Raw genomic sequence first — 72,089 nt, 5'->3', positions numbered from 1 at the left:
GAGAGCACCATAGGACAGCACCAATAATAAAACATGCAACTCAAACCAATCACGATCATCAATTAACCCGTAGGACAAAACGGATCTACTCAAACATCATAGGATAGCCATACATCATTGGGAAATAATATATAGCATTGAGCACCATGTTTAAGTAGAGATTACAGCGGGTAAAAGAGGGGTTACACCGCTGCATAGAGGGGGGAAGAGTTGGTGATGAGGGCGGTGAAGTTGTTGGTGTAGATTGCGGTGATGATGATGGCCCCGGCGGCGTTGTGGCGCCACCGAAAGAGAGGGGGAGAGGGCCCCCCTTCTTCTTCTTCTTCCTCCTTGACCTTCTCCCTAGATGGGAGAAGGGTTTCCCCTCTGGTCCTTGGTCTCCATGGCATAGGAGGGGCGAGAGCCCCTCCGAGATTGGATCTGTCTCTCTCTGTTTCTGCGCTCCCAGATCTGGCCTTTCACCGTTTCTTATATTCCCGGAGATCCGTAACTCCGATTGGATTGAAATTTGAACACGATTTTTATCCGGATATTAGCTTTCTTGCGGTGAAAGAAGGGCAACAACCACCTTATGGGGTGTCCACGAGGGTCAGGGGGCGCCTGCCCCCTGGGGCGCGCCCCCTGCCTCATGGCCCCCTCGGGCATCATCTCGCATTGATTCCACTTCCCAAAATTCACATATATTCCAAAAAATCTCCGTCAGTTTTTATCCCATTTGGACTCCGCTTGATATGGATTTTCTGTGAAACAAAAAAATGCAACAAACAGGAACTGGCACTGGGCACTGTATTAATATGTTAGTCAAAAAATAGTATTAAAAGTTGCCAAAAGTATATGAAAGTTGTAGAATTTGGCATGGAACAATAAAAAATTATAGATACGACAGAGACGTATCAGCATCCCCAAGCTTAATTCCTGCTCGTCCTCGAGTAGGTAAATGATAAAAAAGATAATTTTTTATGTGAAATGCTACCTGGCATAATCTTGATCATGTAATCTAATCATGGCATGAATATTAAGACACGAGTGATTCAAAGCAATAGTCTATCATTTGACATTAAGACAATAATACTTCAAGCATACTAATAAAGCAATCATGTCTTTTCAAAATAACAAGGCCAAAGAAAGTTATCCCTACAAAATCATATAGTCTGGCTATGCTCCATCTTCACCATACAAAATATTCAAATCATGCACAACCCCGATGACAAGCCAAGCAATTGTTTCATACTTTTGATGTTCTCAAACCTTTTCAACTTTCACGCAATACATGAGCGTGAGCCATGGATATAGCACTATAGGTGGAATAGAATATGATGATGGAGGTTGTGTGGAGAAGACAAAAAGGAAGAAAGTCTCACATCGACGGGCCTAATCAACGGGCTATGGAGATGCCCATCAATTGATGTCAATGTGCGGAGTAGGGATTGCCATGCAACGGATGCACTAAGAGCTATAAGTGTATGAAAGCTCAAACTGGAAACTAAGTGGGTGTGCATCCAACTTGCTTGCTCATGAAGACCTCGGGCATTTAAGGAATCCCATCATCGGAATATAAAAGCCAAGTTCTATAATGAAAATTCCCACTAGTATATAAAAGTGATAACTCAAGAGACTCTCTATATGAAGAACATGGTGCTACTTTGAAGCACAAGTGTGGTAAAAGGATAGTAACATTGCCCCCTTTTTTGGCGGGCTTCTTTGGCCCCCTTTTTTATTTAGGCTTCATTGGCCTCTCTTTTTTTCTTTTTTTCATGGGGCAATGCTCTAATAGTGATGATCATCACACTTTTATTTACTTACAACTCAATATTACAACTTGATACTAGAACAAAGATATGACTCTATATGAATGCCTCCGGCGGTGTACTGGGATGTACAATGATCTAGCGTAGCAATGACATCAAAAAAACGGACAAGCCATGAAAACATCATGCTAGCTATCTTACGATCATGCAAAGCAATATGACAATAAATGCTCAAGTCATGTATATGATGATGATGGAAGTTGCATGGCAATATATCTCGGAATGGCTATGGAAATGCCATGATAGGTAGGTACGGTGCTGTTTTGAGGAAGATATAAGGAGGCTTATCTGTGACAGAGCGTATCATATCACGGGGTTTGGATGCACCGGCGAAGTTTACACCAACTCTCAAGGTGAGAAAGGTCAATGCACGGTACCGAAGAGGCTAGCAATGATGGAAGGGTGAGAGTGTGTATAATCCATGGACTCAACATTAGTCATAAAGAACTCACATACTTATTGCAAAAATCTATTAGTCATTGAAACAAAGTACTACACGCATGCTCCTAGGGGGATAGATTGGTAGGAAAAGACCATCGCTCATCCCCGACCGCCACTCATAAGGAAGACAATCAATAAATACCTCATGCTCCAACTTCGTTACATAACGGTTCACCATACGTGCATGCTACGGGAATCACAAACTTCAACACAAGTATTTCTACAATCCACAACTACCCACTAGCATGACTCTAATATCACCATCTTTATATCGCAAAACTATTGCAAGGAATCAAACATATCATATTCAGTGATCTACAAGTTTTATGTAGGATTTTATGACTAACCATGTGAATGACCAATTCCTGTCAACTCTCTAAATAGATATAAGTGAAGCAAGAGAGTTTAATTCTTTCTACAAAATATATGCCCACTCTCTAACAAATATAAGTGAAGGAAAAGAGCATTCTACAAATGGCGGTTTTCTATGTGAAGAGAAACAGGCAATCCAAACTTCAAATGATATAAGTGAAGCACATGAAGCATTCTATAAAGCCATACTCAAAAGATATAAGTGAAGTGCAATGAGCATTCTATAAATCAACCAAGGACTATCTCATACCAGCATGGTGCATAAAAGAAAAGTGAAAACTAAATGCAAAAGACGCTCCAAGATTTGCACATATCGCATGAACGAAACGAATCCGAAAACATACCGATACTTGTTGAAGAAAGATGGGATGCCTTCCGGGCATCCCCAAGCTTAGACGGTTGAGTCTCCTTGTATATTTACTTGGGGTGCCTTGGGCATCCCCAAGCTTGAGCTCTTGTCTCTCCTCCTTCTCCTCATATCGAGACCTCCTCGATCTTCGAACACTTCATCCACACAAAACTCAACAGAAAGCTCGGTAAGATCCTTTAGTATAATAAAGCAAATCACTACTCTAAGTACTGTTGAAAACCAATTAATATTTTGTTTTTGCATTGTAGCTACTGTAATATAACTTTTCCATGGCTTAATCCACTGATAGAAATTGATAGGTTCATCAAACAAGCAAACTATGCATCAAAATCAAAATCTCTCTTAAACAGGACAGTCTGTAATAATCTGAACATTCACCATACCTATGGTACTCCAAAAATTCTTAAATAATTAGGAAACATAAACAATTTGTATAGAAAGACAGTGCAAAAAGTTTCAGAACCGTTTGTCGTTCCAGTAAAAAATGTAAAATCGCGCACTACAGCCAAAGTTTCTGTTCTGCACCGCACAAATCAACAAGTAATCTAAAACATCCTAAAGGCAAACCTTGGCACATTATTTTTATAATACAATGGAATTATACAAGGGGATAATTATTTTTGTTGAAAATTTTCTGTAATCAAGATTCACAAAGTTTCCGTGAGCATGAACAAAGTTCAAGGAGCTCCCCCACTTCAACAATGCTTGTCTCTCTCACTTTCACTTTCCTTTTTGAAAAGTTCTGGGTTCCCCTCTTTATTTTTTTGTTTTTAAAATATATAAAAGCACTCAACAGAAATAAATGACTCTCTAAAACTTCTGGGTTGTCTCCCTGGCAGCGCTTTCTTTAAAGCCATTAAGCTAGGCATATAGTGCTCAAGTAATGGATCCACCCGGATCCCAAGGTATATCAAAGCCAATTTTAATTAACAATGATTTGGCATTTAGTAGTGAGCACAAAGCAACATATATCAAGCAATGACAAAGTCTAACTCTCTTCCTATGCATCGACATGTCATAAAAGAACAATTCATGCACACAAAGTAAAGGCCAATGCATAGTATAAACAGTTTCTTGCAATTTTATCATGTTGGAAACATAGAGAGGCGGAGATGTAGTTCCTCTCTCATAATAATTGCAAGTAGGAGCAGCAAGCACATGCATATGATATCTATCAACATCATCATGTGTAGTAGTAAAATGCAACCCATCAATATAATCCTTAATAAGGGCAAACTTCTCCGAGTCGGGAGAATTCAAAAAGATAATAGGACTATCATGCGTGGGTGCAATAGCAACAATTTCATGTTTAACATAAGGAACTATAGCAAGTTCATCTTCATAAGCATAATTCATATTGGCATCTTGGCCACAAGCATAGCAAGCATCATCAAAAAGGGATGTTTCAAAAGAATCAACGGGATCATAACAATCATCATAGCATTCATCCTTCGGTAAGCACGAAGGGAAATTAAACAATGTATGAGTTGAAGAGTTACTCTCATTAGAAGGTGGGCACGGGTGATCAATCCGCTCTTCCTCATTTTGTTCTTCGCTCTCCTCCTCATCTTTTTCATCCAATGAGCTCACAATGTCATTAATTTCTTCTTCCATAGACTCCTGCAAAATATTAGTCTCTTCTTGGACAGCGGAGACTCTCTCAATAAAATCATCAATATCAGAATTGAATTCATAATTCTCATAGCAATATTTAAGTATAGCAAAATTTTCAGGTCTATAAACTGAATCATCAAAATATTCAAACTCTTTTAAACAAAGATTCAACTTCATAAGCACCCATAAAAGCAACGAACTCTTCTATTTGTTCCACATCATAGTAATCATATATACCATTAGCATAAGAAGCTAAGGTTTCATTATCATTAAATCCACATGAAAAGGGAAGGTGTGGAGCCTTCATCCTAGAGCAACAAGTATAATCATATCTCAAGCATAGTTGCCGAGCATACCAATGCAACATATAAATTTGATCCCATAATAGTTTCCCTTTTTGAGTCAAGCAATAATCCCTAAAGTATTCACGTTGATCCAACGTGTCTCCCATTACAAAGTTGAATGGGGTTTTCTCAGGATTATCAAAGTAGTACATAATATCTTTCACATAATGAGCATCAAGGGTTTTAGGAGGTTCCCCATCTCCATGAGTAGCAAGTACACCTAATTTTTTCGGTATTTCGTGTTCCATATCCATAACTAAAGATAGAGAACAACTTGGAACAGCAAATAAAAACTACTTAGTGATAAAGCAAACAAGCACACACGAGAATATTCACCCCACGCTATAACTCCCCGGCAACGGCGCCAGAAAAAGGTCTTGATAACCCACAAGTATAGGGGATCAATTGTAGCCTCTTTCGATAAGTAAGAGTGTCGACCCCAACGAGGAGCTAAAGGTAGAACAAATATTCCCTCAAGTTCTATCGACCACTGATACAACTCTACGCACGCTTAACGTTCGCTTTACCTAGAACAAGTATGAAACTAGAAGTACTTTGTAGGTGTTGTTGGATAAGTTTGCAAGATAATAAAGAGCGCGTAAATAAAAAGTAGGGGATGTTTAGATGAAGACATGACTAAGTTAGTTTTAGTAGAGAGCTTTTTGTCATGAGAAAGTTATTTGTCCCTAGGCAATCGATAACTAGACCGGTAATCATTATTGCAATTTTATTTGAGGGAGAGGCATAAGCTAACATACTTTCTCTTCTTGGATAATATTCACTTATGATTGGAACTCTAGCAAGCATCCGCAACTACTAAAGATCATTAAGGTAAAACCCAACCATAGCATTAAAGCATCAAGTCCTCTTTATTCCCATACACCATGGCCCACTTATCCGTGTTTGTGTTTCAGTCACTCACGCAACGCAGACAATAAGCAAACCATGAACATATTGCAAACCCTACAGCGGGGATCCCTCATGCTTGCGCGACACAGAGAGCATCATAGGAAAGCACCAATAATAAAACATGCAACTCAAACCAATCACGATCATCAATTAACCTGTAGGACAAAACGGATCTACTCAAACATCATAGGATAGCCATACATCATTGGGAAATAACATATAGCATTGAGCACCATGTTTAAGTAGAGATTACAGCGGGTAAAAGAGGGGTTACACCACTGCATAGAGGGGGGAAGAGTTGGTGATGAGGGCGGTGAAGTTGTTGGTGTAGATTGCGGTGATGATGATGGCCCCGGCGGCGTTCCGGCGCCACCGGAAGAGAGGGGGAGAGGGCCCCCTTCTTATTCTTCTTCTTCTTCCTTGACCTTCTCCCTAGATGGGAGAAGGGTTTCCCCTCTGGTCCTTGGTTTCCATGGCATGGGAGGGGCGAGAGCCCCTCCGAGATTGGATCTGTCTCTCTGTCTCTCTCTCTTTCTGCGCTTCCAGATCTGGCCTTTAACCGTTTCTTATATTCCCGGAGATCTGTAACTCCGATTGGATTGAAATTTGAACACGATTTTATCCGGATATTAGCTTTGTTGCGGCAAAAGAAGGGCAACAACGCCTTACGGGGTGTCCACGAGGGTCAGGGGCGCGCCCCCCTGCCTCGTGCCCCCCTCGGGCATCGTCTCGCATTGATTCCACTTCCCAAAATTCACATATATTCCAAAAAATTCTCCGTCAGTTTTTATCCCGTTTGGACTCCGTTTGATATGGATTTTCTGCGAAACAAAAAAACATGCAACAAACAGGAACTGGCACTGGGCACTGGATTAATATGTTAGTCCCAAAAATAGTATAAAAAGTTGCCAAAAGTATATGAAAGTTGTAGAATATTGGCATGGAACAATAAAAAATTATAGATACGACGGAGACGTATCATGGATGCACAAGCAGTATTCCCGCTTAGTACAAGTGAAGGCTAGAAAAAGACTGGGAAGCGACCAACTAGGAGCGACAACAGTCATAAACATGCATTGAGATTAACCAACATAAAATGCAAGCATGAGTAGGATATAAATCACCATGAACATAAATATCATGGAGTCTATGTTGATTTTGTTTCAACTACATGGGTGAACATGTGCCAAGTCAACTCAAGCCACTCGAATCATTCAACCATTTTTGAAAGCATGTTGGCACGCAAGGTAAACCATTATAAACTCCAAGCTAATTAAGCATGGCATGAATAACTATAATCTCTAATTATCATTGCAAACATGTTTCATTCATAATGGGCTGAATCAAGGACGATGAACTAGTCATACTTACAAAAACAAGATAGGCCGAGTTCATACCAGCTTTTCCTCATCTCAATCATTTCATCATATATCGTCATTATTACATTTCACTTGAACGACCGAACAATGTGGATAATAATAATAGTGTGCATTGGACTAAGCTGGAATATGCAAACATTTATACAAAGGAGAATACAAGGTAATATGGGCTCTTTGTTATATCAAAACTAATGCATACGAGAGCCACTCAACATTTTCATCGTGGTCTTCTCCTCTCGACCCCCAAAGAAAAGAAAAGAATTTCAAAGAAACACACTGAAATGTTTTTGGAGTTTTTGTTTTTTTGAAGAAAGTAAAACAAGAACGAGAAAAACTATTTACACGGGGAAGCTCCCAACAAGCAAAAGAAGAACGAGAAATATTTTTGGGTTTTCTTTTAATACTACTACTACTAAGTGAACATGGAAAGTAAACTAGATAGAAGCTACAACTAATATTTTTTTGTTTTTCTTAAGGTTTATTAAACACACAAGAAGAAAGCGGGAAAAAGAAATAAACTAACATGGATAATACAATGACAAAGTATGAACACCGACAACTGAAATGAGTGTGTGAACATGAATGTAATGTCGGTGAGAAATACGTACTCCCCCAAGCTTAGGCTTTTGGCCTAAGTTGGTCTAGGGCCACCACTGGCCCGGATGATATTCGAAATCATAGTTGGGGTCGTATTGTGCTGCGGTAGCTACCGCTTGGCGAGCTGCCTGATGCGGCTTGACGCTATGTCGGTATTTCCCCAAAGAGGAAGGGATGATGCAGCACAGCAGCGGTAGGTATTTCCCTCAGTGATGAAACCAAGGTTATCGAACCAGTAGGAGAACCAGGCAACACAACGTAAACAACACCTGCACACAAATAACAACCACTCGCAACCCGGCGTGTTGAAGGGGTTGTCAATCCCTTTCGGGTAACGGCGCCAGAAATTGGCACGTGGACGGGAGAAATTGTAATAGATTGATAGATCGAACGCCAAATAAAATAAATAAGAATAAAACGCAGCAAGGTATTTTTGGTTTAATAGATCTGAAAATAAAAGCAAAGGAAAAGTAGATCGCAAAGGCAAATAATATGAGAAAGAGACCCGGGGGCCGTAGGTTTCACTAGTGGCTTCTCTCGAGAAAAATAGCAAACGGTGGGTAAACAAATTACTGTTGGGCAATTGATAGAACTTCAAATGATCATGACAATATCCAGGCAATGATCATTATATAGGCATCACGTCCAAGATTAGTATACCGACTCCTGCCTGCATCTACTACTATAACTCCACACATCGACCGCTATCCAGCATGCATCTAGTGTATTAAGTTCATGGAGAAACGGAATAATGCAATAATAACGATAACATGATGTAGACAAGATCTATCTATGTAGAGATAGACCCCATCGTTTTATCCTTAGTAGCAACGATACATACGTGGCGGTTCCCCTTCTGTCACTGGGATCAAGCACCGTAAGATCAAACCCACTACAAAGCACCTCTTCCCATTGCAAGATAAATAGATCAAGTTGGCCAAACAAAACCCAAATATCGAAGAAGAAATACGAGGCCATAAGAAATCATGCATATAAGAGATCAAAGAAACTCAAATAACTTTCATGGATATAAAAAGATAGATCTGATCATAAACTCAAAGTTCATCCGATCCCAACAAACACAACGCAAAAAGAGTTACATCATATGGATATCCAAGAGACCATTGTATTGAGAATCCAGCGAAAGAGAGGAAGCCATCTAGCTACTAACTACGGACCCCAAGGTCTACAATGAACTACTCACGCATCATCGGAGAGGCACCAATGGAAGTGGTGAACCCCTCTGTGATGGTGTCTAGATTGGATCTGGTGGTTCTGGACTCTGCGACGACTGGAATTGATTTTCGTCGACTCCCCTAGGGTTTCTGGAATATTGGGGTATTTTTAGAGAAAAGAGGCGGTCCGGGGGGGCATCCGAGGTGGGCACAACCCACCAGGGCGCACTTGGGCCTCCTGGCGCGCCCTGGTGGGTTGTGCTCCCCTCGGAGCACCCCACCAGGCGTTGCCTTGGCCCATTGGGTGTCTTCTGGTCCATAAAAAATCTCCGTAAAGTTTCGTTGCATTTGGACTCCGTTTGGTATTGATTTCCTGCGATGTAAAAAACATGTAGAAAACAACAACTGGCACTTGGCACTATGTCAATAAGTTAGTATCAAAAGATGATATAAAATGACTATAAAATGATTATAAAACATCAAAGATTGATAATATAATAGCATGGAACAATCAAAAATTATAGATACGTTGGAGACGTATCAGCATCCCCAAGCTTAACTCCTGCTCGTCCTCGAGTAGGTAAGTGATAAAAACAAATTTTTTGATGTGGAATGTTGCCTAACATGTCATCTCATATTTCTTTTCTTTGTAGCATGGACATTTTCAATTTTATGTGATTCAAAGCAATAGTCTAGTTTCGACATGACAAATCAAATACTCAAGCATATCAACAAGCAACCATGTCTTTCAAAATATCAATGCTAAAATAAGTTATCCCTAGCCCATCATGCTTAACCATTGATCCCTTCATGAAACACACTCGCATATTAGCTACACCCAATACTCAAGTACGATCATAGTGCCACCTAGTTAGTGCTTTTATAAGAGAAGATGGAGACTCAAACTCAAAAAAAATTGCATAAAATAAAAGAAGGGCCCTTCGTGGAGGGAAGTAGGGATTTGTAGAGGTGCCAGAGCTCAAAGCGAAAAACTTAGAGATAAAAACATTTTGGGAGGTGTGTCCTTCCCACCAACAAAAACGACTTTGAGTTCCCAACACTTTCCATGCTAGATATATCATAGGCGGTTCCCAAACAGAAAATAAAGTTTATTCCTTTTTCCACCATACTTTCACTTTCCATGGCTAGCCGAATCCATGGTTGCCTTCCATACCAACACTTTCCAAGGAATTTATTATTTGACAACATAAAGTAAATTCATTTTTCATTTCGGGACTGGGCATCCCTAATACCTTTGCCTTACTCTCGTGCAATGACAAGTGAATAAACACTCATCGTGAGAATAACACAACTAGCATGGAAAATATTAGCCACCCCGCACCGCTTCGCGAGCGGTACGAACACACAAAAGAGAAGTTTATTTTGAAAATTATAAATGGCACATAAAAATTTGCTTAGAACGGCAAAAGAATACCGCATATAGGTAGATATAGTGGACTCATGTGGCAAAACTGGTTTAAAGGTTTTTGGATGCACAAGTAGAGATCATACTTAGTGCAAAATGAAGGCTAGCAAAAGATTGAGAAGCGACCAACCAAGAAATGAATAATGTCATAAGCGAGCATTAAGCATAATTAACACAAATAATGCACCACAAGTAGGATATAATTTCATTACATAATTATTGACTTTCGTGCTTGCATAGGGAATCACAAACCTTAACACCAATATTCTTACTAAAGCATAATTACTCATCAAGATGACTCACATATCACATCATCATATCTCAAAACTATTACTAAGAATCATGTTTATTTTGTCCAATGATCTTCATGAAAGTCTTTATTATATCCTTCTTGTATATCTATCACTTTGGAACTAATTTTCATGTGTTGCTTTTGATAAGCTCAAACAAATATAAGTGAAGATCATGAGCATAATATTTCTTTCTTTCAAATTAATTTAAGTGAAGCAAGAGAGAATTTCTTGAAAATTTTACTAAATCTCAAATAAATCTAAGTGAAGCAAGAGAGCATTTCTCAAAAATACTAAAGCACACCATGCTCAAAAAGATATAAGTGAAGCACTTGAGCAAGTCCATAGCTCATAAAAATTTAAGTGAAGCATAGAGAGCAATTCTAACAAGTCATGACATAATTTTGGATTTCTCAAATAGGTGTGTCCAGCAAGGAATCAAGACTTAAAACACAAAATAAAACAAGCAAAGACTCATATCATACAAGACGCTCCAAGCAAAACACATAGTATGTGACGAATAAAAATATAGCTTCGAGTAAAATACCGATGGTCGTTAGAAGAAAGAGGGGATGCCACTCGGGGCATCCCCAAGCTTAGTTGCTTGCTCTCTTTTGGATAATAGATTGGGATGCCGGGGCATCCCCAAGATTAGGCTCTTCTTACTCCTTATTCCTTCATCAATCGTAAGATAACCCAAAACTTGAAAACTTCAATCACACAAAGTTCAACAAAACCTTCGTGAGATCCGTTAGTACAAGAAAGCAAATCACTACTGTAAGTATTGTAGCAAACCAATTCATATTTTATTCTTGCATTATATCTACCGTATTCCAACTTTTCTATGGCAAAAACTCATCAAAGAAAACCATGGAATCATCAAACCAAGCACACAACGCACAGAAAACAAAATCTCTCAAAAACAGAACAGTCTGTAGCAATCTGACTATTTCGAATACTTCTGTAACTCCAAAAATTCTAAAAAATTAGGACGACCTGAGCTATTTGTATATTAATCTTCTGAAAAAAGAATTGGCATTTTATCACGCTCTGGTAAAAAGAATTGTTTTTGTGAGCGCAAAAGTTTCTGTTTTTCAGCAAGATCAAACAACTATCACCCAAGAAGATCCTAATGGCTTTACTTGGCACAAACACTAATTAAAACACCAAAAACACAATCATAACAATAGCATAATTGTGCAAACACTCAAGAACAGAAAGCAAAAAGCAAAAATAAATTTTATTCATTGGGTTGCCTCCCAGCAAGCGCTATAGTTTTACGCCCTTAGCTAGGCATAAAGCAAGGATCTAAGTTCTGTCATCTTTGTTTCGAGATCCATAAGATGCCCTCATGATTTATTCATATGGTGGCCTAATTCTTGTTCTATGGAAGTGTTCCATACCCTTCCTCAAAGGAAATTGGAACTTAATATTGCCTTCTTTCATATCAATCACGACACCGATAGTGCGTAAAAACGGTCTACCAAGAATAATTGGACAAGACGGATTGCAATCAATATCAAGAACAATAAAATCTATGGGCGCATAAATCATATTTGCAAGAATAAGAACATCATTAATTCTTCCCATAGGCTTTTTAATAGTAGAATCCGCCAAGTGCAAATTTAAAGAACATTCTTCAAGATCGGTAAGACCAAGGACATCATATAAAGATTTCGGAATTGTAGAAACACTAGCACCCAAGTCACACAAATAAAAACACTCATAATTTTTAATCTTCACTTTGATAGTAGGTTCCCATTCATCATGCAATTTTCTAGGAATCGAAACTTCTAATTCCAATTTTTCTTCTAAAGCTTTCATCATAGCATCAACAATATGTTTAGTAAAAGCTTTATTTTGTTCATAAGCATGGGGTGAATTTATCATGCATTGCAAACAAAGAAATACAATCAATCAAAGAGCAACTATCATAATTAAAGTCTTTGTAATCCAAAAGAGTGAGCACATCACTAGTTAAAGTTTTGACCTCTTCAAACCCACTTTTATCAATTTTCTCAACAAGATTTTCACCCTCCGAATTATCGGGACGCCTTTTAACTAAAGTTGACTCTTCTCCAGTCCCTTTTTCATCAATCTTAATTTTACTAAACAAGGAATCAATAGAATAAACACCAATCATTTTAAGATCTTCATCACTTTTACGAAAGCAATCACTAGAAAACGCTTTTTCTAAAAATTCTCTTTTAGCTCTAAGCATAGCGGTTCTGTTCTTACTTTCATCCATAGAAACATAAAGATCTTTAATTGATTCCTCAACCTTAGGCAAAAAAAATCATCTTGAGATTTTCCACATCAAGAGAAATTCTATCAACGCTTCTAGACAAATCATCAATCTTATTCAACTTTTCTTCTATGATGGTGTTGAAAACTTTTTGCGTGTTGATAAATTCCTTAATATTATTATCAAGATCAGAGGTATTCCTATTATTATTATAAGAAGGATTTCCATAGGAATTACCATAATTATTAGAGGAATTACTAGGAAAAAGCCTAGGATTAAAATTACCTCTATAAGCATTGTTGTTGAAATTATTTCGAGAGATAAAATTCACATCTACGGCATCACAAGTTTGCTCAATCAAAGTAGACAAAGGCATATCATTAAAATCAATAGGAGCACTTTTACTAGCAACCAATTTCATAAGAGCATCAACTTTTTCACTCAAAGAAGAAATTTCTTCAATTGAATTAACCTTTTTACTACTACGAGCCCTTTCGGTATGGCATTGTGAATAATTTGCCATAATATCATCAAGCAATTTGGTGGCTTCACCTAAAGTAATTTAGATAAAAGTACCACCCACGGCGGAATCTAAAAGATTACGAGAAACAAAATTCAACCCCGCATAAAAATTTTGTATGATCATCCAAAGATTTAACCCATGAGTTGGGCAATTCCTTAGCATCATTTTCATCCTTTACCAAGATTGTGCAACATGCTCATGTTCAAGTTGCTTGAAATTCATGATCTGGGTTCTAAGGGAAATGATTTTTGCGGGCAAAAAATACTTAGTGATAAAAGCATCTTTGCACTTATTCCAAGAATCAATACTATTGCGAGGCAAAGAAGAGAACCAAATTTTTGCAGAATCACGCAAAGAAAACAGAAATAATTTCATCTTCACCACATCATTGTCCACATCTTTTTTCTTTTGCATATCACATAATTCAATGAAGGTATTAAGATGGGACGCGACATCCTCATTAGGAGTACCGGAAAATTGATCTTTCATAACAAGATTCAGCAAAGCAGTATTAATATCACAAGACTCCGCACTAGTGACGGGAGGAGCAATCGGAGTGCCAATAAAATCATTGTTGTTGGTATTTGAGAAATCACACAACTTGGTGTTCTCTTGAGTCATGATGACTATGCAACAAGATTGCGGTCAAAAACAGATCCGACAAGAAAACGGCAAACGAAAAAGAGGGCGAATAAAAACGACAGATTTTTGTGAAGTGGGGAAGAGGAAAACGAGAGGCAAATGGCAAATAATGTAAATTGCGAGGAGATGAGATTTGTGATTAGGAACCTGGTATATGTTGAAGATCCTCCCCGGCAACGACACCAGAAATTCCTTTTGATGCGGCTTGAAGCTACGTCGGTATTTCCCCAAAGAGGAAGGGATGATGCAACACAGCAGAGGTAGGTATTTCCCTCAGTGATGAAACCAAGGTTATCGAACCAGTAGGAGAACCAAGCAACACAACGTATACAACACCTGCACACAAATAACAACCACTCGCAACCCGTTGTGTTAAAGGGGTTGTCAATCCCTTTCGGGTAACAGCGCCAGAAATTGGCACGTGGATGGGAGAAAGTTGTAACAGATTGATAGATCGAACGCCAAATAAAATAAATAAGAATAAAACGCAGGAAGGTACTTTTGTATTTTTGGTTTAATATATTGAAAATAAAATCAAAGGAAAAGTAGATCGCAAAGGCAAATAATATGAGAAAGAGACCCGGGGCCGTAGGTTTCACTAGTGGCTTCTTTCGAGAAAAATAGCAAACGGTGGGTAAACAAATTACTGTTGGGAAATTGATAGAACTTCAAATAATCATGACGATATCCAGGCAATGATTATTATATAGGCATCACGTCCAAGATTAGTAGACCGACTCCTGCCTGCATCTACTACTATTACTCCACACATCGACCGCTATCCAGCATGCATCTAGTGTATTAAGTTCATGGATAAACGGAGTAATGCAATAAGAACGATGACATGATGTAGACAAGATCTATCTATGTAGAGATATACCCCATCGTTTTATCCTTAGTAGCAGCGATACATACGTGTTGGTTCCCCTTCTGTCATTGGGATCAAGCACGGTAAGATCGAACCCACTACAAAGCACCTCTTCCCATTGCAAGATAAATAGATCAAGTTGGCCAAACAAAACCCAAAAATCGAAGAAGAAATACGAGGCTATAAGAAATCATGCATATAAGAGATCAAAGAAACTCAAATAATTTTCATGGATATAAAAAGATAGATCTGATCATAAACTCAAAGTTCATCCGATCCCAACAAACACACCGCAAAAAAAGTTACATCATATGGATCTCCAAGAGACCATTGTATTGAGAATCCAACGAGAGAGAGGAAGCCATCTAGCTACTAACTACGGACCCCAAGGTCTACAATGAACTACTCACGCATCATCGGAGAGGCACCAATGGAAGTGGTGAACCCCTCCGTGATGGTGTCTAGATTGGATCTGGTGGTTCTGGACTCTGCGACGGCTGGAATTGATATTCGTCGACTCCCCTAGGGTTTCTGGAATATTGGGGTATTTATAGAGCAAAGAGGCGGTCCGGGGGCACCCGAGGTGGGCACAACCCACCAGAGCGCGCCTGGGCCTCCTGGCACGCCCTGGTGGGGTGTGCTCCCCTTGGAGCACCCCCAGGCGTTGCCTTGGACCATTGGGTGTCTTCTGGTCCATAAAAAATCTCCGTAAAGTTTCGTTGCATTTGGACTCCGTTTGGTATTGATTTCATGCGATGTAAAAAACATGCAAAAAACAGCAAGTGGCACTTGGCACTATGTCAATAAGTTAGTACCAAAAATGATATAAAATGATTATAAAACATCCAAGATTGATAATATAACAGCATGGAACAATAAAAAATTATAGATACATTGGAGACGTATCACTGCCTCCTGGAGGCGAGCAGCCTCCGCTATTCTCTCATACTCGTTTGCCTCCTCTCTAGTTATAAAATATCTCCCATTTACCTGAAAGTTAAAGAAGGTAGAAGCAGGAAGGATAATATGGACGACATGTCGTCTGTCAAAGATTAACCGGTACTGGAGGGACTGTTCGTTCCTCTCAAGAAACTGGTAGCGTACCATAGCATTATAATCTAGAAAAGCAGGTGGCAACTCAATATCATTCTCTCTTATGGATACACCAAGATAATTAGCTAAACGAGTTGTGTAAATCCCACCGAATAAATCTCCCTCTTTAGCATTAAGATGTAACCTCCTCGCAATAATAGCCCCCAAGTTATATCACTTATCACCTAAAACCGCACAATTGAGGATACTAAGACCTGGAACACAAAGGTGGCAGCGATCATGTTTACCGTTAATGCATCTACCTATAAAGAGAGCAAAATAATGTATGGTGGGAAAGTGAATGCTCCCTATGGTGGCTTGTGTAATATTTCTAGTTTCTCCCACGGTGATGCTAGCGAGGAAATCATTGTATTCAGATTTGTGAGGCTCACTAAGAATACCCCATTGTGGAACTTTGCATGCATCACTAAAATCTTCTAAGTCCATGGTATAAGATTTATCATAGAGATCAAACAAGACAGTATGAGCATTGCGCTTAGATGAAAATTCAAACCTCCGCACAAAGGAATCGGTGAGGTAATAGTATTGTCGGCACTTATCTGATAGGAAAGTCCTCAAGATCAGCATTCCGTACATACGCATCAAATTCATCCTTGAAGCCTGCATGAACCATAAATTCATCTGACGACCATTCACAAGGCCGCACTTGAGCTTCCCTTGGTGGTTCGAGGTCCAGCTCACGTATCACGAGTCTCGGTGCTTGCTTCCTCGAAGAACCACCTTGGTACATTTTCCTAGACATTTTTCTTCCTCTGAAAAATTTCTGAAATTTTTAGTGACTCGAAATAGAAGTGAACCAAACTCAACAAAATTGATAGCAACTACTCCTACAAGTGTCTAGAGGTTATATCATGCATCAAAACTACTTTGGACCATATAAATTTGACATGCAAGCTTAAGAACAAGGTCCAGCAAAATTTTGCAATAAATAAAGCACTAGAACAAAAACTAATTGGACCATTGGAGGAGTCACATACCGAACAACAATCCCCCAAAGCAGTATTGTGAATGGAACTTTGAGCAAGGAGATAAAAAATGGCAGCAAAATGAGCAAGAACACGGGTTTGAGCTATGGGATGATTTCTTCTGGAAGAATACAAAGTGGTGTTGGAAATATGCCCTAGAGGCAATAATAAATAGGTTATTATTATATTTCCTTGTTCATGATAATCGTTTATTATCCATGCTAGAATTGTATTGATAGGAAACTCAGATACATGTGTGGATACATAGACAACACCATGTCCCTAGTAAGCCTCTAGTTGACTAGCTCGTTGATCAATAGCTGGTTACGGTTTCCTGACCGTGGACATTGGATGTCGTTGATAACGGGATCACATCATTAGGAGAATGATGTGATGGACAAGACCCAATCCTAAGCCTAGCACAAGATCGTGTAGTTCGTTTGCTCAGAGCTTTTCTAATGTCAAGTATCATTTCCTTAGACCATGAGATTGTGCAACTCCTGGATACCGTAGGAATGCTTTGGGTGTACCAAACGTCACAACGTAACTGGGTGGCTATAAAGGTGCACTACAGGTATCTCCGAAAGTGTCTGTTGGGTTGGCACGAATCGAGACTGGGATTTGTCACTCCGTGTAAACGGAGAGGTATCTCTGGGCCCACTCGGTAGGACATCATCATAATGTGCACAAAGTGATCAAGGAGTTGATCACGGGATGATGTGAGTTAGGGAATGAGTAAAGAGACTTGCCGGTAACGAGATTGAACAAGGTATCGGGATACCGACGATCGAATCTCGGGCAAGTAACATACCGGTAGACAAAGGGAATTGAATACGGGATTGATAGAATCCCCGACATCGTGGTTCATCCGATGAGATCATCGTGGAACATGTGGGAGCCAACATGGGTATCCAGATCCCGCTGTTGGTTATTGGCCGGAGAACGTCTCGGTCATGTCTGCATGGTTCCCGAACCCGTAGGGTCTACACACTTAAGGTTCGATGACGCTAGGGTTATAGGGAAAGTATGTACGTGGTTACCGAATGTTGTTCGGAGTCCCGGATGAGATCCCGGACGTCACGAGGAGTTCCGGAATGGTCCGGAGGTAAAGATTTATAGATGGGAAGTCCTGTTTTGGTCACCGGAAAAGTTTCGGGTGCTATCGGTAATGTACCGGGACCACCGAGAGGGTCCCGGGGGTCCACCAGGTGGGGCCACCAGCCCTAGAGGGCTGCGTGGGCCAAGTGTGGGAGGGGACCAGCCCCAGGTGGGCTGGTGCGCCCCCCCACAAGAGGCCCAGGGCGCAGGAAGAGGGGGAAGGGGGAAACCCAAGGCTCAGATGGGCCTAAGGCCCATCTAGTGGGGCGCCCCCCTCTCTCCCCCCCTTGGCCGCCCCCCAAGCCCCATCTAGGGCTGGCCGCACCCCTTGGGGGGGAAACCCTAGATGGGGGCGCAGCCCTCCCCCTCCCCTATATATATTGGGGTTTTGGGGCTGCCATACAAACATGAGACAATCTCCCTCATAGCGCAGCCCTACCCCTCTCCCTCCTCCTCTCCCGCGGTGCTTGGCGAAGCCCTGCAGGATTGCCACGCTCCTCCATCACCACCACGCCGTCGTGCTGCTGCTGGACGGAGTCTTCCCCAACCTCTCCCTCTCTCCTTGCTGGATCAAGGCGTGGGAGACGTCACCGGGCTGCACGTGTGTTGAACGCGGAGGCGCCGTGGTTCGGTGCTTAGATCGGAATCAACTGCGATCTGAATCGCTACGAGTATGACTCCTTCATCCGCGTTCTTGCAACGCTTCCGCATCGCGATCTACAATGGTATGTAGATGCACTCCCCTTCCCCTCGTTGCTAGATTACTCCATAGATTGATCTTGGTGATGCGTAGAAAATTTTGAATTTCTGCTACGTTCCCCAACAAGTGGATGGTTGCTGGAATAAGTGGAGGGGACCCATGTGGGACCCAGAAGACATTGGGGGCGCGCCCAGGGTGGTAGGGCCCCATGGTGTGTTCTTAGTGCCAAAAATTCTCAAATATTCTATAAAAATCATACTAAATTTTCAGGGCATTTGGAGAACTTTTATTTTCGGGACATTTTTTATTGCACGGATAATTTAGAAAACAGACATAAAGTACTTTTTTCTTTATTTATTCTAAATAACAGAAAGTAAAAGATAGGTACAGAAAGTTGTGCTTTCTAAATTCATCCATCTCATGCCCATCAAAAGGAATCCATTAACAAGGTTGATCAAGTCTTATTAACAAACTTCTTTCGAATGACATGAAACCGGAGAATTTTTGAGTAACACTAGGTTACCTGAACGGGGATATGCATATCCTCAACAATAAGAATACCATATTTCTTTTTGACAGTAGGAAGGGGGAATTCAAAACCTCCAATAGTAATAGTTGAAATTTTTCCAATAGAATTGATACAATGAACTTGAGGTTGTTTCTTCGGAAAGTGTACCGTATGCTCAGTACCATTAACATGAAAAGTGCCTTGCCTTTGTTGCAATCAATAGCAGCCCCTGTAGTATTCAAAAAGGGTCTACCAAGGATAATCGACATACTGTCGTCCCGAGGAATATCAAGAATAACAAAGTCCGTTAAGATAGTAATGTTTGCAACCACAACAGGCACATCCTCACAAATACCGATGGGTATAGCAGTTGATTTATCAGCCATTTCCAAAGAAATTTCAGTAGGTGTCAACTTATTCAATTCAAGTCTACGATATGAAGAGAAAGGCATAACACTAACACCGGCTCCAAGATCACATAAAGGAGTTTTAACATAGTTTCTTTTAATGGAGCATGGTATAGTTGGTACTCCTGGATCTCCAAGTTTCTTTGGTACTCCACCCTTAAAAGTATAATTAGCAAGCATGGTGGAAATTTCAGCTTCTGGTATCTTCCTTTTATTTGCAACTATATCTTTCATATACTTACCATAAGGAGGCGTTTTAAGCATTTCAGTCAAACGCATACGCAGTAAGATAGGTCTAATCATTTCAGCAAAGCGTTTGAAATCCTCCTCATCCTTTTTCTTGGATGGCTTAGGAGGAAAGGGCATGGGTTTCTGAACCCATGGTTCTCTTTCTTTACCATGTTTCCTAGCAATGAAGTCTTTCTTATCATAACGTTGATTCTTTGATTGTGGGTTATCAAGATCAACAACAGGTTCAATCTCTACATCATTATCATTACTAGGTTGAGCATCAACATGAACATCATTATCAACATTATTACTAGGTTCATGTTCATCACCAGATTGTGTCTCAGGATCAGAAATAGAAATATCATTGGGATTCTCAGGTGTGTCTATAGCAGGTTCCCTAGCATGGAAAGTCCTATCAGTTTTATTTTTCTTTTTATTACTAGGACTAGGTGCATCAGTATTAATTCTCTAAGAATCTTGCTCAACTCTCTTAGGATGGCCTTCAGGATACAAAGGTTCCTGGGTCATTTTACCACCTCTAGTCATAACCCTAACAACATTATCATTATTCTTACTATTCAACTCATTAAGCAAATCATCTTGTGCCTTAAGTACTTGTTATACTTGAGTTGTAACCATGGAAGCATGTTTACTAATAATCTTAAGATCATTAACGGTTCTACTCATATAATCACCCAAGTGGTCAAGCATGTAAGCATTACGTTTCAATTGTCTACTAACATAAGCATTGAAGTTTTCTTGTTTAACAATAAAATTATCAAACTCATCCAAGCATTAACTAGCAGACTTATTATGAGGAATATCACCATCATCAAATCTATAGACAGAGTTTACCTCTACTACCTGTGTCGGGTCATCAAGACCATGTATTTCTTCAATAGGCGGTAAATTCTTAACATCTTCAACTTTAATACCTTTTTCTTTCATAGATTTCTTTGCCCCTCGCAAATCTTCAGGACTGAGAAATAGAATACCCCTTTTCTTCGGAGTTGGCTTAGGAGTTTGTTTAGGAAGTGTCCAATCATTATCATTACTCAATATATTATTCAATAGCAATTTAGCTTGCTCAATAGTTCTTTCCTGAAAACACAACCAGCACAACTATCCAGGTGGTCTCTGGAAGCATCGCTTAGTCCATTATAAAAGATATCAAGTATTTCATTTTTCTTGAGAGGATGATTAGGCAAAGCATTAAGTAATTGGAGAAGCCTTCCCCAAGCTTGTGGGAGACTCTCTTCTTCAATTTGCACAAAGTTAAATATTTCCTGTAAGGCAACTTATTTCTTATGAGCAAGATTTTTTTAGAGAAGTAATATATCATGTCATGGGGACTACGCATACAACCAGGAGCAAGAGAATTAAACCATAACTTAGCATCACCCTTTAATGAGAAAGGAAACAACTTAAGAATATAGTAATAGCGAATATTTTCCTCGTGAGGAAATAGGGTGGATATATCATTCAATTTAGTAAGATGTGCCACAACAGTTTCAGATTCATAACCATAGAAAGGATCAGAGTCAACCAAAGTAATTAACTCAGGATCAATGGAGAATTAATAATCCTTATCAGTAACAAAGATAGGTGAAGTAGCAAACATAGGGTCATAATGCATTCTAGCATTCAAAGACTTTTCTTTCAGCTTAGCTAACAGTTTCTTAAGATCGTCTCTATCATTACAAGCAAGAAAGTCTCTAGCAGTTTTCTCGTCCATAATATAACCCTCAGGTACAACAGGAAATTCATATCTAGGGGGAGAATTATAATCTTCAGTTTCAATAATATCATCAGTTTTCGGTAATTTCATTCTCTCTAACCCTAGCAAGTTGTTCATCAAGAAATTCACCAAGTGGCACAGTATTATCAAGCATAGAAGTAGTATCATCATAAGCATCATGCATAGTAGAAGTGGCAACATCAATAACATGCGACATATCAGAATCAATGGTAGGTGTAGCTTTCGCAAGTTTACTCAAAACAGAAGGTGAATCAAGTGCAGAGCTAGATGGCAGTTCCTTACCTCCCATCGTAGTTGAGGGGAAAATCTTGGTTCTTTGATATTTCAAATTCCTCATAGTGATCAACAGATATAAATTCCAAGTTACTCGAAGAATAGAGCTATGCTCCCCAGCAACGGCGTCAGAAAAAGGTCTTGATAACCCACAAGTATAGGGGATCGCAACAGTTTTTGAGGGTAGACTATTCAACCCAAATTTATTGATTCGACACAAGGGGAGCCAAAGAATATTCTCAAGTATTAGCAGTTGAGTTGTCAATTCAACCACACCTGAAAGACTTAATATCCGCATCAAAGTATTTAGTAGCAAAGTAGTATGGAAGTAGCGGTAACGGTGGCAAAAGTAACAATAACAGTTTTGTAGCAATCGTAACAGTGGCAACAGAAAAGTAACGAAGCAAAGATCAATATGAAACGAGCTCGTAGGCAATGGATCAATGATGGATAATTACGTCGGATGGCATTCATCATGCAACAGTTATAACATAGGGTGACACAGGTAGCTCCAATTCATCAATATAATGTAGGCATGTATTCTGAATATAGTCATACGTGCTTATGGAAAATAACATGCATGACATCTTTTGTCCTACCCTCCCATGGCAGCGGGGTCCTATTGGAAACTAAGGGATATTAAGGCCTCCTTTTAATAGAGTACCGGACCAAAGCATTAGCACTTATTGAATACATGAACTCCTCAAACTACAGTCATCACCGGGAAGTGTCCCGACTATTGTCACTCCAGGGTTGCCGGATCATAACACGTAGTAGGTGACTATAACTTGCAAGATAGGATCAAGAACAAAAATATATTCCAGGGCGAAGTTTACCATGAATAAATCCAAGCTAAACTGGGGGTTAATGTTGGGGATATTCCCCACGACCAAGACCCGACTTGGAGCATGACCCGACAAAGGCCCAAAGACGCTATGAGTCATATTGTTTCTCAAGTCATAGTGGCGTGTCAAGGAGAGGGTTGATGGCCCATTATATGACCCGACTACGGGTTGGCTCATAAAGGAGCAAGCGGGCCGGCTTATGAAGAAGGCCCATGTATAGGAATTTCCCTAACTTGGAAGGCAAGATGAGTAGGAGTTAGAGTAGGATACGGGTTGTCACTTCGACCCTGAATCTGTTGTAAACCTATGGACTCAACTTGTTATATAAAGGGGAGCCCCTAGGACAAAAAGACTAAGTTGCAATATATTAAGAGCTAGGTTAGGGAATCTGCATCCTTATAATCGAGACCTCCAGCAATATCAATCAAACAGGCAGTAGGTCTTTACCTCCACCGTGAGGGGCCAAACCTGAGTAAACTTGTGTCCTTCGTTCCCGATCAACCCCGTTCAAGCGACCACCTAGTTACGATGGCCTCCAGACTTAGTCCTTTCACGAGGACATCTGCCGTGACAAAACCACGATAGAAATGGTGTCGCAATTTCAGATATTATCAAATAAGAAAAGTTTGACTTGGTCTCAACTTTCTAGAAAACTAGATGATACCCCGCACGTTGTTGCGAAACCAATTGAAATATATTTCAATGCAGCTATGGGGTTCCATTCGCGATACCACAAATTGCAATTGAGCGCCCAACTCATTTGGAGCTTTCCATACATTAGTTGCACGGCTTCCTGGACGTCCTCGTAGAATTACTTGGTTTGTCTTTGCGGCAATGGCTTGGACCTTATGGCATGCCAGGAACAAAGCTGTAATTGAAGGAAGATTTATTAAGCATCCTGTTGATATCATCTATAAAATGATCATTTTTATGCAGCTATGGAAACCACTAAGCAAGATGGAGGACGCTTCAACCATTGTGGTACTACTGGAGAAGCTCCGAGCGCTCGCCTCCCAGCTACGGTGGCATAGGACCCATGATGATCAGCAGGGAGGCTGAGGGCCTCTGCCGTCAGGTTTCACGTCGCCTCGCTTCGTCGGTTGCGCCGGCATTCATCGTCCCCGCTAGACGGTGTCGACGTGTTATTTGGCCTGGTGCCTCGGCCCTTTGGGTCTGTATCAAACCTTTTTCTTTTCTTGTTCCTTTCTTTGAACTCCGTTGAACTTGGGTTTGTACTTGTAAGGGCTTCAGCTTGCTAAAGCTGGGCAACATGCCTCCTCCTCTCTCTCTCTCTCTCTATCTATCTATCAATTTGATTGTATGAACATCAGTGTTTGTATTAATAATATATTGTATATCTTTGATAAATTTTTATAAAAGATATAAACTATCAAAAAAAGAAAATTGGCAAGGAAAATATGGAGGCAACTGGTAAAACAATATATGGATAGCAGAAAATATAACAGGTTGAATATGTGAAATATATAGGAATATTTTACATGATAATATAAGGACAAAAATTTGAAAGGTAGGCATTGTTGAAATAATTATCTCGCATATACAAATAAACTAAAGGGAAAGTTGAGTATTGGTGAGTGTTAAGCACTTTTAGGTCAACCTGTGAAGTAAATCCTTTGTGCACTTTATTCTGTCTAAGAAAATTCATAGAAAAATTGAGAAGATTTTAGTACTACCTCCTATTTTTTTACTAATGGTTCTTTGATGTCCGTCAGCACATTGAATTTGAATTCAGATCTGCCAAAAATGATATATTCCCGTGGTAATAACAACTATATGGAGACATGCACAAAGAGGGATCAATTTGATCCATATGTGTAGATTCTATCGGACGTGCAGGCACATAATTTTCCTATTGGATTTATGAGACCATATAGAAGATTGTTTATGCCAAACCATTAGCTGCAATAGTTGAAACTTTGCGCCAAATAAAACTATGTGAAAACCTTAACTTTCTCAGTGCATAGGCCCTCATGGGATAACTTGGATAAAATCACCATGTGTCTTGTGTTTCTACATCCATCGAATAGCCAAACATAGCTAACGGTAGCTAAAGATTAAATTATCATAACTTCTAAGAAAATTCATCATAGATCTTAAGTACTGAGCTACATCAGTTTCAACGGTTTGGTCATTGCAAATATGAAGAACTAACATTAGGAAATTAATATATTGTGCAATACAACTAACACTCATAAGAATTTTCGCTTTTTCTTAAGTAATGTCAATCTGAAGATGAAAATATAGAACTAACCACACGCATAGACACGCCCGCGCGCAAACACTAAGCTAGTTCAAAGCCTGTACTGTTGCTAAGTCATATGCCACAATCAAGTATCATTTTGTGAGCTATGTTTGGCTATTTGTTTTGCACCTAAAAATATCTCAGATCTTCACTGGAGGCCAACTGCAATAATATCACCAATTTCACGGAAGTTCAAAGTTATTTAGGAAATTTTTTATCATAGCAGGGAAAATGCGTACATGAAAACAAAACCGACCATTCCCCATCTGGCCAGATAGGTGTGTGTCGATGGTGCTTAAACTGGTATAAACCGGCAAAAAATCGTTCATGAGAAACTCAACCTGTATCATGGATGATTGTTCTCCATAATCTGAGTGATGACAGTACCATACCCATGCATATGTGCATGCTATATAAAAAAACGAAAATACTAACGCCCACACGTGTGGCAATATTGCAACTCGCCTACACGCTTGGATCACCGTCCAGTTAAGTTTGCACGAATCTTAACACATCGAGGCAGTTTTCGTGTGCCACGTAGGACAAGGCCGGTGTGTGGGCGTTGGAGAGATCGCCCACACGCCCTACAGCACGCGGTTGCCAGCTACGTTGTGTGGGCGAACTAGTTTTTGCCCACACAGCCATCACCTAGTCCACGCGCGTGTGGGCGAACTGCTTTTCGCCCACACAACAGTCGTACGTTGTTGGATGGCAAGTGCAGTTGCGCGTACATGGAAACTATGATTCGTTTGCTAGACGACAACTGCAGTTGCGCGTACGTGGCAATCAGATAAACATACATGACAACTGTGGTTAACCACACGTGGCAACTAGGTAAACACACATGGCAACTATTGTTTAATCATATGTGGCAAGTAATTAATCACACACGACAACTATGGTTTGATTACACGCGGCAACTATCATAAATTAGACATGGCAACTATAGTTAACTAAAACAGAGAGAGTTGCCATGCTTTTACAACCATATTTGCCATCCCAGATAACTACATCTGCCATCCCGGATGGCAACTAAATCGTCATCCCGCGGGTACCTAATGTAGCTGCGTCAGGACGTGTGGGCATATTTGCTTCGTACCACACGCGCGGGATGGGGATGAATAGTATTTGTTAGGCGTGTGGCACGAAGTAGCTGCCCCGTGTGGGCATATTTGCTTCGTACCACATGTGTGGGCAATTCTACTGTTCGCCCACACATAACCATTGTGGGCTGCCCCGTGCTCATGCCACACACGGTGTGTGGGCGAATGCCTATTGTACCATACGTGTGGTGGATATCGGTGTTATAAAAAAATTAGCAATTCCGATAAGATACCATCCTCTCCAATGGTTCGTATCTAGGTGTTTACCTTACTAAAATTTCTTATCGGCTTGTCATCGGCAGCTTAATGTGCTACAAAATCCACACAAATAAAATTCAAATAATGCGGGTTCGGTTATATGTGAATCAGTTGATGCCCGCATGTGGTGCAGAGCCTTGGGAGTGGATGCACGAATCGATAGATGGGTACCTTGCAATCAGCGGTGGAATCTGACTGGACATCAACCCTAGAGAGATGGTTTCCTGGAAAAAAGATGACTGTTAGTGCCATGGACTGCAAAATGCATCTCTAACAGGGATCCCATCAGGAGAGGCGAACTATGAATGAGAGATTGGAGGTTGAGGACAATATGGACGACCACATGTGGAGAGAAACAATTGAGAAAAAAGAACTCCACCTGATCCCCTCCATCTACTCTTGCCGGAATGAAGCCAGTAGGGGACGACGAAAGGCAAATTGGCCGAGGTGCATCAGCGGTTTTTTGGACCGGTAAATTCGTTGGAGATGGGATTCCGGCGGCCAGAGCCAGAGGAGTGAACAGCCGGAGAAAATCTCGGAGAGCCGTCGGAGGAGGACCAGTAGTCACGGCGGACCAGGAGACTCATCGGAGGAGAATCGGACAGGTGATCATACCTGAGCCGGAGAGATGACGCCGAGAAGAGGAATCCCAGAGTCGTAAGATGAGATCTCCGCCGTCGCGATGAATGCAGAGCGGAGGCAGGGCCATCGGTCCTGCCGGAGGGGTATCAGACGGGAGCTTGGTCGCTGCGCTAAACGAAGAGGGGGATCGTGATAGCAGTCCTGCCCAAGGAGCGTGAGACGGGAGCATGTCCGCCAAGCCGGGCGACCGCCGCGGGAGGCATCTTGATATAAGTATAAGTATAAGTATTATAAGTATCTAGGGAGAACATGAGCTCTCTCAGAGCTTAGCCACTCTCGGCCGTCAGATCGATTTTTTGATGCGATTTTGACCGTCGGATCTCCATCCCGGACAATCTGGGCCGCCGGATCGAAAACGGACACTGCTACAATGAATAGTTTCAACTCGTTTGTGCCACCGCGTGTTATTTCAGTGCCCCGCCGAGGGTATTTTGGTCATTTCGCATACAGATATAAATTGGCGGCAGCTCCCGTGCTAAAACCTAGCCGCCGCCTCCTCCCTCGCTCGCTTCCACTCCTCCCGCAGCCGCCACCTCCTCCCTCCCACGCAGCCGCCTCCCTCCCTCACTCGCTCCTCATCCGGCGACGGCGGCTCCCACACCCGCGTTCTTCCTCCCCCAACACGCCCCGCTCGGCCCCGCACGCCTAGGCGGCTTCCACCAACCACGGCGACGGCGCAGCGGCCACGGAGGAGGGCGGCGGATCAGCGGCGCCGGCGATGGCGTCCGTGGCAGCGGTGGAGGGCGCGGCTTCGTTCGGTGCTGTTGCGCGCGCAGCAGGCGGCGGCGCGGCCGGGGCGCGCGTCAGAGTCGATGCGCGTGGTGGCGGTGAACAAGACGAAGCCCGTGGGCGTCATCCACGGCGCGGACGACGCCGGCCACCGCTGCTTCGGCTAGAACTACGTCCAGGAGCTCATCGACAAGGCCCCCCAGGTTGTACCCCCAGCTGAGATGAATGAAATTTTTATCCCCTTTCACCGCGTGAAAGAACTGCTGATTGGAACGTGAATGGAAAACAAGTCTCTCTCTCTCTCTCTCTCTCTCTCTCTCTCTCTCTCTCTCTCGTGCTTCTGCTCGCCCGGGATGCAGCTCTTCAGTGAGCTCGACAAGGTCTGTCTTCTCTTCCCCATCTCTCTCTCTCTCTCTCTCTCTCTCTCTCTCAAATCCCCAGCGCTCACATTTGGTCTGCTCTTCTCTTGTAGATGTGCTTGAAGAAAAGGGCCATTGGATTGTACAGGAAAAATGGGATGTTGTTCTTTGCTGCTTCACCTAGCCTTGCTGCTCAACCACGTTGCCCCTGGTAAGCTTGATGCTCTCCATCCTCCTTAGATTTGTATATGTCTGCTACTAAAACAACAACCACCACCAATTAGCCTGGCATGCCACTGTTTGGGTATTTAATTGCTGCACCATTCCAGTTGAACTGACATCTCTCTCTCATGAGGTTTGCTTGTGTTATGTTCCTTTCCACTAACATGAAATTAACTGTGATGTCCTTCTAATTATTTTGTACCAAGAATTTTAGCTAGGACATAAAAGGCATAAAACCTTGAGGAAGGAATTGTGTGTGCCGCAACTGGATAATTTGTGTGAGTTGGGTGTATCGTTAGGGGACCAACCTGAATTGTTCTTATTGTTGTTGCATATGTGAAATGAAATTTCTTCTCTTGCTATGTGCTAGCCTGCAATACATGATAAGCACACCTGTCACCATTGGTTCATGTTATACTATTGAGACATGCTGATTAATTTATGGTCTTCCACTCCATTATCTCCTTTTGATTGTTGGTTTGATGTACTCTGCTATGATGCTTCTTGGGTCAATTTAGTTAATTTTTGGTGCTCTTGCTTTATTTACCTCTGCTATGATCTATGTTTTTTAGATATATTTGTTTAAACCCTTCTGATTGTCGCTCTTCTTTGTCTTTTGCAGGTATTGTTGTTGTGGGTTGGTGCTGCTGCTGTTGCAGGGGCAGCAGTGTCTCTAAGCAAACAGGTTGTTGTGTACCTACGACATAGGTTAAACTGTGGGCTTACTTTTCTTAGGTCAAGGCTCTGCTAGATGCCATCTTTAAGTTGGTGTGTACCTACAAAATAGGTCATTCGTACCTAGCTCAATGCTCTTGAAGTTATCTCTAAGTAAACATTGTTTACCCATTACATTGTTAATTCCAGTTGCTTGGTTGATTATCGTCGTACAATATAATTCAGAGAACACTATTGTGTTTGTTTATTCATAGAAAACACTTCAAAGTCTGCTGATAGATCATAATGGACTTCCTACTTGGATAGATGCCCTCACTCATAATTTTTCTATCTCTATTTATTTTCTACCAACTTCACTAAGATTAGAGATATGACGTTTCCTACCTCTAATTACTTCTCTACTGGCTTCACTTAAATTAGAGATACGATGGTAGATAATCTTGGCCCACGAGCGGCACGGCTCATTTAACCCAGAGAAGTGGAAGGATTTAGTTTAAGACGGACAAATGATCATGTCCATTAGCTATTTTCTAATTATGAGATATATAGCTCTCTGGATAGATGCATGTTCACTTCCTTTTTGTTTCTTTTTATTTGTTTGGCTACTCTTGGGCTGCAGTGGTATGTGAAATGTTGCAACAAAAATGCCGAATAATGGAAACCAAGTCAATTATGTGATTCAGATGTATCTTTCAGCATATCAATCTTAGTCCAGGTGGTTTCCTACTTAGTGCTTTGGGAGGGATATATGCATTTTGGTTCATATCGATGTTTGTAGGGTGTGCCCAGTTTTCAGTGCACTGCAGTACCTGTTCAGGTTAGTCGTGTTCAGGTTAGTGCTTTGGGAGAAATATGTGTATGTGTTCCAGGATCCAGTAGGCCACCTTCTCATTGTTGTTTATATATGCACCAAGCATTGGTTGCTGCTTGCTAATTATAGTTGCCATTGTGATTAATAACAGGTATTTTTACGGTTTACTTAATTTTCTACCTTCTCATTGCTGTTACTCGCTAGCAGCAGAAATATTCAGCTTATTCATGAGGTAACAGCAGGGTCTGTTGCGCTGAATCTTTGAGATGAAACCAAACCAAACTAATACATACCTAGCATCCGTCCAGAAGTCTTGATTACGGAATATATATGGTCCCATTTTAAGTTTCAGAGGATATGCTCGGTTATCTGTTCTTTTGTAGGGATTTGAGAAAAAAGAAAAGAAAAAACACTTATAATAAGGCAATGGCTTCGTGAGAAAGCACAAGAAATATCGTTGCGCGGCAGCAAGGCATACCTTAATTTGCTTCATGGTGAACTGGAAATGTGCTTTTATGTCAAACTGAAAAAAAATATGTTGTCTGCTAGCACCGTAGTATGTCCATCCATTAACCACTATTTTGTCGAAATACAGGCCTCTGTTTCTGGTTATTACAAGCTAGGTAGTATTGTGGCAGTGATCGGAAACTTCTACATGACTCATCACCATCATGTCCATGCCCCAGACTTGGGTGAGTGCTCAAGGTTTGAAAATAAGTGCCGACTAGAATAGCATGTCTTACAGCAACATTTCTCATGCTTTTAAATGACCATTGTGTTTCTAATTCTACAGGAAGAATTTTGTAGTTCCACTGTTGGATTCCAAGCAGGCAATTCATGATCAGCCTTGCGCAAGCTATGGAGTTTCAATAAATCGATTGACAGGTAGAGTGACTGCTGGGGTCATAAACGAAGAAACAATGAAGTCACTGGACAACAAAACGGATTATTTATTCCCAATGTCGTTGCTCTTGCAAAATTGCAGGCCTATTGGTTATGTGGTAAGCAACCACTGGACTCTTTCTACAAGCACATAAATGTTGATGATGTACATAACAATGATTGTTACCTATTTATCTTAACTGTGACCTTGCTTTAGCATTTCAGAAACATTGTAGTTGCTTATTTGTATTCTATACTTTTGGGTGCTTTTACCAGTACCTTGCTTATGTTTGTACAGTACTACTGGATATCTGATGGAGCTTCCATTGTCGTACTGCTTATTCCACCCCTTGCTTTGCTTTCCCCTTTTCTGGCTGGTCTCGATGCACTTTTCAGCCGAGGACCAAAAAGATATCCTGTGCCCCATATTTCTACACTTGAATACTACTTCTGTCCCTGTCGAGTTCGATATGGATATGCCCCAAAATGTATTTTTGTTTTGCTAAACAGTTTAATGCAATTTAGTGATAAAATATGTCTTCTATTTATGTACACTTCCTCTCAATCACCATTATGGTCCCAGTTATCCATGTTTATGTACGTGTTGTCTGCAGGTGGTTATGTTGGTTTTATCTTCCGGTTGGTTGTTAGTCCCCTACAAGAGTTGTCACAATATGAAAAGGCTCCAAAAGGTGTCACGGTCAGGAATCTTTTTTCCAGGCATCCGGTGATGATTAGGTAACCAAACCATATCACAAGATGTGTGTTTGTGTGGTCTGGCAAAGTAATGCTCTTCTTTTGTGGTATGTGGAAAGTAATGCTCTCTTTGTTATTCATTTTTGGAGCCGTTAAATATTTTTGCCCTCGTAATAGTTTTAGATGTTATGCCTTAGCATATTATATCAACGAGAAGTGAATGTGTTTTAGCTCGTATCTTCTAAATTAGTGTCCTCCACCGATATCAGAAATTAGTGGTTCATATCATGTTTTGTATTTCTGTTGTATCGTGTACTTCAAAATTTGTATCTCAACCTAGCCTTCTTAGTGATAATTTTAGTGGAAGACATTAGAATTCTTTTCGAGTATGAGGACTGTTATTTATTAACAACAAGTATTTATCACATTTAACAGAAATAGTCTCCTTATTAACAGAAATACACTGATCCTATTCTACCACTATAATTTAGTTCATGTGCTGTAGGCATCACCGTCATTGCAATTCCTAAAGATGTGGAATTCTCATACTAATGCCGCTAATATATATGCTCAAGAGGTCTCAAATTGAAAGCTAGGCATACTCTTCTTGATAAATTGTGTTTTATAACCAGATCAAGAAAGTTTTTGTATTTCATGATTAAGAGATGAAGTCATGTTTGCCAATGTCACCCATAAATACACTAATTATTTTCCATCCGGAGCTCATTTCCATGTCTGCTCTGGAATATTTTCCTACAGAGAAGAGGGCCACAGTACCAATTGGGCAGACTTTGTCAAGGCGGCGGGAATAAAAGAATAACATATACTCAGATAAGGATCTCGCCTTCAAGATTATAAGGGGAAATTATTGCTCCCTGTCCTGTCCATACGCTTTAGAAGGAAATCACAAGTGTATTTTCTATACAAAACCATCATGTGGTCATCTATATTACGAACTATTCACACCAGATTCATATGGAATGGCACTCATGGTGGTAGTTGAACCAAAGCTATCTATCAGTATGCCTAACTATGGCTTCGTAGTTTTAGTGCATCCACTGCCATTGTGTTGGCTTTTGCTCTCTAATGTTCCTACTTGTACTACTGAACTTAATGTCAACTAACTAGCTTTTGTAATATCATGGCTGCATTGAACTTGATGTTGCCTTACTTCTGCGGCCGGTTAGTTTTTATAATCTCATGACTTTGTTGAACTCGATGATGTTATGCTCCTGAAATGTTTGTTCTTTTCCATGAACCAGAAAATTGGTTGTTCTATTACATGTGCTAAACTTGCCTTCCTACTAATGCATCATGCGATTTGATCTTCCGCTGTTTGGCCATGTCGGTTGGACCGGCACCCTCATGCCAAGGCGTGTTGCCGATCTAGTGAGACAGGATCCTGGACGCCTCGTAGGATGTACAGAGGGAAAAGGAGGCGATGGGTTTGGGCTTAATCAGGAAGGCCGCGTGGGCAGTGGGGAATCCTAAACGCTTCAGTTTTTCTTCCAGGGAAAATATTTGGTCAGAATTGAAGAGGTGGGCTTGAGTGGGACTACATGAGATGTGACATGATGGGATATAATTGGATGCTGACGTGTCTATGCTGCATGTTGAGATAAATCAAATAGTGGGGGTGAACTTCATAAGTATATAGGATTAGTCAAAAGTGACTAGCTTCTCCCCTAGGGCGAGAGTGCTAGCTAGCACAATCGAAAACATATACTTGAAAGTATGTTCATTTTTTAACCCATTATCTACTTCAATATTGTGAACTGAGCCTAGTTTAGATGGTTAGGTTTTTTGTGGTAAAATTAACACAACGGTGCTCAAGTCCTAGACTTAGCATTGGTGCTCGCATTTTCCTAAATTTATTCCAGGCCTTTCGGTGATGCTCGTTCAATGGGAAATGACGTTTTCGTTGACTAAGGAGGCAGGTGTGGTAACTTCGTCAATCACAAGATGATGTGGCGGCTCAGTCTCTCAGACGTGCTCATTGGAGGTAAGGTGTGCGTGCGTCCGTAGGGATGAGTGTATATACGTACATATGAGGGTATTGTCTGTAGAGTGTTAATAAATCTACTTCAATATTAGTAGAATTCCTGTAAAAAAAATTGGTGTTTGTGGTAAACCAAAGCAACTTGAGCTAGGGAGGTAACAAAACTTGCCGATAAGAACGGCTGAGACTATTCCAATCTCATGACACATATTAGGCGGTCTCCGATGAGTGAAAGCATGGCCTTCACAGTGGGTCATGTTTTATTTGAAATGCTTTAAACCAGGATCATCTATTTTATCTTAGTTTACGTATTTCATTACCATTATTTTGGTGCAAGGAAAGCTAAGTTGACTCCAAAACTATAGTACCAAGCGGATTGATATATTGTGATATCTTTAGTGTCCAGTTTCCCTTATTAGCCAGTCAATTGTTTTCATAGTTTATAATGAGGCAGATATTTCTGCCAATCGTGAGAAGTTATGTTGCAATTCTACTTGGTTCCAATAGAGTTTGTGACAGAGAAAATAACATTGTTGTAATAGACATATACTGGTCCGTCCTTCCCAAAATCTTAGGCACCTAAGCTCTTTCAGAAAATCTCAAAATCTAAGGCGTGTTAGAAACCAGCTCCGGATATTCTTGCTTGTACGGTCGAAGTAATCTAACCATCGCTAATCGTGGATCAACCAACCATATTTGTTAAAGGATATCATGAAGGAAAACTTTCTGTAACCATGGCTTAGTAATTTGCATTTAGCGTTGCGCTAATTTCCGTGCCAAAAGCCTTCACGCACTGTATAATGGGAATGAGGGAGTAATTGTTAAGAAGTTAATCTTTTTGTTTGGAATATGCTCTCTTATCTCTAGGTTTCCATGCAAAAAAAAAGTAGATGGAAGGTGGAAGTGGCAATTGGCATGGCGCAAAAATGCTATCGCACTATCACCACCAACTACATAGCCAAAAGAATACTGTAGTATACAACAGATCGTATAAAATCCCCAAAGGAATGGAGCGGAAGGCGATGGGCTGGCCACGCGCACGTGGGCCAGCAGCAACTAGGGTCTCCACTTGGCAGCTTCCACCAACATTTTACCAACGGCACGGCCCACAAGTCTTAGGTTGCGAGACCCAGCCCAGCACCCCGCCCGCCCGCCTCCCCTCCCCTCCCCCGGCCGTCCATTACCTCGGCCGCCTCCACCTCTGCCTCCGCCTCCCCACGAGCGCTGGGGCTTCCAGATTCCTAGCCACATGACCCTCCGCACCGACGAGACACCAGAGACGGAGACATGGGGCTGAAGGGGTTCGTCGAGGGCGGCGCCGCCTCCGTCGTCGCCGGCTGCTCGACGCACCCGCTCGACCTCATCAAGGTCCGCATGCAGCTACAGGGCGAGGCGGCCCGGGCCCCGGCACCGGCCATGCGCTTCGCGCTCGTGTTCCCCCCCGGCGTGCAGCATCACCACCACCACGACCACCTCCTGCAGCCGCCGCGCAGGCCCGGGCCCATCGCCATCGGCGCGCAGATCTTGCGCGCGGAGGGCCCCGCAGGGCTGCTCTCCGGGGTGTCGGCCACCGTGCTGAGGCAGGCGGTCTACTCCTCGACGTCCATGGGGCTCTACGACACGATCAAGAGGAGGTGGGAACGGGAATCCGGCGGCACCGCGCTGCCGCTGCACCGGAAGATCGCGGCCGGGCTCGTCGCCGGCGGCGTCGGCGCGACCGTGGGCAACCCGGCCGACGTGGCCATGGTGCGGATGCAGGCGGACGGGCGGCTCCCCGCGGCCGAGCGGCGGAACTACCGGAGCGTCGCGCACGCCATCGCCCGGATCGCGCGCGACGAGGGCGTGCGCAGGCTCTGGCGCGGGTCGTCGCTCACGGTCAACCGCGCCATGATCGTGACGGCGTCGCAGCTGGCCACCTACGACCAGGCCAAGGAGGCAATCCTGTCCCGGCGCGGCCCGGGCGGCGACGGGCTGGCGACGCACGTGGCGGCCAGCTTCACGGCCGGCCTGGTGGCCGCTGCGGCGTCAAGCCCCGTGGACGTGGTCAAGACGAGGATCATGAACATGAAGGTGGAGCCGGGCGCCCCGCCGCCGTACGCCGGCGCGATCGACTGCGCCATCAAGACGGTGCGGTCGGAGGGCGCGCTGGCGCTGTACAAGGGCTTCATCCCAACGGTGACGCGACAGGGACCCTTCACCGTGGTGCTCTTCGTCACGCTCGAGCAGGTCCGGAAGCTGCTCAAAGACTTCGACTTCTGAGAGACCCAGGAAGACGGCATGGCCATCGCCAATCTGGCCCAGGAATGTAGCGTACCCCATTGGTAAAACTATGATCCCCTCCTCTCCCATAGATCGCAAGCAGCAGCTCCACACCGTAGTCTGTGCCTGTGCGGATTTGATAAATTATGGTGGAAATTTTGATGTGTGCTAATTTTTGATCATTTAGTGGGGAATTTTGATCTGTGCCACCTACTTTGTCTTGGTCAGTTCCTCATAACACATATCAGTAGACTATATGATTCTCATGGGTGTTCTAGAGCCGAACTCGGTTCAGGCTTACCAATTTTCACTGCGCTGTTATTTATTTTAGACCTCTGCCAGAAAGCAGAATGCTGGAATTAAACTTGCATCGGCCAATACAGACAAAGATGGGTAGGAAATGGGAAACAAATCAGCAGGCTTAGCATTTGAATAGGACCAGTTGTTTTTCTTGCACAAGGGGTAGGAGTACAGGACCAGCAGTTACCAAGTTACAATTACCATGTCTTGTAGTACAAGACATTGCATGATGATGAACCACACCCCAGGATTATTCTAACTTCGCATGAAGTGTGTTGTTTAGTGATTACTTCGGTAGATCTTATGCCTGCTGAGTGCTGACAAAGGCCAAATGATACCCCATTCCCTTGTTCATCTGGTAAGAAGAGTTATAAACAAATGAACGAACAGTCAAACGGACGGATGGCCCAACAAACATATGACAACAAGCATATGGCCATGCTCATTCAAGATCTGGCACATAAGTGCATCAGCATCGCCAATGTTTATTTCTTATGTCGACCATAAGCTGGGACCCAGGCAAAATAGACCGCATGCCTAATTTTTTCTGTGTACATACGAGACGCCCTAATGACACTGGCATGAGACATCAACGAATATTATGACTATCCAGTGTCCACACAGTTGTCCAAACGCGTTTGGTCCTTTGAACCGGTTGTTGGAGGAATAAAAACGTGCCACGGGGAAAAGGGGAACCAATTGGTCCGGTTCCAAAGCAAGAATATGGAGAAAGATATAGTGCTTTGCATTGCTGTGGATTCTAGAAGGGCATTTTAAAGCCTTTGTCGACAAGAAAATAGTAAGAGGAAAGTGAGTTCTTGTTTATATTAAAACAAAGTCGTTGTTGGTCCCATTACTAAAAGTTCGACTGATTCAAAGGCTCGACATTTTGGCTTTAAAACGGTCTGTGATGGCAGATGGACAATCATACATCTACCCAAGGTTGTCAAAATCACAATTCTATTATACATTCTACGACTTACAATCCGAACTAGCCACTATGATTCTATGATTTTGGTTAGTAGAATCTACTTTTTTATGATTCAGGGTTACGATTCTGACAACCTTGTGCATACCAATGCTCTTTCATATGTAGCATATTTGTTACTAAAGCAATGGAATTGCAGAATAGCGACAGTGATGGCGCTAGATCCTCAATGTTGCAACCAGCGTATGTCACTCCAGAACAGGTGTGTGGCGGTTGTCTCTTACGGCACCAGATGTTCGTGGAACATCAGAAGCATCACCTTCTTAGTGATTCGATATCTGACTGGCCCATGGATGTGATCTCCTCGTAGAAAGCCTGGAACAAATGGTTCCCCAATCCCTAGGGGAACATCATTCGACGGGGGAATTACGGTTCCCACACAATCTAACTGAGCTGGAGCATCAATCCCAAGCCATACACAACAACGAAAGGAATACACGGTTGGAGTAGGGGCGAGACGACTCTCAAACTCTCAGTTAAACAAGTAGCTTCACCCTGTATTTGACCAACCGCTAGCAATTGCATAAGAAAGATTCCAAAACCATGCACACAACGTGCGCTTTATGATCACACACACATCATGTATGCCATGTGTTGAGAAACAATAGGTATCACAACACAAACTCTAAGACTCAAACATATATTATTCAAAGGCTCTAAAGAGCAAACATACAAGCACAGGTCACATGACCCAGCACAATACAAGTATCAACGGAAGCAAATTATTGTTTGATACAAACTAAGTTTAATGAAAGCCTAGGAGGTTGTAATAGAAAATACGACAGCCCTCCCAAGGTACCAAACCGTTGTCTAGGACCTCCAAGCTACTCATCGATGTCGATCTCCATGTTGAAGCCACCAGTGGATCAATGGCCTCCTCTGCAACATTTATTAAGGAGGCAAAGGTGAGTACAATTGTACTTCACAAGACTTACATCAAAACTATCTACATATGAGCCAGTATCAAAGGGGGGTTATGTGGATTTGTTTGCGGAAGCATTATTTACACTTGGAAGGGTATTAAAGACTACACAACTACCAAGTAGTTGTAACGGGGATAAGAAGGCATTCTAAACTCGAGTCCATCTATCTTATTCACCAAACAATACACAACCATGAATTCCTCCTCGTCCAATCCTGATGAAGTAATTCAAAGCAATCACATTTATCTTGGCAATTTAGAGTAACTATTGAAGTTCTCTATGATTAGGCTTAGATCACCAAGTAGTCACATAACCGCGGACACGTCTATTAGAATAGATTTAATCATGCATGGGTGTACAACTTTACCCACACGTGTCGACCATCTCTTATTGCCAGATCCCATTCTTGGTTTATTGAAAGGATCGAGATGGACCTAGAGGGGGAGGGGTGAATAGGTACAATTACAAATTTTAATTACTAGGCAATATGCGGAATATGAAGTGGCCTAACAATTGCAAATGTGATTCTCATGCTATCAATATAATGAACAACAACAGTATGATATAACAAGTAAAGGACAATGAGACAAATGAACCACAAGTAAGGAGTAGCGTTATGGATAACCGAAACTCCAGAGACGAGGTTGTATCCCGATGTTCACTTCCTTGGAGGGAAACTAGTCACCATTGGAAGTATGGGTGTTACCACGAAGGCACACCAACACCATGAAGGCTCACCATATTCTCCTTGAGATATCACAACGAATGCGATTCTCAACCACTAGTGGTTGACCTTGAGGTGGTCTCCAAACCTTCACAAAACTTTTCGAGGTGAATTACAACAACCTCTCTGAAGAACTCCAATCGCCTAGGAGTCTCCAACCTCTAAGAGTAACATGATCAATGGGGAAAAGCTCAAGACTTGCTCAAATCACGAATTCCTTTGGTCAAGAGATGGGGAAGGAGTAGATCTATCACTTGGTGGGATATCTCTCAAGAACTTTCAAGAATGTCTCCGGTGTCTAAGATTTGGTGCAAGAGAGAATGAAGGAACACTTGTGTGCTCTAGGGTTTGTTCAAATGAGGTAGCCAGCCCTCTACCAGAATGTTAGAGGGGTATATATGGCAAGCCTAGAAAACATGCCCCTGTAGCTAGGATCATTTTGTGACGACTAGTACTCGCAAGAGACACAAAGGCACCGGAACCGACAACAGCGACGACGTCTACCGGAGGCTAGAACACCGGATCACCACAGGCGTACACTACGGTCCACATGCGCGCAAACTAATGGGACAGAAGGCACCCTGGGAGCTCTACGAGCTCGTGATCCTGCTCGATCGGGCTGGGGGTGGAGCTAGTGATGACGAACTTGACAGTGGCGACATCGAGCTCACGACCCTCAACGTCGGGCTACCTAGAGCTCGTAATTGACAACGGGAGAAGATAGGAAACACTCATGAGATCAACATGAGGCTATCAGGCAGCTCGGCAGGGCCAGGGAGGCTATGACTGCGGCAAATTGGGCGATGGCGTCCGGCATCGATGTCATAGGAGATGGAGTCGATGGCGATTGTAGAGGAAATCCCTCGATGATTCCTTCATTTGAGAGGAAGAAGGGGTCGAGGCAGAGCTATTCGAGAAGGTTTTAGGTTGAGGAGAAGGCTTGAGCTATGACTATGATGACCATGGCGAGGCACGTTCTGGTTCACGTGCTTGCGAAGGAGAAGGAAGAATATAGGGAGATGTGATGTGCGAGAATGGACACAGGGCTGCGAGACAAAGCTCTTGGTGCAAGTACAAGGTTGGGGGTTAGCTATGCTCCCCAGGAGGCGGTCACGACAGACAATTGAGATGTGGCACATAGTCGAAACTGTTGGGGAACACAGTAATTTCAAAAAAAAAAATCCTACGATCACGCAAGATCTATCTAGGAGAAGCATAGCAACGAGCGGGGAGAGTGTGTCCACGTACCCTCGTAGACCGAAAGTGGAAGCGTTTTATCAACGCGGTTGATGTAGTCGTACGTCTTCACGATCCGACCGATCTCAGCACCGAACGTACGACACCTCCGTGTTTAGCACACGTTCAGCTCGATGACGTCCCTCGTACTCTTGATCCAGTTGAGGCCGAGGGAGAGTTCCGACAGCACGACGGCATGGCGACGGTGATGATGAAGTTACCGGCGCAGGGTTTCGCCTAAGCACTACAACGATAAGTCCGAGGTGTGTAACCGTGGAGGGGGGCACCGCACACGGCTAAGAGAAACTTTGATGTGCCTTTGGGATGCCCCCCTCCCACGTATACAAAGGGGGAGGGAGGAAGAGGCCGGCCAGGAGGAGGCGCGCCCAAGGGGGGAGTCCTACTCCAAGTAGGATTCGCCCCCCCTTTCCTACTTCCACAAGGAGAGGGGGGAAGGAGAGGGAGAAGAGAAGGAAAGGAGGGGCGGCCCCCTTAGCCCTAGTCCAATTCGGTTTGGGCTAGGGGGGCGCGCGCCACACCTTGGCCTGCCTCCTCTCTTCCACCATTAGGCCCATGAGGCCCAATAACTTCCCGGGGGGGTTCCGGTAACCCCCGGTACTCCGAAACTTGTCCGAAACGACCCGAACCGTTCCAGTGTCCTTTATGTCTCGACCATTTCGAGACTCCTCGTCATGTCCGTGATCTCATCCGGGACTCGGAACAACCTTCGGTACATCAAATCACATAACTCATAATACAAATCATCATCGAACGTTAAACGTGTGGACCCTACGGGTTCGAGAACTATGTAGACATGACCGAGACACATCTCCGGTCAATAACCAATAGCGGAACCTGGATGCTCATATTGGCTCCTACATATTCTATGAAGATCTTTATCGGTCAAACGGCATAACAACATACGTTGTTCCCTTTGTCATCGGTATGTTACTTCCCCGAGATCCGATCGTCGGTATCATCATACCTAGTTCAGTCTCGTTACCGGCAAGTCTCTTTACTCGTTCCGTAATGCATCATCCCATGATTAACTCTTTAGTCATATTGCTTGCAAGGCTTATAGTGATGAGCATTACCGAGAGGGCCCAGAGATACCACTCCGAAACACGGAGTGACAAATCCTAATCTTGATCTATGCCAACTCAACAAGCACCATCGGAGACACCTGTAGAGCATCTTTATAATCACCCAGTTACGTTGTGACGTTTGATAGCACACTAAGTGTTCCTCCGGTATTCAGGAGTTGCATAATCTCATAGTCATAGGAACATGTATAAGTCATGAAGAAAGCAATAGCAATAAACTAAACGATCATAGTGCTAAGCTAACGAATGGGTCTTGTCCATCACATCATTCTCTAATGATGTGATCCCGTTCATCAAATGACAACTCATGTTTGGCTAGGAAACTTAACCATCTTTGATTAACGAGCTAGTCAAGTAGAGGCATACTAGAAACACTCTGTTTGTCTATGTATTCACACATGTACTAAGTTTCCGGTTAATACAATTCTAGCATGAATAATAAACATTTATCATGATATAAGGAAATATAAATAACAACTTTATTATTGCCTCTAGGGCATATTTCCTTCAGTCTCCCACTTGCACTAGAGTCAATAATCTAGATTACATAGTAATGATTCTAACACCCATGGAGTCTTGGTGTTGATCATGTTTTGCTCGTGAGCGAGGCTTAGTCAACGGGTCTGCAACATTCAGATCCGTATGTATCTTGCAAATCTCTATGTCCCCTTCGGACACTTAATGACGGATGGAATTGAAGCGTCTCTTGATGTGCTTGGTTCTCTTGTGAAATCTGGATTCCTTCGCTAAGGCTATTGCTCCAGTATTGTCACAAAAGATTTTCATTGGACCCGATGCACTAGGTATGACACCTAGATCGAATATGAACTCCTTCATCCAGACTCCTTCATTTGCTGCTTCCGAAGCAGCTATGTACTCCGCTTCACACGTAGATCCCACCATGACGCTTTGCTTAGAACTGCACCAACTGACAGCTCCACCGTTCAATATAAACATGTATCCGGTTTGTGACTTAGAGTCATCCGGATCAGTGTCAAAGCTTACATCGACGTAACCATTTACGACGAGCTCTTTGTCACCTCCATAAACGAGAAACATATCCTTAGTCCTTTTTAGGTATTTCAGGATGTTCTTGACCGCTGTCCAGTGATCCACTCCTGGATTACTTTGGTACCTCCCTGCTATACTAATAGCAAGGCACACATCAGGTCTTGTACACAGCATTGCATACATGATAGAACCTATGGCTGAAGCATAGGGAATGACTTCCATTTTCTCTCTATCTTCTGCAGTGGTCGGGCATTGAGTCTGACTCAACTTCACACCTTGTAACACAGGCAAGAACCCTTTCTTTGCTTGATCCATTTTGAACTTCTTCAAAACTTTATCAAGGTATGTGCTTTGTGAAAGTCCAATTAAGCGTCTTGATCTATCTCTATAGATCTTGATGCCCAGTATGTAAGCAGCTTCACCGAGGTCTTTCATAGAAAAACTCTTATTCAAGTATCCCTTTATGCTATCCAGAAATTATATATCATTTCCAATCAACAATATGTCATCCACATATAAGATTAGAAATGCCACAGAGCTCCCACTCACTTTTTTGTAAATACAGGCTTCTCCAAAAGTCTGTATAAAACCATATTCTTTGATCACACTATCAAAACGTTTATTCCAACTCTGAGAGGCTTGCACCAGTCCATAAATGGATCACTGGAGCTTGCACACTTTGTTAGCATCCTTTGGATCGATAAAACCTTCTGGTTGCATCATATACAACTCTTCTTCCAGAAATCCATTCAGGAATGCAGTTTTGACATCCATTTGCCAAATTTCATAATCATAAAATGCGGCAATTGCTAACATGATTCGGATAGACTTAAGCATCGCTATGAGTGAGAAAGTCTCATCGTAGTCAACTCCTTGAACTTGTCAAAAACCTTTCGCGATAAGTCGAGCTTTGTAAACAGTAACATTACCGTCAGTGTCAGTCTTCTTCTTGAAGATCCAGTTATTCTCTATGGCTTGCCGATCATCGGGCAAGTCAACCAAAGTCCATACTTTGTTCTCATACATGGATCCCATCTCAGATTTCATGGCCTCAAGCCATTTCGCGGAATCTGGGCTCATCATCGCTTCCTCATAGTTCGTAGGTTCGTCATGGTCAAGTAACATGACCTCTAGAACAGGATTACCGTACCACTCTGATGTGGATCTTACTCTGGTTGACCTACGAGGTTCGGTAGTAACTTGATCTGAAGTTTCACGATCATTATCATTAGCTTCCTCAGTAATTGGTGTAGGAATCACTAGAACTGATTTCTATGATGAACTACTTTCCAATTCGGGAGCAGGTACAACTACCTCATCAAATTCTACTTTCCTCCCACTCACTTCTTTCGAGAAAAACTCCTTCTCTATAAAGGATCCATTCTTAGCAACGATATCTTGCCTTCGGATCTGTGATAGAAGGTGTACCCAACAGTCTTCTTTGGGTATCCTATGAAGACACATTTCTCCGATTTGGGTTTGAGCTTATCAGGTTGAAGATTTTTCACATAAGCATCGCAGCCCCAAACTTTAAGAAACGACAACTTTGGTTTCTTGCCAAACCATAGTTCATATGGCGTCGTCTCAACGGATTTAGATGGTGCCCTATTTAACGTGAATGCAACCATCTCTAAAGCATAACCCCAAAACGATAGCGGTAAATCAGTAAGAGACATCATAGATCGCACCATATCTAATAAAGTGCGGTTACGACGTTCGGACACACCATTAAGCTGTGGTGTTCCGGGTGCCGTGAGTTGCATAACTACTCCACATTGTTTCAAATAAAGACCAAACTCGTAACTCAAATATTCACCTCCATGATCAGATCGCAGAAACTTTATTTTCTTGTTACGATGATTTTCCACTTCACTCTGAAATTCTTTGAACTTTTCAAATGTTTCAGACTTATGTTTCATCAAGTAGATATACCCATATCTGCTCAAATCATCTGTGAAGGTCAGAAAATAACGATACCCGCCGCGAGCCTCAACACTCATCGGGCCACATACATCAGTATGTATTATTTCCAACAAGTCTATTGCTCGCTCCATAGTTCCGAAGAATGGAGTCTTAGTCATCTTGCCCATGAGGCATGGTTTACAAGCATCAAGTGATTCATAATCAAGTGATTCCAAAAGCCCATCAGCATGGAGTTTCTTCATGCGCTTTACACCAATATGACCCAAACGGCAGTGCCACAAATAAGTTGCACTATCATTATTAAACTTATATCTTTTGGCTTCAATACTATGAATATGTGTATCACTACTATCGAGATTCAGCAAAAATAGACCACTCATCAAGGGTGCATGACCATAAAAGATATTACTCATATAAATAGAACAACCATTATTCTCTGATTTAAATGAATAACTGTCTCGCATCAAACAAGATCCAGATATAATGTTCATGCTTAACGCTGGCACCAAATAATAATTATTCGGGTCTAAAACTAATCCCGAAGGTAGATGTAGAGGTGGCGTGCCGACGGCGATCACATCGACTTTGGAACCATTTCCCACGCGCATCGTCACCTCGTCCTTAGCCAATCTTCGCTTAATCTGTAGCCCCTGTTTCGAGTTGCAAATATGAGCAACAGAACCAGTATCAAATACCCAGGCACTACTGCGAGCATTAGTAAGGTACACATAAATAACATGTATATCAAATATACCTTTCACTTTGCCATCCTTCTTATCCGCCAAATACTTGGGGCAGTTCCGCTTCCAGTGACCAGTCCCTTTGCAGTAGAAGCACTCAGTATTAGGCTTAGGTCCAGACTTGGGCTTCTTCACTTGAGAAACAACTTGCTTGCCGTTCTTCTTGAAGTTTCCCTTCTTCCCTTTACCCTTTTTCTTGAAACTAGTGGTCTTGTTGACCATCAACACTTGATGCTCCTTCTTGATTTCTACCTCCACAGCCTTTAGCATCGCGAAGAGCTCGGGAATAGTCTTGTTCATCCCTTGCATATTATAGTTCATCACGAAGCTTTTGTAGCTTGGTAGCAGTGATTGAAGAACTCTGTCAATGACACTATCATCAGGAAGATTAACTTCCAGTTGAGTCAAGTGGTTGTGGTACCCAGACATTCTGAGTATATGTTCACTAACAGAACTATTCTCCTCCATCTTGCAGCTATAGAACTTATTGGAGACTTCATATCTCTCAAACCGGGCATTTGCTTGAAATATTAACTTAAACTCCTGGAACATCTCATATGCTCCATGACATTCAAAACGTCGTTGAAGTCCCGGTTCTAAGTCGTAAAGCATGGCACACTGAACTATTGAGTAATCATCAGCTTTGCTCTGCCAGACGTTCATAACGTCCGGAGTTGCTCCTGCAGCGGGTCTTGCACCTAGCGGTGCTTCCAGGACGTAATTCTTCTGTGTAGCAATGAGGATAATCCTCAAGTTACGGACCCAGACCGTTTAGTTTCTACCATCATCTTTCAACTTAGCTTTCTCTAGGAACGCATTAAAATTCAAAGGAACATTAGCACGGGCCATTGATCTACAACAACATAGACATGCAAAATACTATCAGGTACTAAGTTCATGATAAATTAAAGTTCAATTAATCATATTACTTAAGAACTCCCTAGATAGACATCCCTCTAACCATCTAAGTGATCACGTGATCCAAATCAACTAAACCATGTCCAATCATCACGTGAGATGGAATAGTTTTCAATGGTGAACATCACTATGTTGATCATATCTACTATATGATTCACGCTCGACCTTTCGGTCTCGGTGTTCCGAGGCCATATTTGCATATGCTAGGCTCGTCAAGTTTAACCCGAGTATTTTGCGTGTGCAAAACTGGCTTGCACCCGTTGTATGTGAACGTAGAGCTTATCACACCCGATCATCACGTGGTGTCTCGGCACGACGAACTGTAGCAACGGTGCATACTCAGGGAGAACACTTGTACCTTGAAATTTAGTGAGAGATCATCTTATAATGCTACCGCCGTACTAAGCAAAATAAGTTGCATAAAGGATAAACATCACATGCAATCAATATAAGTGATATGATATGGCCATCATCATCTTGTGCCTTTGATCTCCATCTCCAAAGCACCGTCATGATCACCATTGTCACCGGCTTGACACCTTGATCTCTATTGAAGCATCGTTGTCGTCAACAATTTATATATCATCACGTCTTGACCATATCACATCACAACATGCCCTGCAAAAACAAGTTAGACGTCCTCTACTTTGTTGTTGCAAGTTTTACGTGGCTGCTACGGGCTTAGAAAGAACCGCTCTTACCTACGCATCAAAACCACAATGATTTTTCGTCAAGTGTGTTGTTTTAACCTTCAACAAGGACCGGGTGTAGTCACACTCGATTCAACTAAAGTTGGAGAAACAGACACCCACTTGCCACCTGTGTGCGAAGCACGTCAGTAGAACCAGTCTCATGAACGCGGTCATGTAATGTCGGTCTAGGCCGCTTCATCCAACAATACCGCCGAATCAAAGTATGACATGCTGGTAAGCAGTATGACTATTATCGCCCATAACTCTTTGTGTTCTACTCATGCATATAACATCTATGCATAGACCTGGCTCGGATGCCACTGTTGGGGAACGCAGTAATTTCAAAAAAAATCCTATGATCATGCAAGATCTATCTAGGAGAAGCATAGCAACGAGCGGGGAGAGTGTGTCCACGTACCCTCGTAGACCAAAAGCGGAAGCGTTTTATCAACGCGGTTGATGTAGTCGTACGTCTTCACGATCCGACCGATCTTAGCACCGAACGTACGACACCTCCGTGTTCAGCACACATTCAGCTTGATGACTTCCCTCGTACTCTTGATCCAGTTGAGGCCGAGGGAGAGTTCCGTCAGCACGACGGCGTAGGGCTTCGCCTAAGCACTACGACGATATGACCGAGGTGTGTAACCGTGGAGGAGGGCACCGCACATGGCTAAGAGAAACTTTGATGTGCCTTTTTGGTGCCCCCCTCCCACGTATATAAAGGGGGGAGGGAGGAGGAAGCCGGCCAGGAGGAGGCGCGCCCAAGGGGGGGAGTCCTACTCCAAGTAGGATCCCCCCCTTTCCTACTTCCACAAGGAGAAGGGGGGAAGGAGAGGGAGAAGAGAAGGAAAGGGGGGCGGCCCCCTTAGCCCTAGTCCAATTCGGTTTGGGCTAGGGGGGACGCGCGCCACACCTTGGCCTGCCTCCTCTCTTCCACCATTAGGCCCATGAGGCCCAATAACTTCCCGGGGGGTTCCGGTAACCCCCGGTACTCTGAAACTTATCCAAAACAACCCAACCATTCCGGTGTCCTAATGTAACCTTCCAATATATCAATCTTTATGTCTCGACCATTTCGAGACTCCTCGTCATGTCCGTGATTTCATCTGGGACTCCAAACAACCTTCGGTACATCAAATCACATAACTCATAATACAAATTGTCATCGAACGTTAAGCGTGCGGACCCTACGGGTTCAAGAACTATGTAGACATGACCGAGACACATCTCTGGTCAATAACCAATAGCGGAACCTGGATGCTCATATTGGCTCCTACATATTCTACGAAGATCTTTATCGGTCAAACCGCATAACAACATACGTTGTTCCCTTTGTCATCGGTATGTTACTTGCCCGAGATTCGATCGTCGGTATCATCATACCTAGTTCAGTCTCGTTACCGACAAGTCTCTTTACTCCTTCTGTAATGCATCATCCCGTGATTAACTCTTTAGTCATATTGCTTGCAAGGCTTATAGTGATGAGCATAACCGAGAGGGCCCAGAGATACCTCTCCGAAACACGGAGTGACAAATCCTAATCTTTATCTATGCCAACTCAACAAACACCATCGGAGACACCTGTAGAGCATCTTTATAATCACCCAGTTACGTTGTGACGTTTGATAGCACACTAAGTGTTCCGCCGGTATTCGGGAGTTGCATAATCTCATAGCCATAGGAACATGTATAAGTCATGAAGAAAGCAATAGCAATAAACTAAACGATCATAGTGCTAAGCTAACGAATGGGTCTTGTCCATCACATCATTCTATAATGATGTGATCCCGTTCATCAAATGACAACTCATGTCTATGGCTAGGAAACTTAACCATCTTTGATTAACGAGCTAGTCAAGTAGAGGCATAATAGGGACACTCTGTTTGTCTATGTATTCACACATGTACTAAGTTTCCGGTTAATACAATTCTAGCATCAATAATAAACATTTATCATGATATAAGGAAATATAAATAACAACTTTATTATTGCCTCTAGGGCATATTTCCTTCAGAAACCGACGTAGTCGATGCATGTATGGCGGTGCCAAGGGCACAATGAACATCTGCGTGCATGGAGTGGTGATCACATCGGGGCTACAAGGCATCCAAAACGTTAACGAAGATGACAAGCAGGTGGCGCGCGCGCTCACAACGCGCCTTGACCTACTGACTGAAGGTTGAAGATGGTTTGACTGTGGAGTGGGTTGGGCTGTTGTTGGGCCTTGGAAGTGGGAGAAGCAGCTAGTTGGCTGCTGGGTTCGGCCCAAAAAAGTTAAGTTATGGTTTCTCATTTTATTCTTTTTGTCCTTTCTTTCAAAAAAAAGTAAATTGTTTGAAGATTCAAATGAGGTCCAAATCTTCTGGAAACTTTTACATGGCTTCATGAAATTATTGAAAATTTAAATAAAAATTGTAGTTACTTATAGTTTATAATTTTATTTAGATTTGATTTAAATTGGGCTTTGAACTACAAGTGTATGATTTTTAGTTCCAAAAATAATGGAATTTTTATTGTAGCTTCCTGATATTATTGGAAGACTAAATACCAATTTTCAAGAGATTTTGCGAAGAAGAACCCCGCTTTTTAAATAGATCCAAGATCTGCTAATTTAAAAGGTTGTAGGTTTTAATTAGGGTTTCAAATATTTAAGTCATTTCAAATTTTGAGGGTTTAGTGAGTGTCCATATATTTTTGTATGAATCTAAAACAAGAACCCTTTGTGATTATGAATGGCATTTTGGGTACATTGAAAAGGTGGTAGGGTTCAAGCCCTTTAAACAAGATGTTCTGAATTATCCTCAATTTCACATTAAAGGGAAGTAGACGTGATGAAGTGCAATGCTTATCTGTTAACTCTAATATACATTACCATTAAGTAGGGTTGTTACACCTAGGCGCAGTCCATGCCAATGTCGCTTCCATAAGCACTTCGTGCGAGGGGCAGAGCCAAACACATGAAGATTCATGATGGTACGACCTCTCACAGGGTGAGCATCAGATGAGTATCATGCATGTCTTTTAAGCATAACGATGATATGACACGGAATCATAGCACGTCAATCGAGAAAAAAAATAAGAAATGAATCCTAGCCATAACTTTGTGTTGGGGTTACACACAAGTAAGTAAATAAAGTGGCGTATGACAGCAGTGTATCATACTATCAGTTGGGGGTGTAGTGTCATAGATTAGTGATACTAGTTATGATACTACCATTGCGAGAGGTCTAAGATTGTGGTATTCAACTAGCGCACACACAGTCATAGCCGACGGGACGATTACCTCTATGAACCGACTCAATGCCTTTCCACAAACATACCCTGGTATGCTTATCCAACTCGGTTATCAATCACTATAGGAGATCCATGACAGTGGAATGCTAAACCAAAGTAGAATACAATACAGGCTTGATGAGCACCAAGCGTCCTTCTAGGGTAAGAAGGTTGGCTTTCCACGATGCCATTTGCCAAAATAAATCATTTCGACGCTAAATTGCAGTGTAGCCTTGGAAACCCTCTTGTAGGACAATAGAGCCCAAGGTGTCTGCGGGGAAAATTGCTAACACCGCATCAAAATTACGAGGCAATAGTTGCCAGGTGCGGAGGCATGCGCTGCATTGGGCATCATAGCACTTCTCACATTGGTAATGCGCCCATTAGGACCACCAAAGTAGTCAAACACCACACAGACATGTCGCACTCCATGGGTGACAGGAAATGGCGCTCAATCCTCTGACAAGGAATTTGTTGCAACATACTATGGACATATCGGCCGCGCTGAGCGGAATAGCGCGTTCAATGGTTCCATGATGAGAACAGACAACATAGGGGGCAAGGGAGAGAGGATTTATAGCACATATGGGGCGGGAGAATGCAGATTCAAGGCCGCATGATAGCGTCAAGATTCAGAAACTTGTAATGTGTTTAGGCCTTAATAACTCCATGCGTGCAACTTTTGTTGGGAAACATAGTAGAAAACAACAAAAAATCGGCCTACAAATCTAATCCCCAGGACCACTATGAAGATGTACATACAAGGTTAGATCTGATCTCACAACCAAATGAGTTGCACCGGAAGAAGATTTGGTGAAGATCGCATTCTTGGCGTCCCTCGTACCGACCCCTCGAACTAGAACCGAACGTACGGTAATTCTATCAGAATGCACATGTACGAATCCTTTGATCCAGCATGGCTTCGCCATCTAGAACTATGCCGTGCCGGAGAAGAACTAGAGGGTGGAGCATCCCTTCAGGGAGGACAATAGTGGAGAACTGGAGAGAGAGAGAGAGAGAGAGGCGAGCCCAAACCTCAACCGGGAAATTGCACAAAAATGAGAGGCGCCCCTTGTGGGTTTATATATGACGGAGGGATGCACCCTAGCTTGGAGGAGGGGCTTCCTCTTGGGAAACATAGTAGAAAACAAAAAAATTCTCCCTACGACCACCTAGGAACAATATGAAGATGCATATAGGGTTTGGATCGACGATCGTTACCGACTCCGGAGTTGCAGGGAAGAAGACGAGTCGGTGTAGATCGTACTTGGAGTCCCTCGAACCGTTGATGATGATCCCGCAAACCGCCCTCGGACGATCCCTCGAACGGAAGACCGAAAGCACGGCCTCTCTACTTGGTTGCAAGCGTACGATCTTCACGATCCAACAACACTTCACCGTCCAGAGCTAATCGTTGCCGAAAAACTAGAGGGAGGATATTAGAACCACACTAGACTTCTAATTATGAGGATTATAGGATCTAGGTCAAGCTCTAATTGATAAACTAGGATCAACTAGAATTAGAACTAGGGGAACTAGAGGAGGCTCCAAAACTTGTGTCTTCAAAGTGCCTTGGACCTCTAGTATATATAGGTTGAGGGGAGAGGGAGGGGTGCCACAAGGAGGGTCAGGATTCTCCTCCTTGCGCCAGCCAAAAGGGGGAAGGAGGAGTCCTTCCTCCACCCCAATTCGGCCTCCCTCAAGGGGGAAAGGGGCGCCTCCCCTACATGGGCCCTTGTGGCCCAATTCTCTCTCCATCTTTTGGCCTTTTAAGGCCCGTTGATATTAAATTAAATATAAAAGCCCTCTAATAATTACTAGTTATATATAATTTAACATCTCCAGAAACATTTTCCACCTATATATTATTTATCGATAATACACGGTATTGCCTGATAAACTCTGAAACTCTTCTGGTGACCCCGAAACGCTTCCGGTTCCTCTCAAAACTATTCCGAATACTAATGAAACAATTCCAGAAATAAATCCTCCATACTCTCGTCCTACTAACACTCAGCAGATCGTGATTACCTTAAGCTTGTGACCCGGTAGGTTCCGTGAATCATAAACATGAATGGAACTCCTTCGTTCAATAACCAACACCAGAACCGTGGACGTCCATATCGATCGCTATGAGTAGACGAATGACATTCAAGTGAACCTATGGTTATCATGTGATGCTCCCTTTGCTTCGTGATACTTTACAACAGCCAGGATGCATCGGTATCCTCCTGAGTCATGCACATGCTCACCATACCATTGATCCCGTTGCCGATTTTGTTCTTCTTTCTCGTTGAAATGTTCCGGCATCCCCGTGACATAGTCACCTGTGTCTGGCCAAGCAATGATGGATACCTTAACACTGAGAGGGCCTTAAGAGTATCTCTCCATCGTTGGACGAGCAAATCCCACTATCGAGCTATCTAGTCGCTTGTCAAACTTTCCGATGAACCTGTAAGTTGTCGTTATGATCACCGTGATACTGATGACGTTTGAGCAACCCCAAAGTCCAGCTGTAGCGGCCAGACCTCAAATGGCCTGTGCTGCTGTGCACCAGTGTCATCCCTGGATCAGTAATGCTGACACGCACAGTACAAATGGAGGATTTATAACAGAGTAGCAATCACACACTTATTACATCGAATATCTCCAAAGAGATAAGAATGAAAACATGGCTTAAGGCCATCTAATAACGATAACAGCGGAAGACTTGGAAGATAAGTGAGTCCATCAACTCCAGCGGCATCACTGAGTATAAGACCACGACCTAAGGCACCTTACTCGTCGTCTGAAAAGTCTGCAACATGAAACGTTGCAGCCCAGAAACGGGTCAGCACATAGAATATGCTGGCAAAGCAACACATAGAGAGCAATGAACAATGATAAGGCTATACTATATGCATATATGGCTGGTAGAAAGCTCTATGGTTACAGTTTTGCGAAAAGCCAATTTTATCCTACTGCAAAGGAATAAATTTTTAATTAACTATCATGGTGGTTGAAACATTGAGAAGGTACCTCCAACTCAATCCCAATTAAGTAACATTATTAACCCAACCAAATTAATTATAAGTATCACGATGATGAGATTCAAATGATAATCCAGATACTAGATACTCAAGTTGTCCATAACCGGGGACACGGCTAATCATGATCAGTTTGTACACTCTGCAGAGGTTTGTGCACTTTTCCCACAAGACTCGATCGCCTCCGCTTGATTCTCGCACTACATGATGTTTGAGAAACGGATGACCGAGACACAGTCTTTCAGAAACAGTCACTCTCTACTCTGGATGGACCGGTACACCTACTTTCCCCTACATCTGCTAGTCCACCTCTTCAAGAGATCTTGTAACCTACTCAGCTATGCTAGAGCCCATAATAGCTTGTGGCTGCACACGGAATTTTCTAGCATGAACAATCTTATGATCCCTTTGAGCCTGGGTGGCGGACCTTATACATACAGACAACACTGGGTTCTCCAGGTGCCTCAATCCACCCAGATGTGAGTTTTAGTTGCCACCTTAGGTTGAACCATTATTAAACACTCACATCTGTCATGAATATCTCTCAAACCCAATCCACGTCTACAAGCATAGCATGGCAATAATAAAAGCAACGTAGAAGTAACTCCCAAGGGTTTGATAAAAGAAAACAGGTAATAGGTACTACCTCAACTACTTCCCAATACCCACAGTTTAATTAGATCCTAATAATGCAATGTGTTTGAGGAAATAGATCTAATGCAATAAAACTGGGTATGAACGGGGTATGATCAAAGTGTTACTTGCCTTGCTGATGATCTGCAAAACCTAGCGAGTCGAAGTAACAAGCGGCACACTCCGGGTACTCTATCGCAAACAAACAAGCATACAATCAGTACTCATCTAATGCACAGGTAAAACTCGAATGAAAGATCCAACCAGAAAGTTCAACTTAAGAACTCCGGTTTGCAAAAAGAATCAACTCGAAAGAAGCAACAAAAGTCAAACGGCGAAAGAAAGAAACTTCGTTTGCTAATCTGGATCTAGGTCAAATTTTACTGTTGCAAAAACTTGTTTGAGTAGGTTAAACGGAAAGAGAATTTCGAGACGAAACTCTAGGCGCTTGAATCGCCTGATTCCGATAAACGAGCGAAAAGTTAAACAGATTCGAAAATTCGATCAGAAATCGAATCTGAGAAAATAACGAGAAAATCCGACGAAAAAGAAAAACGGACGAACGGTTAAATAACGGACGTTCGTTAACAGAGAAAAACCGACGAACGCGTTCGTTAAAACGAACGGTTCGGTGAACGCTCGTGAAATAAGAAAACCGAAAAAAACCGATCTAGGGGTTTTTTTAAAATCAAAAGGTTTTTTTTCTTCAGAAAAACCGGTCAACACGAACGGCAGTACCTCGTCGGGCTTCTCCGGCGAGGGGCTCCGGCGGGGCTCCGGGCTCGGCGCAAGGGGCGGCGGGGTGCGGGCTGGGGGGGGGGCGGCTCCGGCGGCGAGGGGGCGGGGCTCCGGCGACGGGCGGCGACGGCTAGATGCGGGCGGCGGCGGGCGGCTCCTCCGGCGGCGATGGTGGCGAAAACGGAGGGGGGTATATATGGAGGGGGGCGAGGGCGGCTTGGGGGAGGGGCAAACCGAGGCGGCGGCGGCTCCCGTGGCGAGGCCGGACTCCGGCGGCGCTGGTTCCCGTGCGGGAAGAGGAAGCCGCGAGGCGGGCCGTCGGCTGGGCCTTTGGCCCAGTCGGCGCGGGCGCGTATTTTTTTTTAATATGTTCCACGGAAAATATTGCGTAGAAAAATAAATAAAAATCAGAAAAATATGAAATAAATTTTCCCCGTCTAGTTAGAAAATCTAGAATAGGGTGAACATTTTCAAAATCAAAAATAAATATTTTGAAAACATGCATATTTTTAAATGCAATAAAAATTGCAAATAAAATCCAATAAATTCCAAATAATGATTTTTAACATTTTTCCTCCAGTATTTCAATGTTTTGGAGAAGTCATATTTTCTCCTCTCGTTTATTTAGAAAATGAAATATTTTTCCGGAGAGAAAAATAGTTAAAAATCCCAATCCTCGTTTGAAAACTCAAATATGAAAATTCGAGAAAATCCCCAACTCTCTCCGAGGGTCCTTGAGTTGCTTAGGATTTATTGAGGATTTGTCAAAATGCAACAAAACATGATATGCAAATGATGATCTATGTATAACATTCCAAATTGAAAATTTGGGATGTTACAAACCTACCCCCCTTAAGATGAATCTCGCCCTCGAGATTCGGGTTGGCTAGAAAACAGGTGGGAGTGGTTTTTCCGTAGATCTTCCTCTCGCTCCCAGGTGGCCTCATCTTCTGTGTGGTGACTCCACTGGACTTTGCAAAACTTGATAACCTTGTTGCGGGTAACTCGGCTGGCATACTCGAGAATCTTAACTGGCTTCTCCTCATAGGTCAAATCACTTTCCAACTGAATCGCTTCCAGTGGCACAGTATCTCTCAGCCGTATCTCAGCCATCTCTGCGTGGCACTTCTTCAACTGTGAAACATGGAATACATCATGAACTTCAGACAATCCTTCGGGCAATTCCAGCTTGTAGGCAACTTCTCCCATACGTTCCAACACTCTGTATGGTCCGATAAAACGAGGCGCTAACTTTCCCTTAACTCCAAAGCGCTTAACTCCTCGAAGTGGTGATACTCGAAGATACACTCTGTCTCCGATTTTGTGAACTGTCTCCTTGCGTTTAGAATCAGCATAACTCTTCTACCTGGACTGGGCTACTTTGAGCCTATCGCGAATCAACCTTACTTTCTGTTCAGACTCCTTAATCAAATCTGGTCCAAACAACTGACGATCTCCAACTTCGTCCCATAACAACGGTGTTCTACACCTCCTTCCGTACAAAGCTTCGAAAGGGGCCATCTTCAAACTGGTTTGATAACTGTTGTTATACGAAAACTCCGCATATGGCAAATTGTCGTCCCAACTAGATCCATAATCTAGTGCACATGCTCTCAACATGTCCTCCAAAATCTGGTTGACTCTCTCGGTCTGTCCATCTGTCTGCGGATGAAATGCTGTACTAAATTCCAGCCTGGTTCCCAACGTTTCATGTAACTGCTTCCAAAACTTCGAGGTAAATTGGGTTCCTCTGTCTGATACAATGGTCCTCGGAACTCCATGCAAACATACTATCCTGGTCATGTATATCTTTGCCAACTTAGCACTGGTGTAAGTGGTCTTCACTGGAATGAAATGAGCCACTTTCGTCAAACGGTCGACTACAACCCATATTGAGTCATAGCCTGAACGGGTCCTGGGTAATCCTGTGATAAAATCCATGCCTATTTTATCCCACTTCCATTCGGGTATCGGCAATGGTTGTAACAATCCTGCTGGCTTCTGATGCTCTGCCTTCACTCTCTGACATACATCACAAACTGCTACGAACTCCGCAATATCCTTCTTCATTCCGGTCCACCAGAAAGTATTCTTCAAATCCAAATACATCTTGGTATTCCCTGGGTGAATCGAGTACGGTGAATCATGGGCTTCTTGCAAAATCAACTTCCTGATCTCCGGATCATTTGGCACATATACTCGGTCCTCGAACCATAAGGTATTGTGCTCATCCTCACGAAATCCCTTGGCTCCTTTATCACTTCAATCTCCTTGTCTGACTTCTGAGCTTCTCTGATCCTTTCCATCAAGGTAGACTGAATCTCCAATGTCGCTAAATAGCCTCTAGGGACTATCTCCAAACATAGCTCACGTATGTCCTCGGCTAACTCCTGAGGTAACTCTCCTGTCATGAGGGTGCTGACATGACTCTTGCGGCTCAACGCGTCTGCTAGTACGTTAGCCTTTCCGGGGTGATAATGCAATCTCATATCATAGTCTTTGATGAGCTCCAACCATCTCCTCTGTCTGAGGTTTAACTCCTTCTACGTGAAAATGTACTTCAAACTCTTGTGATCCGTGTACACTTCACAATGGTTTCCGATGAGAAAATGTCTCCATGTCTTCAATGCATGCACCACGGCTGCTAATTCCAAATCATGCATAGCATAATTCTTCTCATGGGGTTTAAGTTGTCGTGAAGCATACAAAACAACTCTTCCTTCCTGCATAAGCACTGCTCCAAGTCCTCGACGAGAAGCGTCGCAATAAACTTCATAGTCCTTGCGTTGGTCTGGCAGAATCAACACTGGTGATGTAACCAATCGTTTCTTCAACTCCTGGAAACTAGCTTCACATTCCTCGGTCCAATTGAATTTGGTGTCCTTCTTCAATAGCTCAGTCATGGGCTTAGCAATCCTTGAGAAATTCTCGATAAATCTCCGGTAGTATCCTGCGAGTCCAAGAAAACTCCGGATCTCTCCAACTGTAGTGGGCGATTCCCAACTTGTCACTGTGTCAACCTTGGCAGGGTCTACTGCTATTCCTTCTCCAGAAATAACATGTCCAAGGAATTCAACTTCCTTCAACCAAAACTCACATTTTCTGAACTTAGCATATAACTGATGTTCTCTGAGCTTCTCAAGTACCAATCGTAAATGCTCCTCATGCTCTTCTTCATCCTTGGAAAAGATTAAAATATCATCAATGAACACCACGACGAACTTATCCAAAAACTCCATAAACACTTTGTTCATCAGGTTCATGAAATAGGCCGGTGCGTTAGTCAGTCCAAATGACATAACGGTATACTCATACAATCCATATCTGGTGGTAAATGTTGTCTTGGGTATATCCTGCTCTCGAATCTTTAACTGATGGTATCCTGATCGTAGGTCGATCTTGGAAAACACTTTAGCTCCTTGCAGGCGGTCAAACAAATCATTGATCATCGGCAGTGGGTACTTGTTTTTGATGGTCACTTCATTCAATCCTCGGTAATCAACAACCATCCTTAGTGATCCATCTTTCTTCTCTACTAGAAGTACTGGTGATCCCCAAGGTGACGAACTTGGGCGAATATAGCCTTTATCCAGTAACTCCTTGATCTGTTTCTTAATTTCCTCCAAATCCTTTGCGGGCATCCTGTACGGTCTCTTAGATATTGGCCCTGTGCCTGGCAAAAGTTCAATCAAAAACTCAATGTCTCTGTCTGGTGGCATGCCTGGCAACTCCTCTGGAAATACATCCGGATAATCCTTCACCACTGGTACTTCCTCCTGTACAACTCCTGATAAGGAATTCACTTGAGTCCTCTTCGGCATGTGCCTGGATACATACTTGATCCTTTTTCCTTCCGGGGTGGTAAGCAAAATAGTCTTGCTGGCACAATCGATGTTTCCTCCATACAATGATAGCCAATCCATTCCCAAAATCACATCCAAACCTTGCGATTCCAAAACAATGAGGTCTGTGGGGAAAACATGCCTTCCAATGGCCAACGGTATCTTAAAACATCCTTGGGTGGCCATATACTCTGCTCCTGGCGAGGTTACTAACATGGGGCTTTTGAGAACTTGGGTGGACATCTTAAACTTGTTTACGAATCCCCTTGATATGTATGAATGCGATGCACCAGTATCGAAAAGAACAGTTGCAGTAAATGACTTAACCAAAAACTTACCTATTACTGCATCAGGCTGAGCTTCGATCTCCTCCACGCTCACGTGGTTCACATGTCCTTTGTTGAACGGGTTCGGCTTCTTCCCAGAGCTTCCATTGCCGTTTCCATTTTGGGCTTCGGGACAATCAGTTGCATAATGTCCCGTCTTCTGGCACTTGAAACAAGTAATGTGACTTAGATCTCTCTTGGTTGGGGTAGATGGGTTGGTGCGGTTCTGTCCGTTTCCTCCTCCATTCCCATTACCATTCTTGGAGCCATTATGGTTGTGCGAACTACCTCCTCCATGGGTATGCTGAAACTGTCCTCCCGGCTTCGGGGTAAATCGTGGCTTCTGCTGGGCTCCAGAATTATACTTCCCTTGTCCATACTTCCTCTTGCGGTTTTCAATCTGCTGTTGCTTCCCTTCAATCATGAGAGCTCTATCTACCAGCTCTTGGTAGTTGTTGAAGGTTGCTACCATCAACTGCATACTCAGCTCATCATTCAGTCCTTCCAGAAATTTCTCCTGCTTGGCAGCATCCGTAGCAACGTCATCTGGTGCATAACGTGCTAACTTACTGAACTCTTCCACATACTGGCCTACGGTGCGTCCTCCTTGGCGTAGGTTGCGAAACTCACGCTTATTCATAGCCATAGCTCCTGCTGAAACATGAGTTGTACGGAAAGCTTGCTGAAACTGGTCCCATGTGACTGTGTCAATAGGGTGCGTGGCTGTATAATTCTCCCACCATGATGCTGCGGGTCCATCAAGCTGATGTGCGGCAAAACGCACTCTTTCCGCATCTGTGCATCCTGCAGTGGTCAGCTCCCTTCCTACTTTGCGGAGCCAATCATCTGCTACAATCGGCTCGGTGCTACTGGAGAACACCGGCGGGTTTAGCCTTAAGAAACGGGCTAAGTGATCAACAGGTGGTGGTGGCGGTGGGTTGTTGTTGTGGTTGTTGCCTTGGTTCTGAACTAACACTTGCATCAGGGCATTCTGTTGCTGAATCAACTGGGTGATCTCTGGCGGGAAAACAAATCCGGTGTCGCGTCTCAGAGGCATCTGATAGGTTTAGAAAAGATGAGAGTTTAGAATAGAATGAGGTCTAGAGAGAAAACACTACCCATATGCTCATGAGACAAATTCAATCAATATCACTCAATCAATCCAAACAAGGCAAAACAAACGATCTAACTAACGTTACAAAGTGCTTGAGCTATACTACTAAATGGGGGAAAACTACTACTGATATGGTAGTCTACTAAAAATTCTGATCCGTTGAAGACTCCATGATGTCTGCTCCAGCTTCATCAATCCATTCGTCTTCACTTGGTTCCGAGTCGGTGTCGTCGATGATGATGTAGTTATCCGGACAAGTGCATTCGTCGACTTCTGCTTTTGGCACTGGATTTCCCACGAATGATCCAATCTTATTCTCCAGGTCGTCAATCTTCCCGACTAGTGCGTTGATTTCTTCCAAATAGTCTTCGCGTGTAGTCTTGAGTTCTTCTTGGAGCTACTTAATCTTCGTGAATGCCTTCTTCAGTTCTTCCTTGTCTGTGCACATCTGGTTCTCCTGGCGTCGAATATGTTGGTTCTGCTCCTGGATGAAAGCTGCAATTGATCCATCCTTCTTGGTCTTGATCATCTCCCATTGCGCGTCTCGACGTCCACAAATTTGATAAATTGTATCCTTAAGCTCCTGGTGATAGACTTCTCCAATGCGTCCCATGGCGATATGTGCGGCCATGCTCTTCCCTAAACTCCAAGTTGGTGCTTCGAAAACCAATCTTATGGGTTCCGTAATTGGCGCAAACGTTCTTCCTGGAATGATAACTTGAATCTTCCAACTCTCCTCTTCAGGTAATGTAGCGTTGTAGGTTCCGGTGACGCTTAGTTTTCCTATGTTCAAGTACTTGGTGACTTCCTTCAAATGTCGTCCAAACGGCGTATCTTCATCTGGTTGCATGAACTTGCTCCTTGCATTCGCCATTCCTAAAAGAGTAGAAAGTGGAGAGGAGTCAGAAATGAGAAGAGAGAAGTTTTCTAGGGCTTAAGCTTAGTGGCCGTGTCCTATAGTCAGCGTGTGCTCTGATACCAACTTTGTAGCGACCAGACCTCAAATGGCCTGTGCTGCTGTGCACCAGTGTCATCCCTGGATCAGTAATGCTGACACGCACAGTACAAATGGAGGATTTATAACAGAGTAGCAATCACACACTTATTACATCGAATATCTCCAAAGAGATAAGAATGAAAACATGGCTTAAGGCCATCTAATAACGATAACAGCGGAAGACTTGGAAGATAAGTGAGTCCATCAACTCCAGCGGCATCACTGAGTATAAGACCACGATCTAAGGCACCTTACTCGTCGTCTGAAAAGTCTGCAACATGAAACGTTGCAGCCCAGAAACGGGTCAGCACATAGAATATGCTGGCAAAGCAACACATAGAGAGCAATGAACAATGATAAGGCTATACTATATGCATATATGGCTGGTAGAAAGCTCTATGGTTACAGTTTTGCGAAAAGCCAATTTTATCCTACTGCAAAGGAATAAATTTTTAATTAACTATCATGGTGGTTGAAACATTGAGAAGGTACCTCCAACTCAATCCCAATTAAGTAACATTATTAACCCAACCAAATTAATTATAAGTATCACGATGATGAGATTCAAATGATAATCCAGATACTAGATACTCAAGTTGTCCATAACCGGGGACACGGCTAATCATGATCAGTTTGTACACTCTGCAGAGGTTTGTGCACTTTTCCCACAAGACTCGATCGCCTCCGCTTGATTCTCGCACTACATGATGTTTGAGAAACGGATGACCGAGACACAGTCTTTCAGAAACAGTCACTCTCTACTCTGGATGGACCGGTACACCTACTTTCCCCTACATCTGCTAGTCCACCTCTTCAAGAGATCTTGTAACCTACTCAGCTATGCTAGAGCCCATAATAGCTTGTGGCTGCACACGGAATTTTCTAGCATGAACAATCTTATGATCCCTTTGAGCCTGGGTGGCGGACCTTATACATACAGACAACACTGGGTTCTCCAGGTGCCTCAATCCACCCAGATGTGAGTTTTAGTTGCCACCTTAGGTTGAACCATTATTAAACACTCACATCTGTCATGAATATCTCTCAAACCCAATCCACGTCTACGAGCATAGCATGGCAATAATAAAAGCAACGTAGAAGTAACTCCCAAGGGTTTGATAAAAGAAAACAGGTAATAGGTACTACCTCAACTACTTCCCAATACCCACAGTTTAATTAGATCCTAATAATGCAATGTGTTTGAGGAAATAGATCTAATGCAATAAAACTGGGTATGAACGGGGTATGATCAAAGTGTTACTTGCCTTGCTGATGATCTGCAAAACCTAGCGAGTCGAAGTAACAAGCGGCACACTCCGGGTACTCTATCGCAAACAAACAAGCATACAATCAGTACTCATCTAATGCACAGGTAAAACTCGAATGAAAGATCCAACCAGAAAGTTCAACTTAAGAACTCCGGTTTGCAAAAAGAATCAACTCGAAAGAAGCAACAAAAGTCAAACGGCGAAAGAAAGAAACTTCGTTTGCTAATCTGGATCTAGGTCAAATTTTACTGTTGCAAAAACTTGTTTGAGTAGGTTAAACGGAAAGAGAATTTCGAGACGAAACTCTAGGCGCTTGAATCGCCTGATTCCGATAAACGAGCGAAAAGTTAAACAGATTCGAAAATTCGATCAGAAATCGAATCTGAGAAAATAACGAGAAAATCCGACGAAAAAGAAAAACGGACGAACGGTTAAATAACGGACGTTCGTTAACAGAGAAAAACCGACGAACGCGTTCGTTAAAACGAACGGTTCGGTGAACGCTCGTGAAATAAGAAAACCGAAAAAAAAACGATCTAGGGTTTTTTTTTAAATCAAAAGGTTTTTTTTCTTCAGAAAAACCGGTCAACACGAACGGCAGTACCTCGTCGGGCTTCTCCGGCGAGGGGCTCCGGGCTCGGCGCGAGGGGCGGCGGGGTGCGGGCTCGGGGGGGGGGGGGGGGGGGGCGGCTCCGGCGGCGAGGGGGCGGGGCTCCGGCGACGGGCGGCGAGGCAAAAGGCGGTCGGCGGCGGCGGCTAGATGCGGGCGGCGGCGGGCGGCTCCTCCGGCGGCGATGGTGGCGAAAACGGAGGGGGGTATATATGGAGGGGGGCGAGGGCGGCTTGGGGGAGGGGCAAACCGAGGCGGCGGCGGCTCCCGTGGCGAGGCCGGACTCCGGCGGCGCTGGTTCCCGTGCGGGAAGAGGAAGCCGCGAGGCGGGCCGTCGGCTGGGCCTTTGGCCCAGTCGGCGCGGGCGCGTATTTTTTTTTAATATGTTCCGCAGAAAATATTGCGTAGAAAAATAAATAAAAATCAGAAAAATATGAAATAAATTTTTCCCGTCTAGTTAGAAAATCTAGAATAGGGTGAACATTTTCAAAATCAAAAATAAATATTTTGAAAACATGCATATTTTTAAATGCAATAAAAATTGCAAATAAAATCCAATAAATTCCAAATAATGATTTTTAACATTTTTCCTCCAGTATTTCAATGTTTTGGAGAAGTCATATTTTCTCCTCTCGTTTATTTAGAAAATGAAATATTTTTCCGGAGAGAAAAATAATTAAAAATCCCAATCCTCGTTTGAAAACTCAAATATGAAAATTCGAGAAAATCCCCAACTCTCTCCGAGGGTCCTTGAGTTGCTTAGGATTTATTGAGGATTTTTCAAAATGCAACAAAACATGATATGCAAATGATGATCTATGTATAACATTCCAAATTGAAAATTTGGGATGTTACACCAGCGTACAGTAAGAAGTGTCTACGATACTCTCATGGTCCGAGGAACTAAAAACACATGCTAATACTCCGTGTTATAACAATTGATTTCAGACGGTATTATCTCAAAGTATAACAAACAAGTTTGGTTCGATTCAATATGATCGTTTTTCTAACGTCATACTCTCAATGTTGTTTTAGGACTATCGTTACACTTAACGATATCCTAAGATCCGGAAAACATGACACCAACAACACTTGAGTCAGTCTTAGAGGCAAGACTAGGAACCTATTCTTTACCGTTTATCATTCCACACGTGCACATGATTTTTCCACTTAATCGCATATTCCAGTATCATAGCAGTTATATCATGAAATATAAACTCTAAATTATGGACACGGAAATATAATAATACAATGTTATTGCCTCCCGGGCATATTTCCAACAGTCTTCCAATTGCACTAGAGTCAATAATCTAGTTAGCATATTTTTTTTACACCAATGGCAATCCGGTGTTTCCATTCTTGGCTTCTGGTATAGCCTTCATCCTATCAGATCTTGATAGCTTCATATATGTGTGTATTATTTGCATATTTATGCATCTATCATGCTTTCACAAGAATTCACAACTTATGTGAAACAGGCTTTGTATATATTAAATCACCGGTACAACCTTTGATTCCTTTATGTGAAACAGGCTTTGTATATATCTGATCTTTTCATTTTTTTCTTTAGTTTTATCCAGGGTTTTTTTTCATTTTCTTTGTTCTTTCTGATTTTTTGTTTCTTCATAGGTTTCTTCGTTTTTATTTTTTCCTTTATTTTTTTACAGGTTTTCTTCGTTCTATTCCTGTCTTTTATTCTTTTTTATTTTATTTTTTCGGTGTTATTTTGTTCTTTCTTCATTTTCATTGGGTTATTTTCTTTCATTTCCTATTTTTTATTTTACTTTAGTTTCCTTTATTTCTTTCCTAGTTTCCATTGGCTTTCTTCGATTTTTCTTGTTTCTTTCTTGGTTTTCATTGCATCCATTCTTTTGCATTGCTTTTCTTTCATTTTTTTTTCTTTTTTTCTTTTTTTGTTTTTATTGGGTTTCTTTGTTTTTCTTGTCGATTTTCATTGATTTCTTTTTTTCAACACATGTGAACATTTTTCAGTACACATTCTACATTTTTTGTATACATCAGAAACATATTTATATACATGTTTAATATTACTAAAATATATTATAAACAGTTTTTCATTACTACTATTTTTTATTATTAATATTTTTCATACACATTGTACATTTATATTATATATCTAATACATTTTTATATACACGTTTGACATCTTGTGTATACAAGATTAACATGTTTTCTAAAACATGGTCTACATTTTTCAATACGTGGGGAATTTGTTTAATGGCAATAAACAGTTTTCCACACACAGTATACATTTTTTGTATACTTCGAGTACATGTTTTACATACACATTTATTATATTTTTAAACGATGATCAACATTTTTCATACACATTATATTTGTTTTGTATATATTTTCGTTTACATGACAAACATTTTTAATACACATTTAACATTTTCCAAATGCTTGAATAATATATTTTTAAATACTTGATTATCATTTTCTTCAAGTGTTGGATTAACATTTGTATATTTCTTGTACACATTTTTCATCTATGTGAGAAATATTTTCTCTATACACATTTAACATTTTCTAACCACATGATCAACATTTTTCGTACACATTTTTTTGTTTTATATATAGTTTTCGTATACATGTAAAACATTTTTCTATACACATTTAACATTTTTCAAAAGCTTGATTAATTTTTTCAAATACATGATTAATATATTTTTCAAATGTTTGATAAACATGTTTTAAATTCGTGATCTACATTTTTCTTACATATTGTATATTTTTTGTATATATGAGAAATATTTTCTTCATACACATTTAACATTTTTAAATGCTTAATTAACATTTTCTATAAAATGCTTTACGTAAAGTGTTTCTGTAATGTATATTTAAAATATTTGAAAGTTTCAAAAAAAAAACAAGCCAGTGGCCTCGCGCATTGGGTCGGCACATTTAGTGAGAAGCCTTGTTGAAGGGAGAGAGGAATTTGGTGGAATAGTTGTTGTATCGCTTGAGCCTCATGGGCATATATATATGAGTATATGGTCATCTTAGAGTACAAGGCAAGGTAGAATAATATCCTACGCTATCCTAGCTTTCCTAATAATCACGATACTCGACATCCTCACGCAGTCACAACGGTAGCGACGCAGACAATGAGACTGGAGGGTTCCGAAGGTAAGCCAACGGACACACCCCCCACACACACAGTCGTAACGGTCGATGCATCGCGGAGTCGTGGCTGGAGTGGAAACCGACGAGGTTGCTCAAGCAAAGCGGTAGCCCTTTGTGCCGTTTGTCGATGTAGCTGAGAGCGTAGGTGGTGTAGCCGTAGTCGAGATAGCCCTGCGAAGAACGCCGTGGTCGGTGTCGAGTCGAGGGTCACCGGTGTCGAGGTAATCGCCGTGGAGCCGCGGAAGAAGAGCAGCGGCCTAAGTAGGCGGCGGCGGCTAGAGAAGGAGCGCGGCGGCGGTGCTCGAAGTAGGCGATAATGAACCCGACAGTGTGACGAAGACCTGCGCGAACGGTGATGTTCCCGCGCCAAGGGAGGCGGCGCGACGCATACCACGGGGAAGTCAACGCGCATGGAAGGCAGTGGACCGCGGGCCGCAGCGTTACGGCCCGAAGGGGCGACGCAACGGCGGCGGGCAGGTCGGGGCGACGGCGTGGAAGCCCTCAGGGCGGTTGCAGGGGTCGCGTGCCACGCTCGCTACGGTCCGACGGGGCGACGCAGCGGCAGCGCGAGAGTCGGTGCAGCCTCGGGACGGCTTGGAGCGGACGGCCTCGATGCGGCGGTTGACCGCGGGCCGCGGCACTACGGCCCGAAGGGCGACGCAACGGCAGCACGCGAGGTGGTGCAACCACGGGGACGGCCTCAGGGCTGCGGCGGGGACCACGTGACGCAGTGTTACGGCCTGAAGGGGCGACGCAGCGGCGGCGCGGATCGTTGCAGCCACAGGAAGAACCACAAGACGGCGATGTTACGGTCCGAAGGGACGACGCAGCTGCAGCCTGATGCTCAATCGGTAAAGGCGCGCTGTACTCGGAGATGATCTTCAATCTTCAAGAGATCCTGCACGTCACACAGCGTGGGACAGACCAGGAGTATGCGAGCGGCCGCTGCGAACACGCTGCATCACCGTGTACAGGAGGGCTGATGGGCATGTACGTTTGTATATGAGCAACCACACATGCATGGGACACAACGTGTGCATGCAGAGGCGTCGCACGGAAGGATTGGCCGGCCAGGGTCAGCGCTCGCCGGCAACCACGCTAGCGCGGGCACGTGATGAGGACGAGAGGCCGGCGCTCGACGCGCTAGCGGCTGCCTATCAACGCAGCTGCGTGCGTGAAGCTTGGGCATTATGCGGCGACCAATCCAGTCCAAGATGATGAAGTCAACGAAGCAGACACGCGTTGAGATGACGAATGGTGGCGGGCGACGCAAACCGATCTATAGATCGGATAAGAACGTCGGTCAAAGCGACCGGCGAGAGAGAGAAAAATCCGGATCAAGCGATCGGGGAAAAAGACTCTCTAGGGCAGCCAGTCTACACGACCGGCGGACGAACCCTAGGTACGGGCGGCGCGGCCCCCGGCGGCGGTCATGGAGGCCGACTGCCCCGGGGGCGGCACAGAGCGGAAGCGGCGGGCGGTGGCTAGGGTTGGATCGATTAGGCTGATACCATGTTAGAAGAGAAAGAGGAATTTGGTGGAATAGTTGTTGTATTGCTTGAGCCTCATGGACATATATATAGGGGTATATGATCATCTTGAAGTACAAGGTAAGGTAGAATAATATCCTACGCTATCTTAGCTTTCGTAATAATCACGATATTCAACAAGCCTGACGCGACAGCAACCTATGTTTTGCTATAAGCGAGGCATCGGTGGGCCCACACATGTGGATACACCACACATGTGGATACATGAGGTACCTCTGCTTTGCCAGTGTCATGTGCCTTCCTTTTCAGTTCAAGTGTCATTGAGTTTGCTTCGGCTCCTATGGATTGTCGAGCAGATAGCAGTTATCTTTTACTTGTGTCCTTCAGTGTGTTGCTCCTTCAGAGCCTGTACCGCATCATCGTTTCGACTTTGTACTCTGTTAGTCCATCTGGGAATGAAATTGTTGCCCTTTGATACCTTGTTTACACTGCTCTCTGCAATCATCCTCCTCTGCTTCGTTCCAGCTTAATACTATGAAATTCCAGTACACCCCCTTAGAAGTTCGGTACACCCTCTTATTTGACCAGGTAAAAATTCCAACCCTAGTAGAAATTTTTACCTGGTCAAATAAGAGAAGGAATCCTCCTCTGGTCTAGACAGGGTGCTTGTCAATGCGGATTGGAATTTATGCTTCCTCCAAACTTCTGCTAGGGTTGAGACTGCTATTACATCGGATCACACACCCATCCTGGTTGAGTTTAACAAAGGCACACAAAAATGCAGATTATTTCGGTTTGAAAAGCACTGGTTGGACATGGAGGAAACCAGAAACATTATACAGGAAGGGTGGACTAGGGGCACCAGGCACATCAGCAGATCAGCTCGTCAGCCTCACTAATCAGCTTCAAATTGCGGCGCGTCAGGGCTGCTCTCGGGAATTGGAGCCGTCAAAAGGCTAGCCCGCGCGTCCCAATTGACAATAACAAACGGGCTGTTGATCATCTCAATGCTTTAGAAGAAAGGAGGCCTTTGTCTATCCTGGAGTTCACCTTCAGTAAGTTTGCTTCAGCAAAGGCTGAGATTGAAGCTGATTCTCTGGCAAACTGCAATGTGGCGAAGAAGAGCAAAGATCAGATGGTGTGTTGCAGGAGATGAAACAGCCAGTTTTTACATGCTGCTGCCAATCATCAGGCCAGAAAAAACAAGATAAAAATTGTTGTTCACAACGGGGTTGAGCATTTTGACATCACTAACGAGCTGGGGATAGCTACTACTCCCTCCGTTCGGAAACAAGTGAGAACTAAAACAGCGTCCCTTGTTTCCGAACGGAGCTAATACTTTTTACAGAGATCTGCTAGCACAACCCTCTCCATCCATCCCTGCTGTTCGGAAATTAACCCCCGGTGATGGACAGCCTCCACGGCGACACCGCTAGCACAAGTAAAGCCCGGAGTCGTCTGCCTCCGTGCAAACTTCCGGAATCACAGGGTCCAGCAGAGACAAGGCGACTTCTGTGGCGTGAACCGTTTGTTGTGGTGATGCTATTCGCTTCGGCACAGCGAACGATGCCAGCTATTGACAGGTTATTCAATTCCCTCCAACACAATTTCATAGAAAGTGTTTCTTTTACCGCAATTTGCATCCAGATTCAGTTCACTGCTCCGTTTTCGTGCATAGTTTACTGCTCTGCTGGTACTTTCTCAAATAAAAAATTCCGGAGCAGTAAACTGAATCCACAAGCATGAGCCGAACAACTGCCGTATGCAAAAATTCGCTTGCCAATTTCAGCGACACGGGCAACAAGTCGCGCCTAAATGATGCAAATTTCCGGTGCACTGACTCGAGACAGCAGCATATTTGGAAACTCAAAAGAGATTTCTGAATTTCTTCCATCACAACACAGGTTACATCGACAACTAGACAGAACACCTTCACTCCGCTATTCAGACGAACACTACACAGCACACAGACTAAACAACTCAGAACGCATCTCTTAGGCCTTCTTCGGGGTGGCGGCCTTCTTGGGCGACTTGGCAGTCTTCTTGGGGGACTTGGGCGCCTTGCCCTCCTTCTCCGCCGTCTTCTTGGGGAGCAGCACCGGGTTGATCTTGGGGATGACGCCGCCGTGCGCGATGGTGACGCCGGCCAGCAGCTTGCCGAGCTCCTCGTCGTTCCTGACGGCGAGCAGCAGGTGGCGGGGGATGATGCGGCTCTTCTTGTTGTCCTTGGCGGCGTTCCCGGCGAGCTCCAGCAGCTCGGCGGCGAGGTACTCGAGGACGGCGGCGAGGTAGACGGGGGCGCCGGTCCCGACGCGCTGGGCGTAGCGGCCCTTCTTGAGGTACCGCCCGATGCGGCCGACGGGGAACTGGAGCCCCGCCTTCACGGACCGCGTCACCGACTTCTTCCTGGGGCCGCCGGCCTTGCGCCCGGCCGCGCCCTTCTTCCCCTTGGCGCCGGTGGCCGTGGCGTCCATGGCGTGCGAGAGCGGGCGGTAGGTCGGGATTGGGATGGAGAGAGCCAGACTGCCGGAGAGCTCTGCGGTGTGGAGTGCCGGGGAGGGGGCGAGGGTATTTAGCGCTTCAGACGGCGCGTGGTGGGCCCGTCGATCCGCGGGGCGTGGGCGTTCGGCGGTTGGATCGGGGAGGGGGTGGACGGACACGATGCGGTTTGGGGAGGGGCGATCCGGGGGAGGCTCGGTTGGACCAATCAGGCGCGAGGAGATTTTGGAGCCTGCGAATTTTGCGTCTCTATTTTCCCGCCTACCGGGGGTGAGATCTGGGGAAGAGGGGCGATCAAGCGGTGAGTTTCGCGGCGTGGGCGCGTGGTGGTGGGTGTACTCGTTTTTTTAGGGACTGGGTGTACTTGTTAATAGCATCTCTAGCAGATCCCGCAACTGGCCGTCCCGCAAAACTCATTTACAGTATCTCAGAAACGATTTTTACAGGATGTCGGACGCTTAATCAGGATAGATCCTTCATACCGATACCGCATATTCAAATTTGTAGTTCGCGCGTAAACATAGATCACTGGAGTTCAAACATAGCATAAGGGAGTTCATACTACATGCCATACAGGAGTTCATATTTAATACAAATCGAAATTAAACAGTTCAAGCATACTAGCATACTAGATCTACTTGCCATCATCGTCGTCGCGGGGCGGGTTGCTGTAGAGATGGTGGTACAGGAGGGTGCTGGAGAGGACCTACGCGAGCTGGTACTCCTTGAAGAGCGTCGGGGCGCGCGCGGCCGCAGCTTCATCTCCGACGGCAGCGCCTCCTTGGCCTCCCACCACGCCTTCTCCGCCTCCCGGCAATGCTTGAGCGACGGGGAGAAGATGCGGTCAAGGCGGCAGAAGTTCGCCCACGCCCTTGCGCCGACGTTGTGGGAGCGGGCGCCACGGATCCACGCTTGCTCCCTTCGTCATTCGTCCACCGGCGGGCGGAGGAAGTGTTGGGAAACGTAGTAAAAAAATCGGCCTACGAACACACAGGAACAATATGAAGGTACATTAGGGGATTGGATCATGATCATTACCAACTCCGAGTATGTAGCGGAAGCAGACGAGTCCGTGTAAATCGTACTTGGAGTCCCTCGAACCGCCGATGCACGATCCCGCGAACGCCCTCGAACGATCCCTCGAACTGAAGACCGAAAGCACGGCATCTCTATAGTTTGCAAGCATACGATCTTCACGATCAGGCAGCGCTTCGACGTCCAGAACTAATCGCCGCCGAAAAATTAGAGAAGAAGATTACAACCACTCAGGGCTTCTAATTATGAGGATTAGAGGAACTAAAACTAGCTCTAATTATCTCAATTAGAACTAGTAGTATTAGGCTAGAGGAGACGCCTAAACTTGTATGTCAAAAGAGCTCAATACCTCAAGTATATATAGGTTGGAGGGGCGCCATAAGGGGGAGGATTCCCCTCCCCTTGCACCGGCCAACACGGGAAGGAGGAATCGTTCCCCCACCTCAATTCGGCCTCCCAATAGGGAAAGAGGGGGTGCCTCCCTATTGGGCCTTGGTGGCCCAATTCTTCCTCCACCACTTGGTCTTTTTGGGCTCGTTGATATTAAATTAAGTATAAAAGCCCTCTAACAATTATTAGAGCATATTATATATAATTTAACATCACCAAAAATATTTTCCACCTATATATTAATTATAGATAATACCTGGTATTGTCCGATAAACTCCAAAACTCTTCCAGTGACCTTGAAGCATTTTCGGTTCCTCTCAAAACTATTCTGAATATTAATGAAACTATTTCATAAATAAATCATTCGATACTCCCGTCCAACTAACACTCAGCAGATCGTGATTACCTTAAGCTTTTAGGTTCGGTAAATCATGGACATGAACGAGTCCCCTTTGTTCAATGATCGATGGCGGAATCGTGGACGTCCATATCGATCCCTACGATTACATGAATGGCATTCGAGTGAACCTTTGGTTATCATGTGATGTTCCCTTTACTTCTTGATACTTTACAAAATATGAGGTGAGATATATCTGTATCCTCTTGAGTCATACACATGCTCACTATACCAGTCTCCTCGTTGTCGGTTTTGTTCTTCTTTCTCGTTGACGTGTTCTGGCATCCCCGTGATAAAGTCATTTGTGTTTGACCACACGATGATGGATCCATCATACCGAGAAGGCCCTAAGAATATCTTTCCATCGTCAAGGAGCAAATTCCACTCTCAAGCTATCGTATCCCTTGTCAAACTTTCCGATAAACCTGTAAGTTGTCGCTATGATCACCAAGTTACTGATGATGTTTGAGAAACCCAAAAGGTCATCGTACAACAAGAAGTGACTATGATACTTTCATGGTCTAAGGAACTAAAATCATAAGTTAACACTCCGTGTTATAGCATTGACTTATGACGAGGTTATCTCAAAGTATAACAAACAAGTATTTGGGTCGTTTCAATATGATCGTTCTACTAACCTCATATTCTCAATGTTGTTTTGAGGCTATCGTTACACTTAACAATATCTCAAGGTCCGGAAAATATGATCACCAACAACACTTGAACTAGTCTTATAGGCTGTACTAGGAACCTTATTTCACTGTGAGTTTCTACTGAATCGTATATTCCAGGATCATAGCAGTTATAGCATAGAATATAAACTCGAAATTATGAACACTGAAATATAATAATACAATATTATTGCCTCTATGGCATACTTCCAACAGGGAGGAGCTCCCGGCCTCCGCGTCGTTGCGGTGCTTGCAGGGCGGGTCACCGTTCT

At 43.3% G+C, this 72,089-nt stretch overlaps 2 protein-coding genes and 1 long non-coding RNA gene across 4 annotated transcripts; 2 read left to right on the top strand and 1 right to left on the bottom strand.

Annotated features, from left to right (window-relative positions):
- The first annotated feature begins 27,652 nt into the window (after positions 1-27,652).
- LOC141023436 (uncharacterized) lies at positions 27,653-32,756 on the top strand. Of its 2 annotated transcripts, none has more exons than XR_012184873.1 (7): positions 27,653-28,277; positions 28,370-28,467; positions 29,101-29,163; positions 30,560-30,656; positions 30,758-30,965; positions 31,461-31,649; positions 32,302-32,756. It is a non-coding gene; the product is annotated as an uncharacterized lncRNA (long non-coding RNA). The 2 variants fall into 2 exon arrangements; XR_012184872.1 differs by having other exon boundaries at positions 29,101-30,458.
- Positions 32,757-34,645: 1,889 nt separating this feature from the next.
- Positions 34,646-36,110, top strand: LOC109751311 (mitochondrial uncoupling protein 5). The gene has a single exon (XM_020310203.4). It carries the CDS (start codon positions 34,829-34,831, stop codon positions 35,798-35,800), a length of 972 nt encoding a protein of 323 aa, XP_020165792.1. The 5' UTR covers positions 34,646-34,828; the 3' UTR covers positions 35,801-36,110.
- Positions 36,111-68,682: 32,572 nt separating this feature from the next.
- Positions 68,683-69,388, bottom strand: LOC109751310 (histone H2A). Its single transcript, XM_020310202.4, has one exon. The coding sequence runs from the start codon at positions 69,297-69,299 to the stop codon at positions 68,820-68,822; it is 480 nt and encodes a 159-aa protein (XP_020165791.1). The 5' UTR covers positions 69,300-69,388; the 3' UTR covers positions 68,683-68,819.
- Between the last annotated feature and the right edge of the window lie 2,701 nt (positions 69,389-72,089).

Source organism: Aegilops tauschii, chromosome 5 (assembly GCF_002575655.3).
Source record: "Aegilops tauschii subsp. strangulata cultivar AL8/78 chromosome 5, Aet v6.0, whole genome shotgun sequence".
Taxonomy (NCBI): domain Eukaryota; kingdom Viridiplantae; phylum Streptophyta; class Magnoliopsida; order Poales; family Poaceae; genus Aegilops; species Aegilops tauschii.
The sequence above is the reverse complement of the archived record's forward strand: the minus strand, read 5'-3'. Positions and strand labels throughout refer to the sequence as shown.

Excerpts from the sequence above, each read along its gene's own strand:
- LOC109751310 (XM_020310202.4), bottom strand. The coding sequence starts at position 69,299 with ATGGACGCCACGGCCACCGGCGCCAAGGGGAAGAAGGGCGCGGCCGGG.
- LOC109751311 (XM_020310203.4), top strand. The coding sequence starts at position 34,829 with ATGGGGCTGAAGGGGTTCGTCGAGGGCGGCGCCGCCTCCGTCGTCGCC.